The following is a 72,089-nucleotide window of genomic DNA, read 5'->3' as shown; positions in this document are numbered from 1 at the left end:
AATATTTGGTCTCAAGAGTCATGATTGGCACATATGGCTTGAGCGGGTAATGACGGTGATGTTACGTGGCTTTATATGTGAGGATGAATGGCTAGTATTGGCATAGCTGAGCCATTTCTTATGTGTTCTTTGTGCGAAAGAACTGTTGCCTGGAGTGGTAGATGACATCGATGAGTTGGCGTCGGAGTTGTTGTGCAAGTTAGAGAAGATCTTTCCACCGGGCTTCTTTAATCCAATGTAGCATTTGATTTTACATATCTCGATCGAGGCAAGATTGGGTGGGCCCGTGCAAAATCGTTGGTGCTTTTCAACTGAGATGATGCAGAGGACGTTTCGAGCTAAATGTAAAAATAAAGGTAGAGTTGAAGCATCGATGGCCGAGGCATTCATTACTAAGGAAGTGGCAAACTTCGTGATAGCACACTACAAAGCCAAAAATCGTCATTTGCATAATCCGAAGCCTCGGTACAATGATGGCGACCCTAAAAAGGTGGATCCAACCTCAGCCTATTCAAAGGGAAGCTCACACCAGTCGGTGCTTCGAAACCAATAATGTTGGATGTCAAAGAATGGTGGACCATTTTGTTCTATATCTTTAACAACCTAACAGAAGTGCGGCCATACATCGAGTAAGTTCTCGGTACATTTTTCTGCAACTTCTTATTCCTTTGAACTGCTCTTATTCCTGGATATTTGATACAGTCGATACGTCGCCAAATTCTCAGATGGAGAGGTCATCCAAATTGATTCCGTCGAAGAGTATGAGCTTATGGCAAAGCATGGAGGCGGCTATCCCGGTTTCATCTCTTGGTTCAAACAAATGGTAATTATCAATAATGGACCATTTAATTTCTTGATCTAATTTGCAGCTAATGCAACAATCATTTTGTATTAAACTTGTGTAGGCTAATTCAGAGTCTATGGACGCCGAATTGAGACAAGCTGCTGATGGTTTTGACTATAAGGTTCGTTCATTTGAGAAATACAACATCAACGGGAATTGCTTTCGTACCCTTGGCAAAGAGATATCTATGCCCGACCATAAATCTACAAATTGTGGTGTCTCTGCTATCGGCGAAGGAGGTACCGAGTATTATGGAAGAGTTGAAGCAATTTATGAACTTCAATTCTATGGTGAAAACCCACCGAACGTCGTAGTCTTCAAATGTTATTGGTTCAAGAAGAAGGAGACTAGAAGTACTCATGAACATATAGGGCTAGTCAAAATCAAGCAAAGCACCCATTTAGATGTTCCTGATGTCTATGTTACAGCTCAATAGGCGACCCAAGTTTTCTATCTACCGTGGGCCTGCCAAACTAATAAGAATCTGAATGGTTGGGATGTTGTTTATGAAGTGCCGCCACATGCTAGACCACCACCCCCCCCCCCCAGATGAAGAGTATTATGAACCTCACATTAACCCATACACATTGATGGATAATTTTTCCAAGAAACACGTCTTCCGAAGAAACCTTTCAAGAACTGTTGTACTTCACCCCAGAACATGGAAGTAGACAGCGACAGTGAATCCGACTTCACCCCTGAGCAGGAACCAGCAGAGCGGGAATTAGAAGAGGTTACTGTTGAGGATGACATGTCAATGCTTGACCGATTATAGAAAGGCCTTCCACAAGTTGATGTCGGTGAAGCCGATGAGCACATCATTCATGAAGAGATGCGTGATAGTGATGATGATGATGCATTTATTGATCCAGACTATTATTAGTTTGTATGCATCCCAACTTAAATTATATATGTACATATTATTATTCATGTCAGGTATTCAATTTTTGTGTTGTACTAATTTATTTTACTCTTTATCATGGTAGGTGTTGAAATATGGTGGGCGCGGGTCCAGATCGCTCGGTGGCCCACGCGAGTGGTACTTCCGTTCCACCCAGTCTCTCCGTAGAGTCTTGGCAGATAGTCTAGGGACACCCGCGGGTGCTTCTTCATCGGCGTCGTTGCCCACCGGGAGAGGAGGTTGGGCAGGCGGGAAGAAGGCGAAGGGTACAGGACGTGGCTGCGGGACAGGTAGAAAGACTGTTGCGTCGTCCTCATCACCACCCCCAGCTGATTCACCCGAGCACAGGACTAATATGGTGGACCCGTTTGAGGTGGAGGCTATAGGGACTCTGGTCTAGGAGCCTCGGGTCGACGGGCATTCGACCCCTGAGACTCAGGTTCCTGAGGCTTCGGCCCACGAGACTCATGTACCAGGGGCTACGTCCCAGGAGACTCCCGCCCTAGAGGCTTCGGCCAACATGGAGACGTTTGGATGGGATACCTGGCCGGATCGGACCGAGGGCCGGGTGGCCATTCTGATGGAGGCGGGGAGGCTGATGATGACTCTACGGATAGTGAGGGCGAGGTGGTTGAGGGGGGCATCGTGTACCAGTGTGGTAGTACATGTCTCCTGGTCATGCCGGCGACCCGCGAGCAGAGGCCGGTGATTAGGCCTGAAGGGGAGAAGTAAGTGCATTTACTATTTTTGTACATTTTGCCTTCAAGTTTCTTCAAATATCTAATGTGTTGACCTTGTCATACTGCAGGGGTTGGGATCACCCCCCTGGAGTCTGCAAGTTGAGCACCGTCCTTGGTGTGCTTTGCCGGGAAAATTTTCCGGGGTTTGTCACGTTGCCCGGTGAGGGTGAGCTTCCTCCACTGGGATTTACCTGGGAGCACTACCAGGCTACCCAGGCCCCGCCGGAGGAGATTACGGTGGTGTCTTGGGCCACACGAGGGTCAAGATAGTGATCAACAGATTTTGGGTAATTTCTCCTTTTACACAATCTAAAATTAATACTCCCTCCGTCCGAAAAAAGATGTCACCGAGGCATTTTTTCAAAAAACCCCTTCATGTTTGCCCGACCGAACGCGCGCTCCCCTCCATCTTCCTCCACCGCGCCGCGCCGCAACTCCTGGTGCCACCGCGCCACGCCGCCTCCTAAGCTCTGGGCCTCGTCTCGCCGCCGTCTCTATCGCCCCGCCGACCGCCGACCGCCTTCTCCCGCTCGTCTCGCCGCTGTCTCTATCGCCCCGCCAACCGCCGACCTCTTCTCTTCTTCCTCATCAGGATCTCAAGATGGAAGGAGCCCCTTTTCTTCAAAGCTCGCGATTTGCCGGCTCCGGCGGCGGCACTGCCCGTGCATACTCCAGCTCCGGCGAGTCTCCGGTAAGTTTTGTTTGTTTGGATCGGGACAACTTTGTTTGTTTGGCCCAATCGAAGCCTCGTGTCGCCGCGGAGTCCGTCCACAGCCCCCTCAGCAGCCATCCTGCGCCGCTCGCCCGCCCGCCCGCACACCCACCACCGCCGGCGGCGAGATGAGGCCTGCGGCGGCTGCGGCCGCGTCCGTGCTGCAACGGCGAGATGAGGTCCGCGGCCGCGGCGAGCGCTCGGAGGGGTGTCGTTCGTCGCCGCGCGCTGCGGCTCCTCCTCCTCCTCCTCTTCGGTCTCCTCCGCTGCCGCCACCGCGTACAGTGAGGACGCCGCCAGTGTGCTATTTCTCCTCCTACCTGATTGCGGCAATTGGTTCGATATATCGAGCACTGCGCGACGTTCATAGATGCTGGATTCTTAGGCTTATGTTCTAGACCCAAACAAATGTGGTTACTCTTTAAATGGAATGTTGAATTATGCTGCTTTGCTTACTTTATTGTGCTAATTAGTGGGTGGATGTATAAGAACTCTATGATCTTTAACAACAACACTTGGATATATGCTGAGCAGGTCTGGAGAGTGATCCTCAGGACTCTCAAATCCTGGGAGATACTGACACGAGAACATGGCAAGCTGAAGATGTTGGGCTTCTTGGAGGAGCTGACAAGATACACCCAGCTGCCCCCCATGATCCTAAGTGGCTGATGCTGAAGCAGGTTTCAAATGAAGGGATCCCTAATCTCAAGGTATCTGATGACGACGACTGCTACCACTCCCGAGCAAGAAATGGCCCCTAGGGACAAATGCACACTGAGCAGCCCCGTCTCTATCCTCTCTGCCTGTTGGTCACCACAAGCCATTGCTGCACCTCCTCTGAAGCTCAGGCAATCAGGAGAAGATGTGGTGGTCTGAAGCAGATCAGAACAAAAAGGCTAGTTTTAGTTTCTATCCCGTCTTTCATCTCCTGTTGAGGAGACGTTTTTATGTTTCCTTCACAGTAGACAACTCAATGTTGCGCTGCGCTTGGGAGGTTTAGATGGCTACGGATGCTCATTTTGGGGGTGTTTTCTCCAGGTGAATTTCGATGCCAAGACGGAGTACGACATGATCCATAACTACAAGATTCTCCAGGACGTGTTCAACAAGCTGCGGATAGGAAAGGTACGGGTGATTCTCCCGGCTTAGCTCCCTGACCCGTGGATTTTATCCGTGATTGTGCCTCGCATATTGCCATATGGGAAAGCAAAGGCGATCTGTCTGTACAGTAATTCGGTTTATGCATGTCAGGGAAGGCTTTGATAGTTTGGTGTTATGAGAGTTGTGCTTTCTGAATGTTTTGCCCATTTTAGAGCCTGTGTTTTAGTAAACCGAGCTAAGGGTGCTTCTTCTCTCTTCTAGAGCTTCTACTCTTTATGAATATAGGTAATCTGTAGCATAAAATGTTCTTTATTATGCTAATTAGTGGGTGGATGCTTTCTGCAGAATTATTTGGAGAATAGGAAACTATCATGTGTATTGAAGAAGAAGAAGAAGAAGAAGATGAAGAAGAAGAAGAAGGAGAAGAATTTATTCTAATGATCTTATACAACTTGTAATGACCCTTATGAAGATATTATTTCTCTTCTTCCAACTCCTTGTAATGACCTTGTACATCTTGTAATGACTCTTAATAAAGATATTATTTCTCTCAACTCGAGTTTTTGTCTTTATATCTTGTCATAAGATTTTATTGTCAAATTAATTTAAATAATTTAAATAAATTCATAAAAATCCAAATAATTCAAATAAATCCAAATAAATTCATAAAATCCAAATAAATCCAAATAAATTCATAAAAACCAAATAAATTCAAATAAATTCATAAAAATCCAAATAATTCAAATAAATCCAAATAAATTCATAAAATCCAAATAAATCCATAAAAAACCAAATAAATTCATAAAAACCAAATAAATTCAAATAAATTCATAAAAATGCAAATAATTCAAATAAATCCAAATAAATCACATGACATACTCAAATCTTATCTCATTGAACACATGACACAAGACATACATATCACACATGGCATACACATGACACATGACACGAATTCCTATCCTTTCTTTTCATATCCTTTCTTTTCATTTCCCTATCTACTGCTTTTCTTTTCCTTAGTCTATTATCCTTGTTCAAGAATGGCCACTGTGTCGGTTATTAGCTCGGCACTGCAATACACACCGATTATTTCCTCCCAGGCATTTTGTAAGCGATCTTTGTGCAAATGAGGCATTTTGTAGCTATTTCCTCCTTGATCTTCCATGACTCTTACCATGACTGCTTGGAGTGTGATGGAGCTCTTGAACAGCTTATGAGCCTCATAGTTCTCAAACTCCTCCTCTACACCCTGTATCAGTTCCCGGATATTCATAGGCGCTCTGTAGTCGGTTAGGGATTGGAGAGATCGGTGGAAGCACAGGTCTAAAACATTGAACTCGGGGCTGTTTGGAGGTTGTTGTAACAATCGAATGTCCAAATCTGTTTGTTCCACTGCTTCTCGAAAACCTGGGTCGTTAGGAAGAACATGAGGCTTTGCATTGTCTTGTTGTATGAAGATTGTGGTGCCCTCGTCATCGTCGGGCCACTTGTCTTGGATTGCCGGGATTACTTTATTGATCAGGTACTCTCTGCATACATGTCTGGTTACCTTCACTGATTTCACCTCAATCGTTCCTCTATCTCTATTTTGACTGTTCCGTTGTGCCTCTGTCTCAACAACAAACGCCCAAGTCCCAATCTTTCCATCAAATGTCATCTCTCCTTCATCATTGTACCGGGGCTTTGCCACGGCGGTCAAGAACATGACCTTCCCAATACTGTTAGTGTTTGACACGGTGCGCTCAGGTTCAGGTTCTCCGGGCAGTACATAGTAAGTGTTCTTAACCCTCGTCATGTCATACCATTTCTCGTCTATATGAACCATATTATTCATTGATTTGAAGCTAGGATAGGGGGTTTATATCGAGTGCTCATCCATCATGGATATGCAAAATTTCAGTCTCGCTATCTTGTTGGCTGGCTTGAGGAAGGGCTTGACAGTGTTAGTGATGCGTTTCAGCTCTTTTAACTGAAACCTATCATGTAGCGTCGAGCGGGGAACACCCAAACACCTTGCAAGAGATCTGATTGTCCTTCTTCTGTTGAGTGGGACCATAGCTGTTCTCGCCAAGTCTAGCTCTTTTCTCTTTCTACCAACATTCCCCTTCTTCTTGCTTGAAACGTTCACTTCTTGGCCTAAGCCAAGTTGTTCTTTCGCTAGATTCCATATTCTTGAAACTGTTCGTACGCATACATTCATCAGCGTTGCGATGAGCACCTTATCATATGGATGAACCTCCCCATCTCTGAGCTCGATTACTCGCAGCGCAAAGTAAACACCAAACCTCTCATTGTCTGTTAGCTCCTTCTTTTTTGCATTACCTTGTGCATCAGCTTCTTCCTCTCGAGCTTGTTCCTCCTCTTCAGCCATCAAGTTCGTATCCATAGCATGACCATGTCGAGCTCCTTCCTCCTCTTCAGCCATCAAGTTCAAATCAATAGCATGACCATATCGAGCTTCTTCCTCCTCTTCAGCCATCAAGTTCAAATCCATACCATGACCGTCTCGAGCTCCTTCCTCCTCTTCAGCCATCAAGTTCAAATCCATACCATGACCGTCTCGAGCTCCTTCCTCCTCTTCAGCCATCAAGTTCAAATCCATACCATGACCGTCTCGAGCTCCTTCCTCCTCTTCAGCCATCAAGTTCAAATCCATACCATGACCATCTCGAGCTCCTTCCTCCTCTTCAGCCATCAAGTTCAAATCAATAGCATGACCCTCTCGAGCTCCTTCCTCCTCTTCAGCCATCAAGTTCAAATCCATAGCATGACCCTCTCGAGCTCCTTCCTCCTCTTCAGCCATCAAGTTCAAATCAATAACATGACCATCTCGAGCTCCTTCCTCCTCTTCAGCCATCAAGTTCAAATCCATAGTCGTTCCTCTGCTTCTATCTATAATCAATGATAAATGGAAAAAGATGAATCTGGTTAGCACCATAATGTAAACAAATGAAGCATTCTTCCCAATATACAAATGATAGAGACAAATAATTGAAACAGGGCAAAGAGGCTGCCATAGCACCATTTTAAGTATTCTCAGTTAACAAAGGTTTTAAATATCCAGGGTGCATTGTTGAACTTCATGCATTTCCTAAAAACACAGGGTCCTTTTAAACTTCAAGGATATTGTAGTGGATATCAACAGCAAGAATTAATAATCATCACAAGCCATCACAAGCAGCAATGCAGTACACAAAACAGTTACTATGTGCAGCCAAAACAGAGAACTGATTGTTACAAGAGCACATGTTCTGAGTACTGCACAAGTTTTCTACAGTACTCAAAACAGATAATTGTTCCTCGTCGCCCTGAACAGTTTCCTTCATTGTTCTCTAACAGTGGACTAAAAAATGATTGTAGAAAGAGCTATGTGACCTGCAGCATTTTAGCAAGAGAAAAGTCCGAAATAAACCTTAAAATTCAGTTTTCTTCAGTTATCTGGGAAGTGTTGGAATATTGTGTCAACTTTCAGTTCTTGAGAAGGTTCAATCTGAGCTAAACATAGTTGCATAATATGATGACCAATTTTCCTTTCCAGTAGACATGACAATAACTTCCTTATTGATTCATAGCATGTTATCCTACAGATGGCATCACTAAATTCAAGCTGGTACACAAGGAAGTATAAACCATAACAAAGCTCGGATGTGTTTAATAGTTCAGGCACTAGCTCACTAACTACCTTGCAAACATGGTGAACACACCCTGGGTAAAACTGGCAGAAAACAGCTTCAGTTTATTGAGAAGGGGATATGAGTCCCTCCATGTCACATGAAACAATGGTTTCAGCAAAGTACTGCGGATCCACAATGGACCAAGTGCAATTCAGAGGATATGAGTAGCACAAATACAGCTATTGTCTCCCCAGTCGGCGTTCCCAATCCCAGTTACCAAATTCACCACATACTGATATGCGCACTTGTGTATAGTGGACACTCACAGAACAAATTGATCTCTCCACGGTGGAAATGCAGTGACGTACCACGCATAGCTGGACGCGGGACTGGAACCCCGAGAGCTCGCGGACCCGCGGCTCGCCTCCGTGCGGCAGGGCAGATGGAGACGAGGCGCGCGAGCTCAGAACGCGAGAGGCCGAGGCTGGTGAACCGGACGGCGGCGAGGCGCAGGTTGCTCTCCACGCCGGCGCAGAGGAACTGTGGGTCCTTGGAGATGAGGGCAGCGACGTCGACGCCGGAGAGGCCGAGGCCGGCGAGGAAGGCGAGCACGGCGTCGGGCTTGGAAGGCCAGATTCGCTGCAGCAGGTGGGAGGACAGCTTGAGGGCGGTGCAGGTGGGCAGCGGCGCGGGTGGGTGGCGGCCGCCCGCTGCATCTACGGCGGCTGCCGACGGTGGCGAAGATGGCCACTTGGTCCAGCCACGGGCGAAGGAAGAAGAAGCAGAGGAGGGGGGATTAGCACGAGATTTAAAACGAAAAGGGTGTATTTGCAAAATTTAAAATGAACTAAGCATTGGACAACTTTTTCCGGACGGAGGGAGTAATATAGCTAGTTATTGTACTAATCAGTGTTGTCTTATTTGATTGCAGACCTTCTACATGTCTGAAGAGGGATATGAGGAGGTGGCGGCCAATGTTATCGAGGCTGAGTGCAAGCGGCTATTGGAGAACTTACGCCATGAGGATCGGCCGCGGGTTGTTTGAGACTACTATGTCATGCATGGTATTAAGAAGGACATGGAGTTGTGTTGCGGAAAGTATCTGAAGAAGGAGCAATACATGAAGGTAATTACCTATTCTTAAGGCCTTGTACGAAGTTTTATTGATTTGATTCATAGGCGTAGTGCTCAAAATTCTTTTTACTAACTTATAGGTGCCCCAAGATGGTGTGCAGATAAGATGGATTGTTGGGAGGCGTTGGTGGATGAGTGGTGCATAGGCAACTGGTGAGCTATCCATGACAATGCAAAGGATCGGCATGCCCAAATGGTTGGTGTGCCACAACATCAAGGTAGCGCCAACTTAATTCAGTTCGGACGGAACTGGGTATGTGGTTTGCTTCATGATTCATGCAATTCATTCTTCATGCTAGCTTGAGCCCTTTACTAATACTTTGTTCCTCTTTTTAGGCGCATCACAATAAGACAGAGGTGTCAGAGTTGTACGACCTTTATGGCATGGCCCATACTGCCTCCTACAAGAAGACCAAGGCATTCTCTAAGTCTGACATGGATCATCCAGAGAAGTTCACCAACATCTCCTCCCACCACAAGCTCGTGAAATACAGGGATGTGGGGAAGGCTAGGAAAGGGGAGGACTTCAACCCGAGCCAGGAACCTTTGGATCCATAGTTGGTGATGATATCTGGTGGCGGGAGGCCCCATGGCTCGATAGCCATTAGAGATGGGATAATACGTTGTCCACTCACTCTCCCGTAGATCAAGGCCCACCAGTCGAGCTCCTGTCCTGAGATAACGCCTCGTCCATGGCCAGTCGAACTCGCCATAGAGGCTCTTTGTACGGACATTGTGTGTGTGGCCATCGGTCATTACAATTCCAACAAGGAGTGGTGTTGCAGGCTGCTCTTTAGAAAGAGAGAGCAGCAACCTAGACACTTTTGGAGGAGAGGGACCTGGCCGCTCAGGAGAACACGAATCGATTGTTGGAGGAGAGGGAGTGGGCCGCGAAGGAGAACACGGCTCAGTTGTTGGAGAAGGAGAGGGCATGGAATGAGGCGACTAACCGGGCCATGTACGATCTCCTTGTGGTAAATTCCTTTTTCACATTAGCCAAATCATGCATGTAATATCCATTTCATTACTAACTGATATGACCGTCCCTTCCAAACCAAATTTGAAGTGTATGTGCCTCCAGAACGGTCAGACCCCTCCGCCGATACCGCACATTTCTAAGGTTGGAACGATGAGTTTCATTTCAATGGTCATTAGTTACCAGATGAACATTTGAGTGTCATCATGCTAACGAGACATTGCAAAATATCTTTGGTGCAGAATAACTCCTGAGTCACATCGCACACCCCTTCTCCAGGGCAACCTTCTCCAAGTGAAGCCGGCCCTAGCAACCCCCATGATTTACTTCCTTGATGGCGAGGACGATAAGTTTTCCCTAGTGTTTTGCGGCATACTTAGCTCATAACTTAGCTAATTATCCTTATTCTTCTAGTTTTATTCTCCAAAATGACATACTTAGCAAATTATCCTCCAAATGACATAATTAGCTTATTTAGTTCATTTATGACATAATTAGCTTAGTTAGGTCAAAAATAGCACAAGAACCTTGGTTAGCTCACAACTTAGTGTATCTTCCTCCAACATGACATAATAAGCTCAAAACAAGATAAGTATTCATTTTCACCTTCTTCTTCTTTTTCTCCTCCTTCTTCTAGTCTTCTCCTCCTCCTCATTCTTCTTCTAGTTTTAATCTCCAAAATTACATACTTAGATAATTATCCTCCAAAATGACATAATTAGCTTATTTAGTTCATTCATGGCATAATTAGCTTAGTTAGGTCAAAAATAGCACAACAACCTTGGTTAGCTCATAACTTAGCATATCTTCCTTCAAAATGACATAATAAACTCAAAAAAGATAAGAAAGCATCTTCTTCTTCTTTTTCTCCTCCCTCTAGTCTTCTCCTCCTTCTTCTAGCCTTCTCCTCCTCCTCCTCCTTCTTCTTCTTCTAGTTTTATTCTCCAAAATGACATACTTAGGTAATTATCCTCCAAAATGATATAATTAGCTTACTTAGTTCATTTATGATATAATTAGCTTAGTTGGGTCAAAAATAGCACAAGAACCTTGGTTAGCACATAACTAAGCGTATATCCTCCAAAATGACATAATAAGATCAAAACAAGATAAGTAATCATATTCACCTTTTTTCTCCTCCTTCTAATCTTCTTCTCCTCCTCCTTCTTCTTCTTCTAATTTTATTCTCCAAAATGACATACTTAGCTAATTATCCTCCAAAATGACATGATTAGCCTACTTAGTTCATTTATGACATAATTAGCTTAGTTAGGTCAAAAATAGCACACGAACCTTGCATAGCTCATAACTTAGTGTATCTTCCTCCAAAATGACATAATAAGCTCAAAACAATATTATATAAGTAATCATCTTCCCCTTCTTGTTCTCCTTCTTCTTCTTTCTCTCCTCCTTCTTCTAGTCTTCTCCTCCTCCTCCTTCTTCTTCTTATAGTTTTATTCTCCAAAATGACATACTTAACTAATTATCCTCCAAAATGACATGATTAGCTTATTTAGTTCATTTATGACATAATTAGCTTAGTTAGGTCAAAAATAGCACACGAACCTTGGATAGCTCATAACTTAGTGTATCTTCCTCCAAAATGACATAATAAGCTCAAAACAATATTATATAAGTAATCATCTTCCCCTTCTTCTTCTCCTTCTTCTTCTTTTTCTCCTCCTTATTCTAGTCTTCTCCTCCTCCTCCTTCTTCTTCTTATAGTTTTATTCTCCAAAAGGACGTACTTAGCTAAATATTCACAAAAATGTCATAATTAGCTTATTTAGTCCATTTATTGCATAATTAGCTTAGTTAGGCCAAAATAGCACAAGAACCTTGGTTAGCTCATAACTTTCCGTATCTTCCTCCAAAATGACATAATAAGCTCAAAAACATAAGTAATCATCTTCTTCTTCTTTTCCGCTCCTTTTAGTCTTCTCCTCCTCCCCCTGCTTCTTATTCTAGTTATATTCTCCAAAATCACATACTTAGTTAATTATCCTCCAAAATGACATAATTAGCTTATTTGGTTCATTTATGACATAATTAGCTTAGTTAGGTGAAAAATAGCACAAGAATCTTGGTTACCTCATAACTTAGCTTATCTTCCTCCAAAATGACATAATAAGCTCAAAACAAGATAAGTAATCATCTTCACCTTGTTCTTCTCCTTCTTCTTCTTCTTCTCCTTTTTCTTCTAGTCTTCTCCTCCTCATCCTTCTTCTTCTTCTAGTTTTATTCTCCAAAATGACATATTTAGGTTATTATGCTCGAAAATGACATAATAGCTAATTTAGTTCGTTTATGACATAATTAGCTTAGTTAGGTAAAAAAATAGCACAAGAACCTTGGTTACCTCATAACTTAGTGTATCTTCCTCCAAAATGACATCATAAGCTAATAACAAGACAAGTAATCATCTTCACCTTGTTCTTCCTCTTCTTCTTTTTCTCATCCTTCTTCTAGTCTTCTCCTCGTCCTCCTCCTTCTTCTTCTAGTTTTATTCTTCGAAATGAAATACTTAGCTAATTATCCTCCAAAATGACATAATTAGCTTATTTAGTTCATTTATGACATAATTAGCTTCGTTATGTCAAAAATAGCACACGAACCTAGGTTAGCTCATAACTTAACGTATCTTCTTCAAAAATGACATGATAAGATCAAAACAAGAGAAGTAACCATCTTCCCCTTCTTGTTCTCCTTCTTCTAGTCTTCTCCTCCTCTTCCTTCTTCTTCTTCTTCTAGTTTTATTCTCCAAAATGACATACTTAGCTAATTATCCTCCAAAATGACATAATTAGCTTATTGAGCTCATTTATGGCATAATTTGCTTAGTTACGTCAAAAATAGCACAAGAACTTTGGTTAGCTCATAACTTAGCGTATCTTCCTCGAAAATGACATAATAAGCTCAAAAAAGATAAGTAATCGTCTTCTTCTTCTTTTTCTCCTCCTTCTAAACTTCTCGTCGTCCTTCTTCTTCTTCTAATCGTATTTTCCAAAATGACATAGTTAGCAAATTATCCTCTAGAATGACATAATTGGCTTATTTAGTTCATTTATGTCATAATTAGCTTAGTTAGGTCAAAAATAGCACAAGAACCTAGGTTAGCTCATAACTTAGCATACTTTCCTCCAAAATGACATAATAAGCTCAAAACAAGATAAGTAATCATCTTCCCCTTCTTCTTCTCCTTCTTCTTATTTTCTCCCCCTTCTTCTAGTCTTCTCCTCCTCCTCCTTCTTCTTCTTCTATTTTTATTCTCCAAAATGAAATACTTAGCTAATTATCCTCTAAAGTGACATAATTAGCTCATTTATGCCATAGTTAGCTTAGTTAGGTCAGAAATAGCACAAGAACAATGGTTAGCTCATAACTTAGTCTATCTTCTTCCAAAATGACATAATAATCTCAAAACAATATAAGTAATCATCTTCACCTTCTTCTTCTTTTTCTCCTCCTTCTTCTAGTCTTCTCATCCTCCTCCTTCTTCTTCTAGTTTTATTCTGCAAAATGAAATACTTAGCTAATTATCCTCCAAAATGACATAGTTAGATTATATAGCTCATTTATGCCATAATTGGCTTAGTTAGGTAAAAAAATCCACAAGAACCTTTGTTAGCTCATAACTTAGCGCATCTTCCTCCAAAATGACATAATAAGCTCAAAAGAAGAAAAGTAATCATCTTCACCTTGTTCTTCTCATTCTTCTTATTTTTCTCCTCCTTCTTATAGTCTTATCCTCCTCCTCCTTCTTCTTCTAGTTTTATTCTCCAAAATAATATACTTAGCTAATTATCCTCCAAAATGTCATAATTAGCTTATTTAGTTCATTTATGACATAATTACCTTAGTTATGTCAAAAATAGTACAAGAACCTTGGTTAGCTCATAACTTAGAGCATCTTCCTCCAAAATGACATAATAAGTTCAAAACAAGATAAGTAATCATCTTCCCCTTCTTCTTCTCCTTCTTCTTCTATTTCTCCTCCTTCTTCTAGTCTTCTCCTCCTCCTCCTCCTGATTCTTCTAGTTTTATTCTCCAAAATTACATACTTAGCTAATTATCCTCCAAACTAACATAATTAGCTTATTTAGTCCATTTATAGCATAATTAGCTTAGTTAGGTCTAAAATGGCACAATAACCTTGGTTAGCTCATTACTTAGCGGATCTTCCTCCAAAATGACATAATAAGCTCAAAACAAGATAAGTAATCATCTTCATTTTCTTCTTCTCCTTCTTCTTTTTTTCTCCTCCTTCTTCTAGTCTTCTCCTCCTCTTCCTTCTTCTTCTAGTTTTATTCTCCAAAATGACATACTTAGCTAATTATCCACCAAAATAAAACAATTATCTTACTTAGCTCATTTATGCCATAATTTACTTTGTTAGGTCAAAAACAGCACAGGAACCTTGGTTAGCTCAAAACTTAGTGTATCTTCCTCCAAAATGACATAATAAGCTCAAAACAAGATAAGTGATGATCTTCACCTTGTTCTTCTCCTTCTTCTTCTTTTTATCCTCCTTCTAGTCTCCTCCTCCTCCTCATTCTTCTTCTTCTTCTAGTTTTATTCACCAAAATGACATATTTATCTAATTATATTCCAAAATGACATAATTAACTTATTTAGTTCATTTATGACATAATTAGCTTAATTGGGTCAAAAATAGCACAAGAACCTTGGTTAGCTCAGAATTTAGCGTATCTTCCTCCAAAAAGACATAAGAAGCTCAAAACAAGATAAGTAATCATCTTCACCTTGTTACTCTCCTTCTTCTTTTTATCTGCGTTCGTCTAATCTTATCCTCCTCCTCCTCCTTCTTCTTCTAGATTTATTATCCAAAATAACATACTTAGCTAATTATCCTCCAAAATGGCATGATTAGCTTATTTAGTTCATTTATTACATAATTAGCTAGTTAGATCAAAAATGGCACACAAACCTAGGTTAGCTCATAACTTAGTGTATCTTCCTCAAAAATGACGTAATAAGCTCAAAACAAGATAAGTAATCATCTTCCCCCTTCTTCTTCTCCTTCCTTTTCTTTTTCTCCCCGTTCTACTAGTATTCTCCTCCTCCTCCTTATTCTTCTAGTTTTATTCTCCAAAATGACATACTTAGCTAATTATCCTCTAAAATGTCATAATTAGCTTATTTAGTTCATTTATGGCATAATTAGCTTAGTTAGGTCAAAATAGCACAAGAACATTGGTTAGCTCATAACGTTGCGTATCTTCCTCCCAAATGACATAATAAGCTCAAAAAAGATAAGTAATGATCATCTTCTTCTTTTTTGCTCCTTTTAGTCTTCTCCTCCTTCTTCTAGTCTTCTCCTCCTCATCCTCCTTCTTCTTCTTCTAGTTTTATTCTCCAAAGCGACATACTTAGCTAATTATCCTCCAAAATGACATAATTAGCTCATTTAGTTCATTCATGACATAATTATCTTAGTTTGGTCAAAAATAGCGCAAGAACCTTAGTTAGCTCATAACTTAGCGCATCTTCCTCCAAAATGACATAATAAGTTCAAAACAAGATAAGTAATCATCTTGATCTTATTCTTCTCCTTCTTCTTCTTTTTCTCCTTTTTCTTCTAGTTTTCTCCTCCTCGTCCTTCGCCTTCTTCTAGTTTTATTCTCCAAAATGACATACTTAGCTTATTATCCTCCAAAATGACATAATTAGCTTATTTAGTTCATTTATGACATAATTAGCTTAGTTAGGTCAAAAATAGCACAAGAACCTTGGTTAGCTCATAACTTAGCATACCTTCCTCACAAACGACATAATAAGCTCAAAACAAGGTAAGTAATCATCTTCACCTTGTTTTCCCCTTCTTCTTTTTCTCCTCCTTCTTCTAGTGTTCTCCTCGTCCTCCTTCTTCTTCTAGTTTTATTCTCAAAAATTACATACGTAGCTAATTATCCTCCAAAATGACATAATTAGCTTATTTAGTTCATTTATGACATGATTAGCTTAGTGCTATGCAATAAAAGACCTTCCAACGGCACGAGAAATAGGAGTGTTGCTTGATACTCCTCAGCAACGGCACCAGGAATCCTTCAGCTGCGGCTATGCCTTAAGGGACTTCCTAGGCAAGTATGCAAAGGATTTCCCCCGTGGCCTTGGAGCCTTGCGTTGGTGTTCCCTCGAAGCGGAAAGGGTGATGTAGCGTAGCGGTGGTAAGTACTTCCCTCAGTTTGAGAACCAAGGTATCAATCCAGTGGAGGAGTATCTCAAGATCCTGCACAAACACAAAAACTTGCTCCCAACGCTGTGAAGGGGTTGTCAATCCCTTATAGATTGTTTGCCAAGTGAGAACTGAAAGCAACAAAGTAACAAAGCAAAGTAAAAGCGGAGGTGTATACGATGGATGTGAATAGACCCGGGGGCTGTAGTGTTTACTAGTGGCTTCTCTCATGAAAGGAAGTAGACGGTGGGTGAACAAATTACAGTCGAGCAATTGATAGAACCATGCAGAGTCGTGACGATATCTATGCAATGATTGTTTCTATAGGCATCACGTCCGAAACAAGTAGACCGATACTTTCTGCATCTACTACTATTACTCCACACGTTGACCGCTATCCAGCATGCGTCTAGTGTATTACGTCCATAAGAACAGAGTAACGCCTTAAGCAAGATGGCATGATGTAGAGGGATAATCTCAAACCAATGATAAAAACCCCATCTTCTTACCCTTGATGGCAACTACTTGATGTGTGCCTTGTTGCCCCTACTGTCACTGGAAAAGGTCACCACATGGGAGAACCCAAAACCAAGCACTTCTCCCATTGCAAGAATCATAGATCTAGTTGGCCAAACAAAACCCAAGACTCGGAGAGACTTACAAGGATATCAAATCATGCATATAAGAAATCAGCAAAGACTCAAATATATATCATAGATAATCTGCTCACAAATCCACAATTCATCAGATCTCGACAAACACACCGCCAAAGAAGATTACATCGGATAGATCTCCATGAAGATCATGGAGAACTTTGTATTGAAGATCCAAGAGAGAGAAGAAGCCATCTAGCTACTAACTACGGACCCGTAGGTCTGAAGTGAACTACTCACGAGTCATTGGAGGGGCGATGATGATGATCAAGAAGCCCTCCAACTCGAAAGTCCCCTCCGACAGGGTGCCGGGAAGGGTCTCCAGATGAGATCTCGCGGAAACGGAAGCTTGCGGCGGCGGAAAAGAATTTTCGAGGCTCCCCAGATTTTTTGCGGAATATTTGGGAATTTATAGGCCAAAGACCTAGGTCAGGGGGCGGCGAGGGAGGCCACAAACCTGCCCACCGCCGCCTCCCCCTGGTGGCGGAGTGGGGGCTTGTGGGCTTCCTGGAGCCCACCTGGCTTGGCCCAAAAGCCCCCTGGTCTTCTTTCGTTCGGGAAAAAATCATTTCGGGGTTTTTCTTCCGTTTGGACTCCGTTCCAAAATCAGATCTGAAAAGAGTCAAAAACACGGAAAAAACAGGAACTGGCTCTTGGCACTGAATTAATAAGTTAGTCCCAAAAAAGATATAAAAGGTACATAAAACAACCAAAGAAGACAAGATAACAGCGTGAAACCATCAAAAATTACAGATACGTTTGAGATGTATCACTCAGTTAGTTCAAAAATAGCACACAAACCTAGGTTAGCTCATAACTTAACGTATCTTCTTCAAAAATGACATAATAAGATCAAAACAAGAGAAGTAACCATCTTCCCCTTCTTGTTCTCCTTCTTCTAGTCTTCTCCTCCTCTTCCTTCTTCTTCTTCTTCTAGTTTTATTCTCCAAAATCACATACTTAGCTAATTATCCTCCAAAATGACATAATTAGCTTATTTAGCTCATTTATGGCCTAATTAGCTTAGTTACGTCAAAAATAGCACAAGAAACTTGGTTAGCTCATAACTTAGCGTATCTTCCTCCAAAATGACATAATAAGCTCAAAAAAGATAAGTAATCATCTTCTTCTTATTTTTCTCCTCCTTCTAGTCCTCTCCCCCTTCTTCTAGTCATCTCGTCCTCCTTCTTCTTTTTCTTCTAGTTTTATTCTCCAAAATGACATTCTTAGCTAATTATCCTCCAAAATGACATAATTAGCTTGTTTATTTCATTTATGACATAATTATTTTAATTAGGTCAAAAATAGCACAAGAACCTTGGTTAGCTCATAACTTAGCGTATCTTCCTCCAAAATGACATAATAAGCTCAAAACAAGATAAATAATCATCCTCACCTTGTTCTTCTCCTTCTTCTTTTTCTCCTCCTTCTTCTAGTCTTTTCCTCCTCCTCCTCCTCCTTCTTCTTCTTCTAGTTTTGTAATCCAAAATGTCATCCTTAGCTAATTATCCTCCAAAATGACATAATTAGCTTACTTAGTTCATTTATGACATAATTATCTTAGTTAGGTCAAAAGTAGAACAAGAACCTTGGTTAGCTCATAACTTAGCGTATCTTCCTCCGAAATGACATAATAACCTCAAAACAAGATAAGTAATCACCTTCTTCTTGTCCTTCTTCTTTTTCTCTTCCTTCTTCTAGTCTTCTCCTCCTCCTCCTCCTTCTAGTTTTATTCTCCAAAATGACATAATTAGATTATTTAGCTCATTCATGCCATAATGAGCTTAGTTAGGTCAAAAATAGCTAAAGAACCTTGGTTAGCGCATAACTTAGCATATATTCCTCCAAAATGACATAATAAGCTCAAAACAAGATAAGTAATCATCTTCAACTTCTTTTTCTCCTCCTTCTTCTAGCCTTCTCCTCCTCGTCCTTCTTCTTCTTGTAGTTTTATTCTCCAAAATGACATACTTAGCTAGTTATCCTCCAAAATGCCATGATTAGCTTATTTAGCTCATTTATGCCATAATTAGCTTAGTTAGGTCAAAAATAGCACAAAAACCTTGGTTAGCTCATAACTTAGCGTATCTTCCTCCAAAATGACATAATAAGCTCAAAACAAGATAAGTAATCATCTTCACCTTCTTCTTCTCCTCCTCCTCCTTCTTCTAGTTTTATTCTCCAAAATTACATACTTAGATAATTATCCTCCAAAATGATATAATTAGCTTATTTAGCTTATTTATGTCATAATTAGCTTAGTTAGGTCAAAAATAGCACAAAAACCTTGGTTAGCTCATAACTTAGCATATCTTCCTCCAAAATGACATAATATGCTCAAAACAAAATAAATAATCATATTCACCTTCTTCTTCTTTTTCTCCTCCTTCTTCTAGTCTTCTTATCCTCCCCCTTCTTCTTCTAGTTTTATTCTCCAAAATGACATACTTAGCTAATTATCCTCCAAAATGACATAATTAGCTTATTTAGCTAATTTATGCCATAATTAGCTTAGTTAGGTCAAAAATAGCACAAGAACTTTGGTTAGCTCATAACTTAGCGTATCTTCCTCCAAAATGACATAATAAGCTCAAAACCACATAAGAAATCATCTTCACCTTCTTCTTCTCCTTCTTCTTCTTCTCCTCCTTCTAGTCTTCTCCTCCTCCTCCTTCTTCTTCTTGTTTTATTCTCCAAAATGACATAATTAGCTAATTATCCTCCAAAATGACATAATTAGCTTATTTGGCTCATTTATGCCATAATTAGCTTAGTTAGGTCAAAAATAGCACAAGAACCTTGGTTAGCTCATAACTTTGCGTATCTTCTTCAAAATGACATAATAAGCTCAAAACAAGATAAGTAATCATCTTCAGCATCTTCTTCTCCTTCTTGTTCTTCTCCTCCTCCTTCTATTCTTCTCCTCCTCCTCCTTCTTCTTCTTCTAGTTTTCTTCTCCAAAATGACAAACTTAGCTAATTATCCACTGAAATGACATAATTGGCTTATTTAGCTCATTTATGCCATATTTAGCTTAGTTAGGTCAAAATAGCACAAGAACCTTGGTTTGCTCATAAGTTAGTGTATCGGCCTTCAAATGACATAATAAGTTCAAAACAAGATAAGTAATCATCTTCACCTTCTTCTTCTCCTTCTTCTCCTTCTTCTCCTCCTTCTTCTAGTCTTCTCCTCCTCCTTCTCCTTCTCCTCCTCCTTCTCCTTATTCTCCTCCCCTCCTCCTTCTTCTTATTCTTCTTCTTCTAGTTTTATTATTCTTCTTCTTCAAACTTTTTTATTTTTGTTTTGCAGATTTAATTCACCTCATGGAAGGTGACATTCATGGAAGGAAACAATGATGGACTGCTACTGTTTACTTTGTGTTTCGATTTGTATTGATAAACAGTGTGAAACTATGTGTATGTATGGAGATAAGATAAGTATGTGTATGTATGATGATTAAAACTATGTGTATGTATTGGAAGCTAGCCTATTTGTTGTTTTGCTCTTATATGATATTCGATACATGGCCTATATGTTGCTTATATGATATGTGTATTTTGAAACTTTATGTGGGTGTTAGAAATTATATATATCATATGTGTATTTTTTAAATGCAGGCAGGTATCTAAAAGCAAACAAAATAGTGGCAACATTGGTGTTTTGCCGTTTGCCAGCGGATGACAAAGGTGCCACGTGTCACCCACTTGTGCAACCTGGGACAACCGGCTAGACAATATGGTAACTTTATCATCCGCGGCAGACGACAAAGGGACAACCGGGGTGGTGGCAAAGAAGGTCGCCCGACACACGGCAAAGATGGGGCGCCTGGGGTAGCACCCGGCAGACGGCAAAGATGAGGCGCCTAGGCGGCACCCGACAAACGGAGATAATTGCAAGGCACCACCGCATTTGGGCATGTCGTGACGGATATGTACTCATAGTCAAAAAAATTGCATGTCAGTACCACTTCACAGACTAATTGTTGCGAAACGGGCTGACAGGCGTATAAACGTGTATTGACCACATATCTAATCGACCTGGCCCGCATGTCAGGTGACATGTGCCATATGTTTTTGCACAGAGACCCATGCCACTATATTTAATCATGGAATGTCCTTTGCGAAAATAATAAAAATGTCAGCGCGGCCAGGATTCGAACCGGGGACCTCCTAGTTCCCGCTCGCGCGACAACGCCACTACACCAGCTACCCACTTTGAAAAATATTATATATAATATATAAACATAATAAAAATAATAAATTAATATATATACTACCGCACGATAGTATATGGAACATGTGGGGTAACTACCACTACATGATAGGATATATATATATATAAACTCTATTCATCACCCAGGGTGTAGATTAAATTATTCCTCACCCGAGGTAATTTTACGACCATTTCATAAATAAAATAAATTTGAAATGAAAATACATACGTTTATATTGATTCACTACGAAAAATTTGACATAAAAAAACCAAAATATAGGTCATAAGACCAGAAAAATCACATTTTATGTATAATTTACACTATGTTTTTATGTTTGTAATTTTACGTAACATAAAATATTTTTTACGGTGACTATATTTTTTTTTACGGTCTCTTTTTACGTATGAGATAGGATTAAAATTTCAGAAACGTAAAATTACGGTGTATTGATGTGAAAATAGAGGGGGTGAAGAATAACTACTACTCAAATTTATTTTTTAGTAATCCTCTCATAATCTCAGTGAATACAGGAACCAACCCCGTCTACATAGCATAGCAAAACTACAAATACCACGATCTTCATGACAAGGGGATATAGCTCAATAGCATAGCAATAATAACAATATTCCTATACATGCATAATTTTCATAGGGTGATATAATACTACATGCATAGAAAATAATTAGGTAAAGGATGATCAACATGTAACTTGCCTTGATTCTGGTTCATAAAGTCACACTCCTGACAATAGTTTGCGTCGCACTCCGCACAATCTACACGTTGCAAACAACCATAACAATCAATCACCACAATCACATAACACCAAATAAAACCAACGGCAATAAAGCAACTTATTTAAAACCAAATTAAAAATAGCATGGCAGCAGGTATAAAATCATCTACATGCTGATACGCACATGACGCAAAAAGAATCAACTAAATTGGACTAACGGTTTGCAAAATATGGCCTCCGGTAGCGAAAATTCGCATATGAGGCCGAGCACCTCGGTGCTCTACATCCCGTCCATCCACACTCGCTAGGGATCTGCGCGCCTCACCGTATAATGGGAGTTGTCCCCCGTATCGATAGCAGCACGCCATGTATTGCGCAAGTCAACAGGGGTGTACCATCGACGGGGTAGTGGACCAGCAATAGATGTCAGGGTTACTTCCAACGCAAGACTGCCGTCCATCAAACGGGGGATCGATCACTATAGAACCATGTGGCAGCATGCTCAGGTCAAATCGGAAGTATTTTTTTATTGTTTCTTAGCCCATTCAACATGCACGTCATTTACTCCCTCGCCGTCCATCGTCGCCTTGTCTATGCCATCAGGTTTTTTTGCCATTTTTGTTTTTTTTGTAAGATGTCCCGGACGAAGTGGCGGTCGTGGGATAGCACGTGGCGGACGGTTGCAGGAAATTTCACATCATTTAAACAGGGAACTGCCTCCGGGCGCATCGTCTCCCTCGTCGCCTCGTCTCTCACTCCTCCCACTTCGTCTTCTCGCTCTCTCTCATCGCTCCATCTCCCCGTTGCTCTCATCTCCCACACCCAATGGAGGGCGCTCGCCGCGCTGTCGCCTTTGCGGATGTTGAGAAGGACATTCCAAAGCAGGAGGACACGACCGCAACCGTTGTCGTCGCTGTGGATCTTGAGAAGGAGTTGCCGAAGCAGGAGGGCACGACCGCAACCGATGTCGCCGATGCGGATCTTGAGAAGGAGGTGCCGAAGCAGGAGGACACGACCTCGAGCGGTGCTGTGCAGGCTCACGACGATGAGGTGGGTTTTTTAGATGAGGTTTTCTTGTTTTTTATAGTTGATTCGTGCTTGAACACACTCTGCTTTTGCATGTGTTGACGAACTTTTGCATTTTTGCTGGCTTGAATCAACGGAATCTTTCTCTTATTAGTAAACATTTCACCCAGGTCATGTGCTTGATATATACGAACACCCATTCCTAAATTTCTCCTAGATTTTATTAGTAAGGATTATTAGTACGGATTTAATAAGAGTTAGGTTTTTGAATTGGGATCTCTGATTGCTGCATGTGCTTTAGATTTTATTCTGATAGAGTACATGCGAAGCTCAAATAGTTTAATCCAGTCCGTGGTCCTCTTGAGTACTATTTTTCCATTAGACGCATCAGACATGTCAGATCTGGGACACCACATATACGTGAATCAGTCAACACAATTACCAGGCGCATTTGCTAAACAATGTAACACAATTACCAGGCGCATTTGCTGAACAATGTAACTGATTCTCTTTCTTTTTTTAGGAAAAATGTAATTAATATTTAATCATATGCTAAACAACAAACTATCTACCGTCAGTTAATAGTTTTGTTGTGGTTATCCCCTCACCGGGGCACGCCAAAGGCTGAGCAGCCCAATTGTGCAATATTTAAATTTTTTTGTATAAATCAGGCTATTTATGTTCATGAATAGGGTGGCCGATGCAGCAGCACCAGTGGCGGTGCCAGGATAATAAACCTGTGATGTCAACTATAATTCCTCTCCAAATCTTATAGTATTTCTGAATTTATGGAAAAAGTTTACTTGAATATTTAGAAGGTTTTGATCAAAAGCTGTGTAGTCAATTGACTACACAGCCATAGTGTGGCTTCGCCACTGAGCAGCACTATGAATGTAATTAGAAGCACATTGTTGAATGGATTGACCTTTTTTGAATACTGTGTTACATAGTTTGTGCTAATCGAATTACTTATATTGTAGGAAAGGGAAGCTGCAGGCATGAAGAGGAAGCTCGCCAAGACTGGGTTCAAGAGCCCGTATGACTCTGACTACGACGACGACAACCCGTATGAGGTAATCCCAAGTATTTTTTAGTTCAGCGTAAGCACTATATGAATGCATGTTGGTGGGATTTTTAATGAATTTGATGTAGAGAGTGTTTTAATGTTGTTTGTTTAGTTAGATTACTGTACATGCCTTTTTTTGTATTGTTCATTAAAATTTGGTAAATGGGAATTATCTGATGTTTGTTCATTGCATCATTCTTAATCAGAAGTGTGTGTTCTGGCTCTATAATGGTTAATTTGTGTGTGTAGTATAACTCTGGAGATGACGTCGAGGACGGCAACAAAGAGTCCTTCATTGAGAAGGAAGCTCAGAAGATCAGGAAGAAGGGGAAGGCGGCGTACTACAAGAGAGGAATGTTCAGATGCCCATACTGCACCACAAAGCCAAAGCCCAAGGATGGGATTTATGAACACCTCATGTCGCGTGCATGCGGTTTAGCAACGAGTGCTGCAGACATCAAGACCAGGGCAGAGCATGCAGCCCTCCTGAAGGCTCTAGGTCCCATTTAGTCACCCTCCATGATCTAGATGTTGCTGTGAACTGTTTTACTTTTGTGCCACCTGCAGGTTGTTTGTGAACTGTTGGAATGTTATGGCAGGTTGTTTGAGAACTATTTGGAATGTTCTACCTTTGAGGTGGAATGTATTATGAGTTTATGTGCTGCAACGATCACGGTAGCTGCTTCTATTTTTGCTTCACTGATCATAAAGATTGGAAACAATGAGATTTGCTTCTATTTTTTCTTTACAGAAAAAGATTATAACACCTGGTCAACAAAGAAGAAACAATGAGATTTGCTTCAGGTTGAAGAAGAAGAGCTAATGGGGATAGCAAATGGGCCCGCACCCCCCTCACAGTTAACAATAAGGCAAAGCGGTGACAGGACATGTTCCAAAGAGAACAGTAGACACATGTATTACGAAACATGTGTGCCAAACCAATACGTCTATGATGCCTAGATCCTCAACCTAACACAAGCTAGCAAGGGACAGCCAGCAGGCAGCTTACCATCCCAATGCGCTGCTGGACGTCCCGGATTCAGAGCACCGAGGTGCGCGGTCACACAAACTTCGCACTCCTCCGATAGGTCTAAATCAAATCTGATTTAACTAAAAATTTAATTTTCGCAAATCTGAAAACTATTAATGCCATCATATTCTACTCATCAATACGAGATCACAGGAAAAAGAATTTCCTGAATCGGAGTTACGAGCAAAAAGATAAACGCGTTTGAAAATTATATCGAGAATCTGACCACCCTAAAAACAAATAAAAACAGACTTAATTTCGTCCTGAAGCTGTTCATCGGGATTTGTTGAATCGGACCACGCGCACGTGCTTACCACGAACAGCGGGGAAAAACGGAACGGTCTCGGTGTGGCCCCTCCGATGGTGCTCCGGTGGTGGTCGAACGGACTCCGATGACGGCGGCTCCGCGAACTCCGACGAACACGGGCGAACTCCGGTGGTGCTCCGATGGACGGGGCTCCGGTGTGCTCTGCGGTGGGTTCCTCGGCGAGATGGGGAAATCGAATCAACGATAGGGAAAAGAAATCGGAGCAGGGGATTCGGCCTCCTGGGGTTTCTTCTGCTCGTGGAAAGAAGAGTCCTGGCGCACCGACTTCGGTTCCTGGGAACTTATTCCCTCGGGAGGAGGACTCTGGCTCGGTCTCGGGCGAAGGGGACTCCTGCTCGGTTCCTGGGGAAGCTGTGTGGTGCTCGTGGCCCTCGAGCGAAGGGAGGTTGTGGCGCGCTCGGGTACCTGGTGCGTGGTCAACGCTGGGGCTGGGTGCCCTCGGAGGTGGGGCTCTCGTGACAGGAGCCTGGGGCTCGAGCACTCGTGGGGCTGGGGCACTGGCTGGGCTGAGCGCTGGCTCAACCTGGCCAGCTGGTTTCCTTTTTTCTAAATAAAACCACAAAAAAATAACTAAATAATATGCTTTTTTTAAAGAAAAAAAATAGAAAAAAAATATGTATACAAAAATATATACATATATATTTAAAAAATATACGCATATAGTAATATATATATAAGTATATATATATATATAGATAATAAATCGACCTAATAAATAATAAAGGAACCTAGTTCCACCTAATGCAAACTTTTGAAAATAGCTTTTATGCAATAGGACGAACAACGAGCTTTTAAAAACTCAACTAAAAATAATTTCAGAGATTATAAAATTTGCAAAATCAAATCGGTGACTCCAAATAATATTCGAAACATTATGAACTTTAATTCGACACGGGAGAAGTCACATTATCTCCACTTCAATAAATTGTCCGCAGTTGCATAATGAATAGAATTTACAAAAGAGCAAATAATGCATAGGAAAATATAAGATGCATATGAATGATCTATTAACATCCTGATTTGAGAAAATTGAGATGTTACAAGCACGACCCTATATATATGTGTGTGTGTGTGTGTGAGTGTGTGTGTTAAACATTTTTCAATATAAATTATCATATTTAAATATAAAGATGAACTTTTTTTATATTATAAAAATGTTCATCCTATATATATTGAAGATTTTTTAATATAAGAAGTGTATAGTTTCTTTTAATATACGATACAAATTTATTAATGTTTGTTTCTGTGTCTAGCTCTATATGGGCTTTATACCATGTGCGGATCACTGTAATGTTGATGCTATTCCTGCAAGGTGGAAATGATTTTTGTACAGTTTTAAAAATTGTTTGCTACCATAATTTTTGTACAGTTTTAAATATATTTGTACAGTTTTAAAAATTGTGTACTACCATGATTTTTGCATTACCACAATAGTTGGCGAAAAAATGTGTATTTAACATAAAATAATAATCAGGAAATAGACAAAGTTTAACGTGTACAAAATAATTATATAGATGTTCTACAGGTTCATATATATATTAAACTTTTTCAATATAAATTATCTTATTTAAATACCCGATCTGAAGAACATAAAGAATTCCTAAATAATTATATTGATGTTCTACAGGTTCATCACATCCTTTAATATATATATTGAACATTATTTAATATAAAATACCTTCGAATTATTACATTACTAAACGTGCGGCAAGGCCCATTTGCAATGTAAACAATTGTACAATAATGTTCATTGTGTTTTATTAAAAAAACTGCATACTAAACTATGGAAAAAAGAAATGTAAAATAAAGAAAAACATGAAAAACCTAACAATAACGAAGTCTGAAAAAACATTAAAGAAATCTTGTCTCGTCATTTTCCTTTTTTTTAATTGTTTAAACTTACGGTGTTATGAAGCTTTAGTATCCATTTGTGGTTAAAGGAGGCTAGCTGGTGCATTGGCAGGGTTGCGTGAGTTCAATCAAGAGATTCCTTGTTACGACGGTTTTTTAATATTTTTGCAAAGGACATGTCTATGATTAAATATAGTTGGAGGGGTCTTTCTTCAAAAACATATGACACATGCCACCTGACATGCGGGTCAGGTCTGTCAGATACGTGGTCAATACGCATTTATACGTCTCTCAGCCCGTTTCACAACAATTAGGCTGTGAAGTGGTACTGACGTGCAAATTTTTCGACTATTGGTACCTATCCGTCACGACGTGCCCAAGTGTGGTAGTGCCTTGCAATTATCTCCGACCGACGGCACACGCCGGCAGACGGCAAAGCCTGCCATGTCGGCGAACGGCAAAGACTACTACGCCGGCATACGACAAAGCCCGTAACAAAAAGCAGACGGCAAAGTCCACAAAAAATTGATGGCAAAGGCGGCACGCCGGCATACCGCAAAGGTGGCCACAAAAAGCACACGACAAATACTCCGTTATCCACCTAACGGAGTAGGTGTGTGTGGGCTACCGTCTAATCCCTTTGTCGTGTGCTTGCCATCGACGTCGTATGGCAAAGGCCTTTGCCATCCGCTGCCTAGAGGCAAATGGCAAACAAGGCCCTTTATCGGCGCAAGCAACCGTAGAAGTTTTGCTGACTGCCAGCGGATGGCAAAGGCCTTTGTCGTTCATGGAGTAGCCTTTTGCAGTTTGCCATGGTAGAAGGCAAAGAAGCGGATTCTTGTAGTGCATCTTAGTTCAACTCCAGAACACGAAGTAGGAGGCTCCCAAGCAACACTAACCAATATAGGAGGCATCACCTCCACAAGGTAATAAATGTGGTAGAATGATGAACTCCTTACTCTTGTGCTTCTAAAGACAGTCTCCTCAACACAAAATCACTCTCTCGAGGAATAGGCATGGGTAGGAGAGATTGATTTGGTGGAAAGCAACTTGGGGAGGCTAGAGATCAAGTTTCAATTGATTGGATTGGAATATCTTGGTCTCAACACATGAGTAGGTGGCTCTCTCACGAAAATGGATCTGGCAATGAAGTGTGTGTTCTGAGTGCTTCCTCTACAGATGAGAGGTAGGTGGAGTGGTATATATAGGTTGTCCCCAAAATCCAACCGTTACACCTAAAGTGGCCAACTCTCTGACACCGAAGTCATCAACTCGATGGTACCGACTTGCACTAAAGGCAGGAACTTTTGAATCTCAGTGGAACCGATATACACCCCGGTGGCACCGAAAAGGTGGCTAACGGTGAGATGACACAACTTAGTGACACTGATACTCAAACTCGTAAATTCTGATTTTGTGTACTGAGGCAACAGAAAGTTGGTCACCTAAACTCGATAGCACCGATATGGTTTCGGTTGCACTGATTTGGTGGGTTTGGCTAGGGTTCTGTCTGGGATGAAACTCGGTAGGGCCAAATCTGAAAACTTGGTGGCACCGATTTTGAGTGTGTGGTTTTGGACAGAATGGTTATGTGGGAAAATGACTGAGTATTTTTGGTGACTATATCTAAGCACTTGAGCAACCAGTTCATTTTAATACCTCACCCCCTTTTAATAATATTGGCTTTCCTATGGACTCAAAAGTGATTTCTCACAAATATAAAATGAAGAGTCTTTTAGCTTGAAGCTTGGGCCAATCTTATTCCTTTCTTGGAGCAAGGGTCATCTTCACATAAGCCTTTAGCCAATGCCTCTTTTGAACTTTTCTGAAATATACTTGGATAAACATATTAGTTAGATGATGCATATGTTGTGATCAATTATAAAAATCACCCTAGGGAGCAATTGTGCTTTCAAATTCCCCCTCTTCGAAATTGCTGCCAACCTAGTCTTCCTCTTGTTCATAGGATATTAACTACGCAAGGCTCCAAGCCAACATACTTAGTCGAGCACATCCACGAGAAGCGACATTGACCACATGGATACCTATGTGAAACACCAGTTCATCTACTTCTCCGATGGTAAGGCATTAACACACATCACGAGCGAGGGGCGCCTTTAAGCGACACGTTACTTCATGCATGTTGCTTCTTCACCGACACGTCATCGACGGTGTTTACATCAACATGGTCTTCATCAACATCATCCTCCGGACACTGTCCATGTCTTATCCGCAATATGGACACATAGCATCCTCTAACAAACTTTTCTGCGAGAAGCTACCTCAAACAATTCCGAAGAGGGGGAATTTGAAAGCACAATTGCTCAAACAACTATAGTCGGCACCTCCGCGTTCAGCACATGTACAACTCCGGAGAGGGAGCAATTATGCTTTCTAATTCCCCCTCTCCGGAATTGTAGAGGGCACCTCCGCGTTGAGCACACGTACAGCTCGATGATGATCTTCGCCTTCTTGATCCAGCAAGAAGGGCGGATAGGTAGATGAGTTCCCCGACAACACGATGGCATGGTGGTGGTGGTGGTGAACTAATCCAGCAGTGCTTCGCCAAGCTATGCCGGAGTAATCTAGACGAGGAAGACGATCTATGGAGAAGAGGGCAACACGTGGCTTTTTCTAGTGTGCTTTGCCCTCAAAACCTCCACTATATATAGGTGGAACAAGAGGGAGGGCTGCCTTGCCTCCTACTCCAAGGAGAGGGGGTCGGCTGAGCCAAGAGGAGGATAGTCCTCCTCCAATTCTATTTGGTGGAGGACCCACATCCTACTTGGCCACATCCTACCTTTTTTTCTTTTCTTTTTTCCTTTTGCACTCTTGGCCAAAAATAGGTTATCGGGCTGGCCGCACCAGCCCACTAAGGGATGGTGCACCACCTCTAGGCCTGTTAGGTCATCTCCCGCCTGGGTGGCCCCTCCCGGTAAAACCCTAGAACCCATTCGTCACTCCTCGTACTTTACCGGTAATGCTCGAGATCTCTCCGGAAGCCCAATGCAACATTCATATATATCAATATTTACCTCCGAACCATTCCAGAGCTCCTCGTGATGTCCGGGATCTCATCCGGGACTCCGAACAACTTTCGGGCACCAACATACATAACTCAATACTACCGAAGTGTCACTGAACCTTAAGTGTGCACACCCTGCGGGTTCGAGAACTATGTAGACATGACCGAGACACTCTCCGGTCAATATACAATAGCAGGATCTGGATGCCCATATTGGATCCTACATATTCTACGAAGATCTTATCGGTTGAACCTCTATGTCAAGGATTCAGTTAATCCCTTATAACATTCCCTTTGTCCTTCGGTATGTTACTTGCCCGAGATTCGATCATCGGTATCTCCATACCTATTTCAATCTCATTACCAAAAGTCTCTTTACTCGTTCCATAATACGAGATCCTGTGTCTAACACTCTAGTCACATTGCTTGCAAGGCTTGTTTGTGATGTTGTATTACCGAGTGGGCCTCGAGATACCTCTCCGTCATATGGAGTGACAAATCCCAATCTTGATACATGCTAACTCAATGGACAGCTTCGGAGATACCTGTAGAGCACCTTTATAGTCACCCAGTTACGTTGTGATGTTTGATACACACAAGGCATTCCTCCGGTGTCAGTAAGTTACATGATCTCATGGTCATAGGAATGTATACTTGACATGCAGAAAACAATAGCAATAAAATAACACGATCACATGCTAGTTTATAGTTTGGGTCTTGCCCATCACATCATTCTCCTAATGATGTGATCCCGTTATCAAGGGTAACACATGTATATCGATAGGAAACCTTAACCATCTTTGATCAACGAGCTAGTCAACTAAAGGCTCACTAGGGACATTGTTTTGTATATATATCCATACATGTATTTCCGTTTCCATTCAATACAATTCTAGCATGCATAATAAACGATTATCTTGAAATAGGAAATATAATAACTATTTTGTTATTGCCTCTAGGGCATATTTCCAACATTCTCATCATGTCTTGAGCTTGAGCTTCTCTCTTTGACTCTACTCTTGTAAAACTTGTTGAATTTTCTCACCATGAGGCTTATCTCTTCATCATTCACAAGATTGTCCTTTGAAGTAGCACTGCTTGACTTGTTGTGCAGCTCATCTTTGTCCCTGAGAGACATCTTATGAGCAACAATCCTACCAGTGACTTCAATTGGCTTGAGATCTTTGTAGTTTGGCATCATTTGGATCAATGTGCATAAGTGTCATACTTTCCATCAAGGGTTCTAAGTATATTATTGATGATGAATTTGTCAGTCATCTCTTCGCTTCCTAAGCCGGCAATCTCATTGGTGATGAGAACTAGCCTAGAGTAGATTTCAGCGACACCTTCACCATCCTTCATCTTGAACTTGTCAAGCTGACTTTGGAGAACATCCAACTTTGATTCTGTGACAAAATTAGTACCTTTGTGCATATCGATCGAAGTATCCCAAATCTCTTTTGCATTCTCAAGGAGGCTGATTTTGTTGAATTCTTCGGGGCATAGACAGTTGAAGATGATGTCGCACGGTTGTGCATTGAGTTGCAACATCTTCAGTTTATCAACTATCGCATCACTATCTGGTTCATGCCCTTCTCCAAAAAAATCACCTTGCACACTAACACGAATAACAAACCATACGTGAGGATTAAAACCAAGAAATGCATTTTCATCGTATGCTTCCAACTAGCAAAATTAGTACCATCGAAGTATGGACCTCTATGGTGATAATTTCCTTCACTAGACGCCATACTCTCTTAGGTTGTGAAACCAATGCAATGGAGACCAAATCTCTGATACCACTTGTAGGATTGAAAGTATGTTTAGAGGGGGCTGATTAGACTACTTGACAAGATAAAAACTTAGCATTTTCCCAATTTTAGTTGTGGGTCAGTTTTAGCAATTACGACAAGTCAAGTACAACCTACACATGCAGTTCTAAGAGTATAGCAGCGGAATGTAAACCATGCAAGTGTAAAGTAAAGGAATAAGGTAGGGATATCAAACGCATGAGGTTGACACGGCAATTTTGTCATGGTTTCGATAGGTGGTGCTATCGTACGTCCATGTTAGTGGAGAACTCAACCCACGGAGGGTAACGACTACGAGAGTCCATAGAGGGCTCCACCCACAAGGGGTCCACGAAGAAGCGGCCTTGTCTATTCCACCACGGGTTCCGCCCACAAAGGACTAGCCTTACTCACGGTAGATCTTCACGAAGTAGGCAATCTCCTTTCCCTTACAAACATCTTGGTTCAACTCCACAACACGAAGTAGGAGGCTCCCAAGCAACACCTAACCAATCTAGGAGGCACCACCCTCCAAAAGGAAATAGATGTGGTAGAACGATGAACTCCTTGCTCTTCTGCTTCTAAAGATAGTCTCCTCAACACAAAATCACTCTCTCACAGAATAGGCATGGGTAGGAGAGATTGATTTGGTGGAAAGCAACTTGGGGAGGCTAGAGATCAAGTTTCAAATGATTGTATTGGAATATATTGGTCTCAACACATGGTGGCTCTCTCTCAGAAAAATGGATCTGGCAATGAAGTGTGTGTTCTGAGTGCTTTCTCTATGAATGAGAGGTAGGTGGAGGGTTTTATATAGGCTATCCCCAAAATCCAACAGTTACACCTAAAGTGGCCAACACGGTGACACTGAAGTCATCGACTCGGTTGTACCAACTTGCACTAAAGGCAACAACTTTTGAATCTCATTGGAACCGATATACACAACTCGGTGGCACGGAAAAGGTGGCTAACGGTCAAATGACACAACACGGTGACACCGATACTTAAACTTGGAAATTCTGATTTTGTGTACCGAGGCAACATAAAGTTGTTCACCTAAACTCAGTAACACCGATATGGTTTCAGTTGCATCAGTTTGGTGGTGTTTGGCTAAGGTTCTGTCTGGGATGAAACTCGGTAGGGCCAAATCTGAAAACTTGGTGGCACCAATTTTTATACCTGTAACATCCCAAATTTCCTAATTTGGAATGTTTTACATTGTAGCTAAGCATCTATGCATATTGATTCAAATAAAGTTTGCATTTGAATTCTTTCGACTTTTTCTTTTGCATTTCTATTTTTGTCACACGAGAAATGCCGGGAAATAATTTCTTGCACGCAAGAGAGAGCGGAGGAAAATGACCCTCCAAAATGTGAGGCATTTCTGAAATATTTTGAGCCAAGAAAACCAAAGTTTTATCGTGAAAATAATTGCAAAAAGAAAATATAGCATAAGGGATTTTTTTTTCTGAAAAAACATTTTTTTAAAGTTTTTATTTTTGTCTTGGAAAAATGTTAATCGAGTAGAGAATATTTTTCTGATCATTTTGGTATATAATACCTTATATTAATTATTTTATTTGGTTTCCTTTTAATTCCTTGTAGTTTCTGTTTTTAGGAAAACAACTAAAACAGGAAACTTTTTTTAAAAAAGGCAAGCGCGAGCCGGCGCTTTATAGCGCGCAGCCCACCCCGCCAGCCCGGGATCGGCCTGCCCTTTCCTATTAGGGCGCTGCACCCAGCGACCCTCTACCCTCACCCGCTGCCCCTGGGTCCCGCCCCCGCGCCAACCCCACCCGCAGCGCCCTACCCCCCACCCCCCCGCAGCGCCACCCCCTTCTTCCCTTTTTCTTTTTCTTTTTTCTTTCTTTCCTTCCCTCTTCTTCTTCCTTCCTTCTTTCTTTCTCCTGTGACTTTCCTTCCCAGCGAGATTGCCCCTTCCATGGCCGGCCCCGATTCCCTACCCATATATGCCCCCCTCCCCCCTAACAAAACCAGACCCCCGAGCCGCCCTCGCCCCGTTCCGCACCCCGCCGCCCCTGCCCAGCCACCTCGCCGCGCCGCACGAGCTCGCCGGAGCTCGGCACTGCTCGATCTAGCAGGAACCCCTGTTGCCTCCCCCGTCGCCCTGGACGCCACCCCTGCTGCCTCCCCCGACGCCCCGGAGCCGACCGCCCCCTCCTCCGCCACCCCCACCTCCATCGGTGACCACCCCCCCTGCCGCCGGAGCTGCTTCCCCACCTCGCCGGCCAACCTCTCTGTAACTCTCCACCCCCCCCCCCTTTGACCGTTGGATTGGAATCAGACGCATAGGATTAGATGTGCATACCCCTTCGGGTCTTACAAAAAAACGGATCAGTTTTTCTGTCAATTAAACTGAGCCGAGTAGTTTTCATTAGATTGCGGCCGTGTGCTAGTATCCCTCGCAGAAAACACCCCACAGCCAACCAGAGACTGCCATATGTACCCCTGTCCGATTAGTAGCAAATCTTTTTTTTCTGTTTAATTCAAAAACAGAGAAAGTTGTAATCTTGTTTCCCCTATAACTTTTGATATAGAGACCCAATGAGGTTGATTCTTTTTCCAATAGATCACAAATGTTCTGTAGTTTTTAAAAACATATAATTTGTCTATGTTTGAAATTTGAAAATTTGAATTAGATCAGATTTAGTTTAAACCTTGTTTTGCTTATTCCAGGAGTTTAAAAAATGTTTTTTATTTGATTCTTTTTGCTACTGCTTCCTAGTGATTATAACTTACAGTGGTATAAGTTTAAAAAAAATTGAATATTTTTACTTGGGGTTTTAACAGAAACAAGTTTCTGCCTTAGTGACGTGTAGTGAATTCTTTCACTTAGGCCATAGCTACTTATTACTTGTGATGTTATTTGACTTGTTGTTGATTGTAGTGCTTAGGGTGTGTATTTGTTTGTATCGGTAGATCACCCGGAGTGTGAAGCTTGTTACTTAGAAGCGCTCGATCAAGACAACTTTCATCAAGGCAAGTCATTTTGATCATACTATCTCCTATGTTTTTCGATGCATGGTAGTTTCACCTTTCTTTGCCCAATTGCATGCTGCGTAGGTACTTGGAAATTTTAGTATAGGTTGTAGTATCATGTGGTAGGCACACAAAAACCCCGATACTTGGCCCGGGACGACAAATTTCATATTGCTATGCTTGAGTAGACGGGATTTTGGTTGAGTGCATAACACGAGTGATGCGAGGTTGATTAGATAACCAAGACCGGTTAAGACAAGATTTTCAAGACCTCGTGATGCAATGCAACTCTGGGTGAAGGACGGTTGATCGGCTCCCTGGAGAAACCAGTGGATGACCCGGGATGCTAGAGACGGCCATGACATCTTGCGGAAAGCTTCACCCAGGCTTGAAGAGACGGACGGAGGCTTCAAGACCCAAGGCTTACCTGCACAGCCACAAGTCATTATGGGCTCTGGCTTGGTTGGACAACGCGGCGACTCTGGACAGGCGGTGCTAGCAGATGTAGAAGAACGGTAGGAATGGATGGGCACCGGCAGGGATTCAGAGGGACCCGTTGAAAGACCATGTTTTCATCATCCGGTCTTCAAACACCCTGAAGTGCGAGGACATACTCGGAGGCGATCTAATTTTGTGGGGAATGTGTGCAAAACTCTGCAGAGTGCCCAAACCTAATCGATTAGCCGTGTCCACGGTCATGAACAACTTGAGCCGAAGGCATTGAAATTTCCCTGAACTCTCGACACAACTTAATAATGATGTGGGTATTAACAACAACTCGGGTACGAGAATTGGTTGGCGGAACCATCTCGTTAACAACAAACATTGTAGTAATATTTTGCTTTCAGCCCCTCTTGTTGTAGGAGAAAATTGGCTTTATGCAAAACTTATAGCCCTACCTGCCAAATATGCATGTAGAGATAGTTGATTATTATTTTTCCCCTCTCTTTGATGACTTGCCGGCATATTCCATATGCTGACCTACACGGCTGCAACGTATCATGTTCCAGAGTACTTTTCCGACCAGGAGTGAGGCTACGATCTACGCTCAACGACATGCCCTGGAGTCGGATGGACTCGCCTACCTGATGCTTCCGCTAGTCTTCGTTAGATATCTCATGAGATGGCCTTCAGCCACTTTATTGTAATCCATTATTGTAATAAAGTACTCGTTATGAGATTTCGATTAATAAAGCTGTGTGATTGAACTCTTGATATATACATTGATGTACTGAGTGTGTACCAGCATGATCTTGGGATGGTACGGAAACACCAGATGCTTGACTCGTATTGAGTCGGATCGCTACAAAAATGGTATCAGAGCACACGTTGACCGTAGGACGTAACCTCTAGGAATAGAAAAGCCTTAGGAAGAAAACTATTTTCTTATGTCTATAAATCCTCTATTTCCTCTTCTGATCATTTCTGACTTCTCTCCGATTTTCCAATGTTTTAGATGGCCACCTTCATCCCCGTTAAGTTCACGGAGTTTTGCCAGCCCGATGCCACTATGCCTTTCGAAAAGGAGCTGATACAGATCACCAAGGACTTGAGGATTGCTCTGCCGACTATCACAGGGAAGCCGACTTCGTCTTACCCGGAGGATTCACGCTACAGGATTGAGGTGCACTTTCCCGGAAGGACATTCGAGCCGCGCACTGAGCCTGTGGACTTCAAGTTCATCGCACCCAACTGGATTCTCGGAAGGGACATGGCGGTCCATTGTGCACTTGGACGTATCAAGGAAGTGTACAGAGGCTGCCCTATTTCACCGGACCTATTCATGGTATCCCGGAGAAGAGAAGATGGAGAAATCATCTCAACCAAGACCAAGGACGCTCTCCTGTCCTATGCCCAGACCTTGGAGAAGCACAGCGGGACTCTGGAGCATCGTGTGATCAAGGACGCCAGGAAGATCACGCAACTGTCGCTCCGCGAACTCGAACTCGAAGAAGCAGCCCGAGAAGCCCACTATGAGCACGAATTGGAGGTGAAGGACTTTCTGGAGAGGATCGAGAAGCTGAAGACTCGAGTTGCATACCTGGAGGAGGAACTGGACATGGGCGAGAACCTTCATCCCGAAGGTGACGTGGCCCCCTTGATCAGCAATGACGAGAAATATGAAGAAAGCTCCACCGAAGGACCCACCACCATGCTTTTCTGAGGAGGACACTTAGACTAGACCACCAAATTTATCTTAACGTTAAACGTTTAGGCCAATGTTTAGGTTATCGAATTTTGTATCCCCGTGTGTGAACCTTTTGTGATGGTATTGAATAAAATGTGTGGTGTGATACTTGTTTGTTGCATTTCATATGGGTAGTGTAATTACTCTTAGACCATTGTTCTATGCTAATCTCACCCCTCTACAAACATCAGATTCCTCCGAGACGTGCCCCTACTTCCAACTTTCCGCCGGAACTCACCCAGTTGATCCAGCAACAGAATACCCTGATGCAGCTGATCATCCAGAACCAGAACAATAACAACCACCATCATCCACCCCAGGCCGACAATCTCACCCGTTTCCTGAGGTTGAACCCTCCGACTTTCTCCAGAAGCATTGAGCCCATTGTGGCAGATGATTGGCTCCGCAAGATGGAGCGGGAACTTATCACTGCTGGTTGTACTGAAGCTGAGAAGGTGCGCTTTGCCGCGCATCAACTTGAAGGCCCTGCAGCTGCATGGTGGGAGAACTACACCACCATATACCCCATTGCTGGAGTCACTTGGGAGCAGTTCAAGCAAGCCTTCCGTACCGCACATGTCTCAGCTGGTGCAATGAGTCTGAAGAAGCGTGAGTTTCGCAACTTATGCCAAGGAAATCGCTCTGTGGCTCAGTATGTCGATGAATTCAGCATGCTCGCCCGTTATGCACCTGGAGATGTGGCCGATGATGCGGCCAAGTAGGAAAAGTTCTTGGAGGGACTCAATGATGAGCTGAGCATTCAGCTGACCGTAGCCAACTTCAACAACTACCAGGAGCTGGTAGATCAGGCTCTCATCTTGGAGGGGAAACACCAGCAGATGGAGAACCGCAAGCGGAAGTATGGCAATGGAAAGTTCAACTCCGGCACTCAGCAGAAGCCTCGCTACACCCCCTATTCAGGGAATACCGGGACTGGATCCGGTAAGTTTGGAGGACACGTCCAGCATAACCACCCAGTGCACAACCATGGAGGCCACAACCATGGAGGAAATGGGAACCACCGCAACAACAGCAACTTCAAGAATGGCGGTACTGGCACTTAGCATCATTCAGCTCCAGCTCAGAAGGATCTGAATCACATCACCTGCTTCAAGTGTCAGAAGACGGGACACTATGCCACTGAATGTCCCCAGAACAAGCAGGGAAATGGAAACGGCAACGGCAACTCTGCAGCAAAGAAGCCCAATCCTTTTCCTCGAGCTCAGGTGAATCACATTGATGTTGAAGAGGTCTATGATCACCCCGATACTGTGGTTGGTAAGTTTTTGCTAAATTCACATCCAGTATTGGTACTTTTTGATTCCAGTGCAACGCATTCATTCATATCAAGGGTAGTTGAGGAAAAGTATAGTTTGCCAACTAGAACCCTCAGCCAGCCTATTAAGGTCAGTTCCCCAGGAGGCATGATGACAGCCGGGATAGGATGCCATGCTTTGAGTCTCAACATCGGGAACCATAATTTCCCCACCGACCTCATCGTATTAGAGTCCCAGGGATTGGATGTAATCCTAGGCATGGATTGGTTGGCCAAGTATGAAGGGAATATTGATTGTGCCCTTAAGTCTATTTTGCTCACCACCCCCGAGCAAAAGCGGATTAAGTACGTGTCTCAGTGCCCGACACGGAGTAAACGAGTAAACTCTCTCACGGGAGTAGTCCAGGAGGAAGTACCGATTGTATAGGAATACCCATATGTATTTCCGGAGGAATTGCCGGGCATGCCACCTGATAGAGAGATTGAGTTACTGATTGAGCTATTACCCGGAACAGCCCCGATATCCAAGAGACCCTATCGGATGCCCGCAAATGACTTGGTAGAAATCAAGAAGCAAATTAAGGAGTTGTTGGACAAAGGGTATATTCGCCCAAGTTCTTCACCTTGGGGAGCCCCGGTGCTCTTGGTTGAAAAGAAGGATAAGTCCTTGAGAATGGTTGTCGATTAGCGTGCATTGAACGAGGTGACCATCAAGAACAAGTACCCCTTGCCGATGATCAATGATCTGTTTGACCAGTTAGTTGGAGCCCGAATATTCTCCAAGATCGATCTTCGATCCGGGTATCATCAGTTGAAGATTCGTGAACAGGATATACCCAAGACAGCCTTCACCACTCGGTACGGCTTGTATGAGTACACGGTCATGTCATTTGGACTGACTAATGCTCCGGCATATTTTATGAATCTGATGAACAAGGTATTTATGGAATACTTGGACAAGTTTGTCATGGTGTTCATCGATGACATACTGATATTCTCCAAGAACGAGGAGGAACACAAGGAACATCTGTGTCTAGTTCTGGAGAAACTTCGAGAGCATAAGATGTATGCAAAGTTTAGCAAATGTGAGTTTTGGTTGAAGGAAGTCGGATTCCTTGGACACGTCATCTCAGGAGAAGGAATAGCAGTGGACCCTGCCAAGGTCGCAGCAGTCACCGAATGTAGCACCCACGTCAGTCAAGGAGATCCGCAGTTTCCTCGGACTTGCCGGATATTACCGGAGGTTCATTGAGAATTTCTCAAAGATTGCAAAGCCCATGGCAGAGTTGTTGAAGAAGGAGTCCAAGTATGTTTGGACTGAGGAATGTGAAACCAGTTTTCAAGAGTTGAAGAAATGTCTGGTTACAGCCCGAGTGCTGATATTGCCGAACATTCGGAAGGATTTCCAGGTTTACTGCGACGCTTCCTGTCAAGGACTCGGAGGAGTGCTCATGCAAGAAGGTAAAGTTGTAGCCTATGCATCCCAACAGCTCAGACCCCATGAGTTGAATTATGCCACGCATGACTTGGAACTAGCAGCCGTAGTGCACGCTCTCAAGACCTGGAGACATTTTCTGATCGGAAATAGTTGTGATGTTTACACTGATCACAAGAGCCTGAAATATATCTTCACACAGAAGGAGTTGAACCTCAGACAGAGGCAATGGCTAGAATTGATCAAGGACCATGACATGAGATTGCATTATCACCCAGGCAAGGCAAATGTTGTAGCCGATGCGTTGAGCCGCAAGAGTTATGTGAACACACTCATAGCAGGAGGGTTACCCCAGGAGTTAGCCGATGACCTCCGAGAGCTCAAATTGGAAATAGTTCCAAGAGGATTTGTTGCCACACTAGAAATTCAGTCCACTTTGACAGAAAAGATCCGTGAAGCACAGAAATCAGACAAGGAGATAGCTGAGATTAAGCAGAAAATGAAAGACGGGAAGGCTAAAGGTTTTCGTGAGGATGAACACGGAACTTTATGGTTTGAGGATCGCATTTATGTGCCCAATGATCCCAAACTCAGGAAGTTGATACTTCAGGAGGCCCATGATTCCCCGTACTCGATACACCCCGGCAACACCAAGATGTATCTGGATTTGAAAGAAAGTTTCTGGTGGACAGGAATGAAGAAAGACATTGCCGAGTTTGTAGCAATATGCGATGTTTGTCAGCGAGTAAAAGCCGAGCATCAGAAGCCAGCAGGTTTGCTCCAACCTCTGCCGATACCCGAGTGGAAATGGGAAAATCTTGATATGGACTTCATGACAGGATTACCCAGGACCCGTTCTGGCTATGATTCTATTTGGGTTGTGGTCGATCGTTTGACCAAGGTAGCTCACTTCATTCCTGTGAAGACTACTTACACGAGTGCCAAGCTGGCCAAGATATATATGACCAGGATCGTATGTCTGCACGGAGTACCGAAGAGTATTGTGTCAGATAGAGGGACTTAGTTCACATCAATATTTTGGCACCAACTGCATGAAACCTTGGGAACGAGATTGGAGTTCAGTACAGCTTTTCACCCACAGACAGATGGACAGACCGAGAGAGTCAATCAGATTCTGGAGGACATGTTGAGAGCTTGCGCACTAGACTATGGGTCTAGTTGGGATGACAATTTGCCTTATGCTGAGTTCTCATACAACAACAGCTACCAGACCAGTCTGAAGATGGCCCCTTTCGAAGCTCTATACGGAAGGAGGTGCAGAACACCGTTGATGTGGGATGGAGTTGGAGACCGACAACTTTTTGGTCCCGACCTTATCCGAGATTCTGAAGAGAAGGTCAAGCTGATTCGTGACCGACTCAAGATAGCTCAGTCCAGGCAAAAAAGTTATGCCGACAGCAAACGCAAGGAAGTAACATACGAAGTGGGAGACCGAGCCTATATTCGGGTGTCTCCACTTCGAGGAATCAAGAGATTTGGTGTGAAAGGAAAGTTAGCACCCCGATTCATTGGCCCCTACAAAATTCTTGAACGTAGAGGCGAAGTTGCATATAAACTGGAAGTGCCGGAAGGATTGTCCGGAGTTCATGATGTCTTCCATGTTTCCCAGTTGAAGAAATGCCACGCTGAGATGGCTGATGTTCCGTTGAGAGATACAGTGCCCCTAGAGGCCATACAGCTTGACAGTGATCTGACGTATGAGGAGAAACCCGTCAGGATTCTCGAGACTGCCAACAGAGTTACCCGCAGCAAGATCATCAAGTTCTGCAGGGTGTTGTGGAGCCACCACACCGAGGAAGAAGCCACCTGGGAACGAGAAGAGGATCTTCGTCGAGACCACCCGCACCTATTCTCTAGCCAACCCGAATCTCGAGGGCGAGATTCATCTTAAGGTGGGTAGGTTGTAACATCCCAAATTTCCTAATTTGGAATGTTTTACATTGTAGCTAAGCATCTATGCATATTGATTGAAATAAAGTTTGCATTTGAATTCTTTCGACTTATGCTTTTGCATTTCTATTTTTTTCACACGAGAAATGCCGGGAAATAATTTCTTGCACGCAAGAGAGAGCGGAGGAAAATGACCCTCCAAAATGTGAGGCATTTCTGAAATATTTTGAGCCAAGAAAACCAAAGTTTTATCGTGAAAATAATTGCAAAAAGAAAATATAGCATAAGGGATTTTTTTTCTGAAAAAACATTTTTTTAAAGTTTTTATTTTTGTCTTGGAAAAATGTTAATCGAGTAGAGAATATTTTTCTGATCATTTTGGTATATAATACCTTATATTAATTATTTTATTTGGTTTCCTTTTAATTCCTTGTAGTTTCTGTTTTTAGGAAAACAACTAAAACAGGAAACTTTTTTTTAAAAAGGCAAGCGCCAGCCGGCGCTTTATAGCGCGCAGCCCACCCCGCCAGCCCGGGATCGGCCTACCCTTTCCTATTAGGGCGCTGCACCCAGCGCCCTTCTACCCTCACCCGCTGCCCCTGGGCCCCGCCCCCGCGCCAACCCCACCCGCAGCGCCCTACCCCCCCCCCCCCTCGCAGCGCCACCCCCTTCTTCCCTTTTTCTTTTTTCTTTCTTTCCTTCCCTCTTCTTCTTCCTTCCTTCTTCCTTTCTCCCGTGACTTTCCTTCCCAGCGAGATTGCCCCTTCCATGGCCGGCCCCGATTCCCTACCCATCTATGCCCCCCTCCCCCCTATAAAAACCAGACCCCCGAGCCGCCCTCGCCCCGTTCCGCACCCCGCCGCCCCTGCCCAGCCACCTCGCCGCGCCGCACGAGCTCGCCGGAGCTCGGCACTGCTCGAGCTAGCAGGAACCCCTGCTACCTCCCCCGTCGCCCCGGACGCCTCCCCTACTGCCTCCCCCGACGCCCCGGAGCCGACCGCCCCCTCCTCCGCCACCCCCACCTCCGTCGGTGACCACCCCCCCCCCCCCCCCCGTCGGAGCTGCTTCCCCACCTCGCCGGAGTACTACCTCACCGGCCAACCTCTCTGTAAGTCTCCGCACCCCCCCCCTTTGACCGTTGGATTGGAATCAGACGCATAGGATTAGATGTGCATACCCCTTCGGGTCTTACAAAAAAAACCGGACCAGTTTTTCTGTCACTTAAACTGAGCCGAGTAGTTTTCATTAGATTGCGGCCATGTGCTAGTATCCCTCGCAGCAAGCACCCTGCAGCCAACCAGAGACTGCCACATGTACCCCTGTCCGATTAGTAGCAAATCTTTTTTTCTGTTTAATTCGAAAACAGAGAAAGTTGTAATCTTGTGTCCCCTATAACTTTTGATCTAGAGATCCAATGAGGTTGATTCTTTTTCCAGTAGATCAAAAAAATTCTGTAGTTTTTAAAAACATATAATTTGTCTATGTTTGAAATTTGAAAATTTGAATTAGATCAGATTTAGTTTAAACCTTGTTTTGCTTATTCCAGGAGTTTAAAAAATGATTTTTATTTGATTCTTTTTGCTACTCCTTCCTAGTTATTATATATTACTGTGGTATAAGTTTCAAATTTTTTAAATATTTTTACTTGGCGTTTTAACAGAAACAAGTTTCTGCCTTAGTGACGTGTAGTGAATTCTTTCACTTAGGCCATAGCTACTTATTACTTGTGATGTTATTTGACTTGTTGTTGATTGTAGTGCTTATGGTGTGTATTTGTTTGTATCGGTAGATCACCCGGAGTGCGAAGCTTGTTACTTAGAAGCGCTCGATCAAGACAACTTTCATCAAGGCAAGTCATTTTGATCATACTATCTCCTATGTTTTTCGATGCATGGTAGTTTCACCTTTCTTTGCCCAATTGCATGCCGCATAGGTACTTGGAAATTTTAGTATAGGTTGTAGTATCATGCGGTAGGCACACAACAACCCCGATACTTGGCCCGGGACGACACATTTCATATTGCTATGCTTGAGTAGACGGGATTTTGGTTGAGTGCATAACACGAGTGATGCGAGGTTGATTAGATAACCAAGACCGGTTAAGACAAGATTTTCAAGACCTCGTGATGCAATGCAACTCTGGGTGAAGGACGGTTGATCGGCTCCCTGGAGAAACCAGTGGATGACCCGGGATGCTGGAGACGGCCATGACATCTTGCGGAAAGCTTCACCCAGGCTCGAAGAGACGGACGGAGGCTTCAAGACCCAAGGCTTACCTGCACAACCACAAGTCATTATGGGCTCTGGCTTGGTTGGACAACGCGGCGACTCTGGATAGGCGGTGCTAGCATATGTAGAAGAACGGTAGGAATGGATGGGCACCGACAGGGATTCAGAGGGACCCGTTGAAAGACCATGTTTTGATCATCCCGTCTTCAAACACCCTGAAGTGCGAGGACATACTCGGAGGCGATCAAATCTTGTGGGGAACGTGTGCAAAGCTCTGCAGAGTGCCCAAACCTAATCGATTAGCCGTGTCCACGGTCATGGACAACTTGAGCCGAAGCCTTGAAATTTCCCTGAACTCTCGACACAACTTAATAATGATGTGGGTATTAACAACAACTCGGGTACGAGAATTGGTTGGCGGAACCATCTCGTTAACAACAAACATTGTAGTAATATTTTGCTTTCAGCCCCTCTTGTTGTAGGAGAAAATTGGCTTTATGCAAAACTTATAGCCCTACCTGCCAAATATGCATGTAGAGATAGTTGATTATTATTTTTCCTCTCTCTTTGATGACTTGCCGGCATATTCCATATGCTGACCTACACGACTGCAACGTATCATGTTCCAGAGTACTTTTTCGACCAGGAGTGAGGCTACGATCTACGCTCAACGACATGCCCTGGAGTCGGATGGACTCGTCTACCTGATGCTTCCGCTAGTCTTCGTTAGATATCTCATGAGATGTCCTTCAGCCACTTTATTGTAATCCATTATTGTAATAAAGTACTCGTTATGAGATTTCGATTAATAAAGTTGTGTGATTGAACTCTTGATATATACATTGATGTACTGAGTGTGTACCAGCATGATGTTGGGATGGTACGGAAACACCAGAGGCTTGACTCGTATTGAGTCGGGTCACTACAATACCTCACCCCATTTTACTAGTATTGCCTTTCCTACGGACTCAAAAGTGATTTCTCACAAATATAAAATGAAGAGTCGTTTAGCTTGAAGCTTGGGCTAATCTTATTGCTTTTTTGCAGCAAGGGGAATCTCCACATAAGCCTTTAGCCAATGCATCTTTTGAACTTTTCTGAAATATACTTGGATAAACATATTAGTTCAATGATGCATATGTTGTGATCAATTATCAAAACTACCCTAGGGAGCAATTGTGCTTTCAATATCCCCCTTTTTGTTAATTGATGACAACATATAGATCAAAGCTTCGACGAAAGATATAATCAATGATTAGCATCGACGCTTTGAGATGTATGTGAAAAGCAAGAGCTCCTCCTAAATTTGTGCATTATTTAGAATTTGCATTTGAATGCAAATGCACAATCAATTAGTATCATGGGTCACTCTTCCATGTCACATACAACTTGGTGGTGCGCATACATTATAAGAATGAATAGTAATGCACATGACACCAAAAGGATAAGTGAATGATCACCACATAGATAGCTAAACGATAATAATGTAGCATCAACCAAGCAAGGCGTATGATCAAATAGAGGTAACTCGATAAAGTCATGCAAAATACCAAAGTTCTGAAAAGCAAATGAGAGCAAATAAAGTCAAAAGCTCTCTCTCTCTCTCTCTCTCTCTCTCTCTCTCAGCCCTATCATCTATACATTTCTCCCCCTTTGGCAACAAGTTACCAAAAATTTCAAAAGTATAGAGCTAATCGTCTCTTTGGGCAGCTGATGATGGATCAACAGAAGAGCATCCACGAAGGCTTCTGCTGAATGTCCTGGAGTTGGAGGAGTGGATACTGGAGGTGCTAGAGCTAGGGCTGAAGCTGAAGGTGCAGATGCCTAAGCTGATGAAGTTCGCCTTGCTTCCGACACTGGCATAACTGCTGACTGGGGCTTGGTGCTAAACTGAGTGGTAGTGAGAGGAGGCGACTCTTCATCATCACTGGTAGAATTGGATGTCTTCACACTGTCAACTTCATGCTTGAGCTAATTGATACGTCTCCATCGTATCTACTTTTCCAAACTCTTTTGCCCTTGTTTTGGACTCTAATTTGCATGATTTGAATGGAACTAACCCGGACTAACGCTGTTTTCAGCAGAATTGCCATGGTGTTGTTTTTGCGTAGAAATAAAAGTTCTCAGAATGACCTGGAAATTTACGAGGATTTTTGTGGAATATATAAAAATATTGGCGCAAGAATCAACCGGAGACGTGGAGCGACGAGCCCACAAGCCCAGGACGCGCCCCCCCCCCTTGCCACGCCTAGCGGGCTTGTGGGGCCCTCACAGCTCCGCCGCCTCCAACTCCAGCTCTATTTAGTCCCTTTCGCCTAGAAAAAAATCAAGTAGAAGAGTTCATCGCGTTTTACGATACGGAGGCGCCGCCTCCACCTATTCTTCTCTGGAGGGCAGATCTGGAGTTTGTTCTGGGCTCCGGAGAGGGGAGATCGTCACCGTCGTCATCACTAACCTTTCTTCATCACCAATTCCATGATGCTCTTCACCGTTCATGAGTAATCTCATCACAGGCTTGCTGGACGGTGATGGATTGGATGAGATCTATCATGTAAGCGAGTTAGTTTTGATGGGGATAGATCCCTAGTATCCACTATGTTCTGAGATTGATGTTGCTACTACTTTGCCATGCTTAATGCTTGTCACTAGGGCCCGAGTGCCATGATTTCATATCTGAACCTATTATGTTCTCGTCAATATATGTGTGTTATCGATCCTATCTTGCAAGTTGTAGTCACCTACTATGTGTTATGACCCGGCAACCCCGGAGTGACAATAGCCGGAACCACTCCCGGAGATGACCATAGTATGAGGAGTTCATGTATTCACTAAGTGCTAATGCTTTGTTCTGGTTCTCTATTAAAAGGAGAACCTTAATATCCTGTAGTTTCCATTAGGACCCCTCTGCCACGGGGGGGATGGACAATAGATGTCATGCAAGTTCTTTTCATAAGCATGTATGACTATATACGGAATACATGCCTATATTACATTGACGAACTGGAGCTAGTTACACATCTCTCCATGTTATAACTGTTGCATGATGAATGTCATCCGGCATAATTATCCATCACCGATCCAATGCCTACGAGCTTTTCCTACTGGTCCTTGCTACGTTACTTTGCTGATATTGCTGTCACGGCTGCTACTATTACCGCTACTGCTGTCAATGCTACTGTTACCGTTGCTACTGTTGCTATCACACTACTTTGCTAGTGAAACTTTGTTGCAGATACTAAGTCTTTTAGGTGTGGTTTAATTGACAACTCAACTGCTAATACTCGAGAATATTCTTTGGCTTCCCCTTGTGTCGAATCAACAAATTTGGGTTGAATACTCAAACCTCGAAAACTGTTGCGATCCCCTATACTTGTGGGTTTATCAAGACTATTTTCTGGCGTCGTTGCCGGTGAGGCATAGCTATATTCTCTAAGTCACTTGGGATTTATGTCTGTTGATCACTATGAGGAATCCGAGAGATCCAAAAACTAAAGTCTTGCCCTCAACTACGAGGACAGGTAAGGAACTGCCATCTAGCTCTGCACTTGATTCACCTTCAGTTATGAGTAAGTTTGCGACACCACCACCTGCTAGAAATTCTGATATGTCGCATGTGCTTGATGATGCTACTTCTGCTATCCATGATGCTTGTGATGATGCTTTGCTTGATACTGCTTTGCCACTAGGTGCATTCCTTGATGCACAAATTGCTAGAGTTGTTGCTGAATGTGATGATACTTCTGAAACTGCTGAGATTATTGAAGTAGAACCTGCTATTTCACCTGTTAGAACTAGCTCTCCTAGATATGAATTGCGTGATGTACCTGAGGGTTATGTTATGGAGGGAGAGATAGCTGAGGACTTTCTTGCTTGTAAGGATAGCTATGATCTTGAGAAATTACTGTGTAAGTGGAAAGAAAAATCTCTGAATGCTAGAATGAAATACGATCCTAAGTTTGCTACTTCGCCTATCTTTGTGACCGATAAGGATTATGAATTCTCCGTCAATCCTGAGTTAATCACTTTGGTCGAATCTGATCCTTTTCATGGTGATGAGTCTGAAACGGTTGTAGGACATCTTACTAAGCTGCACGATATAGCCACCCTATTCACGAGTGAGGAAAAGATCCGCCACTACTATATCCTTAAGTTGTTTCCTTTCTCGCTAAAGGATGATGCTAAGACTTGGTTCGCTTCTCTTGCTCCTGGTTGTGTGCGTAGTCCCTAGGATATGATCTACAACTTCTATGAGAAATATTTTCCTGCCCATAAGAAACAAGCTGCCTTGCACGATATATATAACTTTGTGCAAGTCGAAGAAGAGAGTCTCCCACAAGCTTGGGGGAGGCTCATCCAGCTACTGAATGCTTTGCCTCATTACCCTCTTGAGAAAATAAAATACTTGATATCTTCTATAATGGACTAACCGATGCTTCTAGGGACCACCTAGATAGTTGTGTTGGTTGTGTTTTTAGGGAACGAACTGTGGAACAAGCTGAGATTCTATTGAATAATATCTTGTGCAATGAGAATGCTTGGACTATTCCTGAACCACCTCCGAAGCCAACTCCAAAGAAAAGAGGTATTCTATTCCTTAGTCCTGAAGATATGCAAGAAGCTAAGAAATCTATGAAAGAGAAAGGCATAAATCTGAAGATGTCAAGAATCTACCACCTATCGAAGAGATCCATGGTCTTGATAACCCGACATGGGTAGTAGAGGTAAATTCTCTTCGTAGATTCAATGAGAGTGATATTCCTTTTGATAAACCTGCTAGCTTATGCTTAGATGAATTTGATAACTTTGTTGTCAAACAACAAAGTTTCAATGATTATGTTAGCAGACAATTGGAACAGAATGCTCGTATGCTTAGTCATTTAAGTGCTTGTGTGGATAGAAGTGTCAATGATCTTAAGCTTTTGAGTAAACATGCCTCTATGGTTACTACTCAAGTAGAGCAAGTACTTAAGGCTCAAAATGACTTGCTCAATGAGTTGAATGAAAATTCTGTCAGAGTCGTCACTAGAGGTGGTAGAATGACCCAGGAACCTTTGTATCCTAAGGGTCATCCTAAGAGAATTGAACAAGATTCTCAAGGAGTTAGCACCAAGGCACCTAGTCATCCTAGGAAGAAAAAAAGATGATAGGAACTTGCATGCTAGCAACCCCGTTGCTGTTACACACGAGAATCCAAATGATATCTCTGTTTCTGATGTCGAAACACAATCTGGTGATGAACATGAGCCTAATGATAATATCGACACTGGTGCTCATGATGATACTCAACCTAGCAATGATAAGGATGTGGAGATTGAACCTAGTGTTGATCTTGATAACCCACAACCTAAGAATAGGAGATATGATAAGAACGAATTATCGCTAGGAAGCATGGTAAAGAAAGGGAACCATGGGTTCAAAAACCCATGCCCTTTCCTCCCAAACCATCCAAGAAAAAGGATGATGAGGATTTTGAGTGATTTGTTGAAATGATTAGACCTGTCTTTCTGCAAATACGTGTGACAGATATGCTCAAAATGCCTCCTTATGCTAAGTACATGAAGGATATTGTGACTAATAAGAGGAGGATACCTGAGGTTGAGCTTTCCACCATGCTCGCTAATTACACCTTCAAGGGTGGAACTCCTAAGAAACTAGGTGATCCCGGAGTGCCCACTATACCTTGCTCCATTAAAGGAAACTATGTTAGAACTGCTTTATGCGATCTTGGAGCTGGTGTTAGTGTTATGCCTCTCTCTCTTTATCATAGACTTGAATTGGATAAGTTGACACCCACTGAAATATCCAGGCAAATGGCCGACAAATCAACTGCTTTCCCTATCAGCATTTGCGAGGATGTGCCTCTTGTGGTTGCTAATGTTACTATCTTAACGGACTTTGTTATTCTCGATATTCCTGAGGATGATGCCATGGCGGTCATCCTTGGAAGACCCTTTTTAAACACTGCAGGGGTTGTTATTGATTGCAACAAAGGCAATGTCACTTTCCATGTCAATGGTAATGAGCATACGGTGCACTTTCCGAAGAAACAATATCGAGTACATTGCATCAATGCTATTGAAAAAACTTCATCGATTCTTATTGGGAGCTTTGAATGCCCTATACCTACTGTTAAGATGAAGTATAATTTGCTTGTTGGGGATATGCACATCCCCATTGAGGTAACCTAGTGACTATCCGAAAATTCTCCGTTTTTATGCGAGTCGGAAAAAGTTTGTCAAGGAGACTTGGTCAACCTCATTGACGGATTTCTTTTGATGACCATGAGATGGATGAATCTGAGAGTCACAACCTTCTGCCCCAATGTTTACTTTATGTTGTTTAGAAGAAAAATGATAGATTTAGCTGTAGTTTTTCCTGTTTTCTGCTTTTTGCGTCCCTTAGAAAAGTATCCCGAAAATAAAAGTTCTTCAAATGCCCTGAAAATCAAGTATGATTTTTTCTGGAATTTTTGAAAAAATCTGAGACAAAGAGCTAGTCAGGGGGATGCACCAGTGGGCCAGAAGCCCAGGAGGCGCGGGCACCTCCCCTGGCCGCGCCTACCAGGCTTCTGGGGCCCACATGGCCCCCCTTCAATTATTCCACCTCCCATCTCCTTCTCCGACCTCCAGAAAAAATCATTCCGCAGCTCAAACCCGTGTTCTTGCTCTTCTTGCTGCGATTTTCGATCTCCTTGTGCAAAGCCCCATTCACCAAACTGTTTTGGGGGAATTGTTCCTTGGTATGTGACTCCGCCATTGGTCCAATTAGTTTTCTCTAGTGCCTTATTCGTTGTGTATTATTGCTGCCTTGGTGACCCTATTCTTGAGCTTTGGATGTTAATTTTAGTTGGTCCCAAGTAGTTTCAATGCATGATATGGCCTCTAGGCACTTGTAGGAGTAGTTGCTATAAGTCTCGTTGAGCCTTGTTCACTTTTCCTTTGAGTCACTAAAAATTTTAGAAAATTTCAGAGAAAGAAAAAGGGAAAGATGAGGAGGATCCTCCTACGGCAACAGACAACAACGCCAGAAATTGACACGTTGACGGAGACTGGGCTTGCGTTGGTTTTTCCCTTGAAGAGAAAAGGGTCATGCAGCACAAGAGCAGTAAGTATTTCCCTCAGTTTGAGAACCAAGGTATCAATCCAGTAGGAGAATATCGTCAAGTCCGAAGTACCTGCGCAAACACAAAAGAGCTTGCACCCAACGCTTTAAAGGGGTTGTCAATCCCTTCAAGATTGATTGCAAAGTGAGATCTGAAGGCGGAAAGTGCAACGAAGTAAAAAGTGTAAGGCTGAAAATATGGTGTGGAGTAGACTTGGGGGCCATAGTGTTCACTAGAGGCTTCTCTCAAAATAGCAAGTATTACGGTGGGTGAACAAATTACTGTCGAGCAATTGATAGAACCGCGCAAAGTCATGATGATATCTAAGGCAATGATCATACATATAGGCATCACGTCCGAGACAAGTAGACCAATACTTTCTGCATCTACTACTATTACTCCACACATCGACCGCTATCCAGCATGCATCTAGTGTATTGAGTTCATGACGAACAGAGTAACGCCTTAAGCAAGATGACATGATGTAGAGGGATAATCTCAAACCAATGATGAAAACCCCATATTTTTACCCTTGATGGCAACAACACGATGCGTGCCTCGCTACCCCTTCTGTCATTGGGTGAGGTCACCGCATGGTATGAACCCAAAACCAAGCACTTCTCCCATTGCAAGAATCATAGATCTAGTTGCCACACAAAACTCACAATTCGAAGAGAATTACAAGGATATGAAATAATGCATAAGAGAGATCAGAAGAAACTCAAATAAGATTCATAGATAATCTGATCATAAATCCACAATTCATCGGATCTCGACAAACACACCGCAAAAGAAGATTACATTGGATAGATCTCCATGAAGATCATGGAGAACTTTGTATTGAAGATCCAAGAGAGATAAGAAGCCATCTAGCTACTAGCTATGGACCCGTAGGTCTATGGTGAACTACTCACGCATCATCGGAGAGGTCATGGTGTTGATGAAGAAGCCCTCTATATCCGAATCCCCCCTCCGGCAGGGCACCAGAACGTGCCCCAGATGGGATCTTGCGGAGACAGAAGCTTGCGGCGGCGGAAAAGTACTTTCGATGATCTCCTGATTTTTTCTGGGATTTTATGGAATATATAGGCGCAAAACCTAGGGCAGAGGTGGCCCAGGGAGCCCACAAGCCAGGGTGGCGCGCCCCCTGTCCGCGCCATGAGGACTTGTGGGGTCCCTGCAGGCCCCCTGCCCTGATTCTCCGGCTTCCCGATCTTTTTCTGTTTCGGAAAAAATCTTTTTGGCAGTTTCATTCCGTTTGGACTCCGTTCAAAATCCTCCTCTGAAAGGGGTCAAAAACATGGAAAAAACAGGAACTGGCACTTGGCACTGAGTTAATAGGTTAGTCCCAAAAAATATATAAAAGGCATACAAAACATCCAAAGTTTGACAAGATAATAGCATGAAACCATCAAAAATTATAGATACGTTGGAGACGTATCAGTTCCTAAGAGGCTCTTCAAGCCGTGACCCCAAGGATGATGAAAATGAGAAGAAGGAACCCAATTATACGGTCCCCCGAGTTGCAGAAGTTCGAGCGTGCGAGTGGCCTAGCGATGCGTTCTTACGTGTCGCCGGTCTTTATGAGGATTTTTATTACTTGGTGGAGAACGCGGGCCTTACCGCATTCGTTGAAGATACGTGTCCACAATACCTCCTCCTCACTAATATTTTCATGCAAAGCTTTAACTTCTATCCAAGTAAGAATCCTCCTATGGTTGAGTTCAAGTTATATGATATCCCCCAGCGCATGTCACTTCAGGATTTTTGCAATGTTTGCAAATTACCTTGTCCATCACATCATTCTCCCAATGATGTGATCCCGTTATCAGTGAAATCTAATGCCCATGATCAGGAAACCATGATCATATATTGATTAACGAGCTAGCCCACGAGAGGCTTGCTAGGGACACATTGTGATCTATTTATTCACACGTGTATTACTGTTTCCTGTTAATACAATTATAGCATGAACAATAGACGATTATCATGAACAAGGAAATATGATAATAACCATTTTATTATTGCCTCTAGGGCATATTTCCAACAGTCTCCCACTTGCACTAGAGTCAATAATCTAGTTACATTGTGATGTATCGAACACCCATAGCATTATGGTGTTGATCATGTTTTGCTCGAGGAAGAGGTTTAGTCAACGGGTCTGCAACATTCAGATCCGTGTGTATTTTACAAATATCTATTACTCCACTCTGGACATGGTCCTGGATGGAGTTGTAGCGGCGTTTGATGTGCTTGGTCTTCCGGTGAAACCTGGGCTCCTTGGCTATGGCAATGGGCCCAGTGTTATCATAGAAGAGTGTCATTGGACCCGACGCGCTTGGAACCACTCCAAGGTCGGTGATGAGCTCCTTCATCCAAATTCCTTCATGAGCCACTTCTGAAGCAGCTATGTACTCCGCTTCACATGTAGATGTTGCCACGACTTCTTGCTTGCTGCTGCACTAGCTCATAGCCCCACCATTCAAAACATACATGTATCCGGTATGTGACTTAGAGTCATCCGGATCTGTGTCGAAGCTAGCATTTTCGGTGAATACTCACAACATATGCCATAGGTAGGCTAAAGTCGGTGAGAACCGAAGGGACAAAGGTGGGCGCTCGGAACGAGGTTTGTACATGCATGTGACGCACTATGTACCCAGGTTCAGGGCTCTCAGTAGAGATAATACCCCTAATCCTGTCGGAGTGTTTGATGTATAGGAACATAGTACAATGTCGCTCCTGGAGCTGTGTTGGAAGGAGGAAGAGGGGAGCAGCCAGCTCGTATCTACCTCTCTCTCTGTGGTTGGTGAATGTGTTGTGTTGAATGACTGGTGAAGGATCGACCCCCTTGCATGGAGGGCGACCGGGGGGTTTTATAGACGAACCCGCCGGCCTACAATATGGATAAAGGGTACAAGTGTGGGACCCGGCTGGCAGCTTCGCCGGCTGGCCAGGGGCCCACAAGGGTCTTGTCTTGTTGATGGGGGGCCCGCCAGCTGCATGGTCTCGATTGCCTGTGGGACCCGCCGGCTGGCCTTGGGAATCTTCATACGTCCATGTCTGTTGGGCCGGAAATGAAGGAATAGGCTTGATGAGCCTACCCCGGGGTTATCCCCCCGACAGTAGTCCCCGAAGCTGGCGACGTCTGCCACCTGCGGGCGGGCGGCCTCACCGGCTTGTTGATTTGTCTTGATATTTTGACCGCTATTCGCGGCGCAGGACGCCGGCTTCGAAACCGGGTGGCTTCGAAGCGACGCCTCGGTCTAGTCATAACTTGTTCGGAGAACGCCACGTGCCAGGCCTCGCCTGGCGTAATGATGGCGATTACCGCTGACGGGACCGGGCCTGGGCCCTGGGTCCCGCCACGACGCCCCCTCGGCCTCCGCGCGGGAGATCCTCTACGGATTTACTCTGCAGCGGTTGGGCTTAGGGAAGCGTTACCGCCCGTAATACACGGGATTAATGGGGCCCGATGCGCACCGGATCCCCTTCCCACGACGTTTCGTGGGGGTTTAAATGGGACGCGAGGGTTCCGAGGAAGCCATTCGCCCCCTCTTCTCGCCCTGCATCCGCGCTCTCTTCCTCCCCGCGTCCTGAGAAGAAGAGCTCGTGCCCTTCGTCCTCTTAATCTTTGTCGTCGCAACATCGCCGACTACCTCGAGCTCTCGCCACCCGCAGCCATGGCCGGTAGTTCTTCCTCGAAGAAGTCGTCGGCGCAGAAGGCGTCCTCGCAAGGAGCCTGGTTGGGCAGCGACGTCGACGAGGGGCACATCGAGGCGCTTCGTCACCATCGGCTGCTGCCCTCGGCCTCCCAAGTGTTGGTGCGCCTCCCCAGCTCCGAGACCGCTCCCGCACCCACCGCGGGAGAGGTTGTGGTCTTCGTCGAGCACTTCTACCGGGGCTTCGGGCTGCCGGCTAGCTCCTTCTTCGCCGAATGGCTCCAATTCTTCGGCCTGCAGCCGCATCATCTGGCGCCGAACGCCATACTGCAGCTGGCCGCCTTCGTGGTCCTGTGCGAGGGCTTCGTGGGGATCGAGCCTCGCGTCGATCTGTGGCGCAGCCTATTCTTCTTCAAGCAGCAATCCATCGCCATGGAGAAATCCGAGGTGGAGAAGCTCAAGGGGCCGCGCCCCATGAAGTCGTGCGGGGCCGCCTTGGTACATCATCGCCTGAAGTCTGGCTTCCCTGAGATGCCTCTGCAAGAATCCATCAAGCATTGGCAAAAGGGTTTCTTCTACGTGAAGAGCGCCGACCCGGCCCAGGACGCCCTCAACATGCTCTCGTTCGCCATCGCTCCCCCGACGCGGTGAAACTGGGATGCGAAGACTCCCAGGCCGCATCCTGAGGTGGCGCTTATCTGCGCCCACCTTGACATTTTGGAGAAGAGCGGCCTCCTCGGCCATGACCTTCTCGCCACCATGGTGGTCCGTCAGGTTCTGCCTCTGCAGAGGCGGCCGCATCTGGTCTGCCAGATGAGCGACCGACTTGATCCATGCCGGCTATCCACCAAGAGGTTTACCCCGAGCGCTGTGGCGCAAAGGGTGAACCTGATCTCCACCGCCCGCATGGATGAGGGCAGGGAATGGACATGGGGGATGTCCCCGTTCAACAGGGCTCACCCGCCTCCGATGGTAGCTTTACTCCATTTTTCTCTGTTGTTTTGTCTCGAAGCCGGTGGCGTTGCTGAGCCTTTGGTTGAATTCTTTTGCATAGCTGTTCGAGACCCTGCAGGGGTCCCTCCGTCGGCCCGCTCCCGATGTGGAGGTGTCCGACGCCTCCGAGATTGAGGACGAGGGCGCGATGGAACCCCGCTCAGGCTCCTCCGCCGGCTCGGAGGATCCCGTGTAGTCGGAAGGGACCGAGCCGTCTGGTGAGTATACGCGGCCCGCGTAGCAGACTGGACGGATGACGATGAGGTAGCCTCATTCCGTTCTGGTGTAGCCTTCGAGAAAGACTCTGATGAGGTGGAGGAGGTCACTAGCCCACCACTGACGCGTGGCCGGCGTCAAGGTGGCGGAGCGACCGCTGCTGATGAGGCAGCTGAGAAGAAGGGCAAGGGTGCCACAGCTTCTCGGCTGGCCTCTAAGCGGCCGGCGCCGGGTCCTCCTGCCGGGCAGCGAGCAGGCGGCGCCAAGAGGCGCCGTGGTGGTGGCCGGAGGCAGGTCTGTGTAGTAGCGGGGTACGGTTTCCTCCTCGTTTCCTTTGTCCATCTTGGGATGAGCTTTGTTCCTTAGGAGCTTTGCTTGACAGGGAGGTGGAGGATGCGAGTGAGGACACCGCCTCCGCAGCCGAGCGGGCTGGTTGGGCAGCAGCTGATGCTGCCCAGAGGGAGCTTGAGATAGAGTCCAAGCGTCGGTGGGACACGGCTGCGGGGAAGGCCGTCGTGGGTCAGCCTCGCCCCAGCCGGGTCGAGAGGCTGGTGGAGAAGCGTGTGAAGGCTAGACATGACCCCTACGCACATGCCCGTGCGGAGGAGCCAGCTACCGAAGCCGCCTCCAGGCCGGCCCCAAGGATCGAGGGGGCCCAGCCATCCGAACCGGCGGCCTCGGCGCAGGTGGACCTGGAGATGATCCCTGACTCTCCCCGAGCCGAGGCGGCCCCCGACGCGTCAGAGCTGGACTTGGCAGCGCCGGACACGGCCCCTCACGCCCCAGGGGCGACCATGGATGCGCCGGACGCAGCCCATCCGCCTCCTGCGGAGGAGGTAGCGCCGACCGGGACGGTGCCCGGGCCGGCTGTTGAGACGGCACCAGGAGCCGGCACCATCGTCGTTCCTCAGCACGGCCCTATTGCGCCAGGAGCCGGGGATCGGGCTGGGAGCCGGCCTATGAAGACATGGCAGACGGCGAACTTGGCCCGCCTGTGACTGCCCGCTGGCATCGTTCTTTCCGGCGTACCGGAGCTGGTGACGATGTTTTCCAGCAACCGGTCGAAGGTGGAGCAGTCGGCCCGCGTGGTATGCGGCGACATGGAGCGCCTAGAAGCCCGCACCCAGGTAGGCATTGCCTTCTTTGGTTTTTTGTACTTTTTTCTCTTGTCTTGGCGTTAGTGGGGGCGCGTCAGCGCACCCACTGGGTGTAGCCCCCGAGAATCGGGCGGGTTGATTGCCGACCGGTCCGAATCTCTTGGGGGCCTTTTTCCCTGCGTAGTTTTCTTCAGTGGGGGCGCGCTAGCGCACCCACTGGGTGTAGCCCCCGATAATCAGGCTGGTTAGATTTTTAACCAGGTCGAGTCTTAATCCTGTTCCCTTTTTGTCCCTTTTGGCAGGTGCTTTATGATGCTCAGGTACAGGCGTACAACGAGCTACGGACCCAGCACCTGGGGGCCGATAGCCGGATTGCCGAGCTTGAAGCCCGGCTAGGCGAGGTCGCCGCGAAGCATGACGCCCTGCGCAACGCCGGCGGCCGGCTCCAAGAGCAACTGGATCTTCTTCAGGCGGATAAGAAGGAGCTCGAGGCGGCCGGCCAGGTCGAGTTGGAGCAGTTGCAGGCCACGCTGCAGGAGAAGGAGGCCTCCTACTCTGCCGACGTGGACCGCCTCGCGTCGCTTCACCTCGAGGAGGTGGACCTCAAGAACGCCACCTTGAGGGAGAAGGATGAGGCCCTTGTGCAGAAGCAGACGCAGCTGGCCAAGGCTCTGGAGTCTGCGGGACCCTCCAAGAGGAAGTTGCCCGCCTTACTCATGCGAGTAAGGTGCGGGAGCATGAGGTCCTCGAGGTCTCTCATGAGACCGACGGCGCCTTCCATCGTGGGTCTCTCTTCCTTGTCTTATGTTTGGTCATTTTGCCGTCTCCTCCTTTTGTTGTGTTCTTACGTCCTGGTTGCCGTCACTCCAGGTCTCTTCCCCGAGACCTAGATCGCAGCCGACACCGCCGTCGAGGTGTGCCGTGCGGCCGGGCAGGAGGTAGACACTACCTCCGGCTGGAGTGTGGAGGAGATCGGGGTGGGCCTTCGGGCCCCCCTGCACGCCCTGGGCGAGTCTATGGCTCAACTCCAGGTTGCAGGTTTGTCGATGGTGGCGCCCTTGTGGCCGGAAGGCGTGGAGCCGGCATCCATGAGCAGGCTCGCCCGCTGGCTTGTAGTGGGTGGAGAGCGCCTGGATGCCTGGCGTGCCTCTGCCGCGCGGTCTGGGGCTTATATGGCCCTACGCTTGGCCAATTCATGGTATCGGAACCTGAACTTGGGCAAGCTGGCTGCCCAGCGCGACGGCTCAGAGGCGAAGCTGCAAGGCATGGAGGAGGAGCTTCGTGTGAGAGCCAGCGCCGTCGCCGAGTACGCAGCCTGGGACGACTTTGTTTTGGAGCGGGGTGAAGATGGCGGTGTGATCGCTGAAGATCTGCACGGCCTTCAGCCCTATGACGCCGACGGCAGCTCCGACGAAGCGGTCCGGGCTGTGGAATCTGCTCCCGCCTCCAGCGGTGCGGCGTATGCCGACTCCGGTGTTGACGGAGCCGGTGGCCTCAGCGAGGGAGACGGCGCAACCACCTCGGGAGCAGCCGGAGACGGTGATGCTACCACATCAGGAGCAGCGGCCGAGACGACCAAGGAGGCCGCAGTCCCGTAACCGGTGTCCTTTTGTGTTTTGTTCTACCCCCGGAGGGATGTAATGAACGTGGGCCGTGAGCCAATGCTTTTGTGAATGTATATATTCAGCATTATATTCGTTGCCAAGCGTGTTGTCTTATGATCCTGTCTTTTGATTCCTGGTTGACTTATCTTATCCGAAGCCATCAAGATATAAAGAACAAGACATAAGCCAATCAGAGGCCGACTTGAATGAGATCGTATATATGATCGAGCCAGCCCGAGCCGGCGACCCAAGTGTAGCCGAACTTTGCATGTATTCGACCTGACCTGCGTCACCTCGCAAACCGAGCGATCGGAGCCAGCCCGCAGGTTCGTACGAGGTGACCAGGGATCAGCCGGTACACTATGTGTTCATTTACAAGGGAGGGCGTCCGAGCGGCTAGCGAGCCCCCGAGCTTGTTAAAGCCAGCAAGGGGCGTGCGCTGCGTAGCCTCTGAGCTTGATTAAGCCAGCAAGAGGTTGTACGCTGTGTAGCCCCCAAGCTTAATGAAGCGTGTCAGAGGGCGTACACTGAGTGAAAACTCTCAATAAAAAGGAACATGAAGCATGCTCTTTTTTTCGCATTTGTGCGTAGCCTCTGAGCTTGATTAAGCCAGCAAGAGGTTGTAGGCGGTGTAGCCCCCGAGCTTAATGAAGCATGTCACATGGCGTACACTGAGTGAAAACTCTCAATAAAAAGAAACATGCAGCATGCTCTTTTTATCGCATTTGTGCGTAGCCTCCGAGCTTGATTAAGCCAACAAGAGGTTGTACGCGGTGTAGCCCCCGAGCTTAATGAAGCGTGTCAGAGGGCGTACACTGAGTGAAAACTCTCAATAAAAAGAAACATGAAGCATGCTCTTTTTATCGCATTTGTTGTTCCCTGAAGAGGGAGAAAGATACAAGTGCATGCTTTTCCGTTGCTTGACTTTTGCCTTTTAGCAATAGAACGGGCGAAGCAACGCCGTGTTCCATGGGCGTTCCGTTTCTTGGCCGGAGTCGTCCCTCTTGCGCTTCCTTGGCTTTTGGGCATCAATCAGGTAGTAAGCGTTGTTGTGCAGCGCCCTACTGATGATGAAGGGTCCCTCCCAGGGGGGTGAGAGATTGTGCTGGCCGGCAGTGCGCTGGATTCTTCTGAGGACCAAGTCTCCCTCCCTGAAAGAGAGAGGCCTGATCTTTTTGCTATGGTAGTATCTCAGCTTCTGTTGGTAAATGGCCGTCCGGCTCAAAGCCAAGTCCCTTGCTTCTTCGAGGAGATCCACACCGTCTTCTTTGGCCTCCTTCGCCTCCGTTTCTGTGTATAGGGTGACCCGAGGCGAGTCGAACTCGACATCCGTGGGAATAATAGCCTCAGACCCATATACCAGAAAGAATGGAGTGAAGCCGGTCGACCGGTTGGGCGTGGTGCGGAGGCTCCATAGCACCGCCGGCAGTTCTTCAATCCAGTAGCCGGCTGACCTGACCATTGGTGCCACCAGCCTTGGCTTGATGCTGGCTAGGATCAGGTTGTTGTCCCTCTCTGCTTGGCCGTTTGACTGAGGGTGTGCCACTGAAGACAAGTCGAGCCGGATGCCTACCTTGGAACAGTAGAGCGCTAGGGCGCCCTTGGCGAAGTTGGTGCCATTGTCGGTGATGATGCTGTGGGGAACGCCATGTCGGACAGAGATGTCTGTGATGAACCTGACAGCAGTGGGGCCGTCAAGCTTTTTGATAGGTCTGGCTTCGATCCACTTGGTGAACTTGTCGACGGCTACCAAAAGATGTGTCATCCCTCCGCGAGCCGTCTTGAAGGGCCCAACCATGTCCAGTCCCCAGACGGCGAATGGCCATGATAAGGGAATGGTTTTGAGTGCCGAAGGCGGCATGTGGCTTTCTGCACTGAAGCGTTGGCAGCCTTCGCATTTGTCCACCAGATCCACGGCCTCCTCGAGGGCCGTGGGCCAGTAGAATCCATGGCGGAATGCTTTGGCCACCAGGGTTCTGGAGGCGGCGTGATACCCACACTCCCCCTGGTGGATGTCTCTGAGGATCTCCTGCCCTTTTCTGATTCGACGCAGCGTTGGAACATGTCGGTCGCGTTGCATCGCACCAGTTCGCGATTGATGATGGAGTAGGCGGCGGACCTGCGCTGGATCTGTCTCGCCTCCGCCTCGTTCTGAGGAAGTTCGCCGCGAAGAAGGAAGGCCGGAATGGCTTGAGCCCATGATGGAGCCAACACAAGGGTCTTCTCTGCTTCGTCTTGACTGTTGGAGGCTTCTGCAGCCCCCGAACTTGATGGTGTCTCTGGTGCTATTACTGCAGCTGGCTCACCGTCTACCTCCATGACGTCCACCCACTGGGAGGATTCGAGCCCGGACAGAGCCGGGGTTGTTGTTGTAGCCGGTGCCGCTATTGGAGTCGGTTGGACCAATGGAGCCGGTATAGGATCCACAGCCGGCGTAGTTGGTGGAGCCGACGGCACTTGCACTGTGGATTCAGTTGGTGCCGCATTCGGAGCCGATGCCGCCAGCGCAGCCGGCGTAGGGTCCGCAGCCGGCGTAACTGGCGGAGCCGACGGCGCTTGTCTCGTAGAGTCGACCGGTACAAAGATTGATGCCGACTCGGGAGATGGCTTGATAGACGGCTTATGGAGTTGCTCGAGGGAGACGCCGGCTGGAATGGCCTGTCTCGTGGAGCCGATTTTCGCCAGTGTATCGGCCGCCTCATTTTCCGCCCTGGGAACGTGGTGGAACTCACAACCCTCGAAGGGGCTGCTGGATGAGGAAGCGGTAGCTCACCATGTTGGCGTCCCTAGCGTCCCATTCGCCAGAGACCTGCTACACCACCAAGTCTGAATCGCCGAAGCATATGAGCCGTCGGATGCCGATCTCCTTGGCAAGCCGGAGGCCATGAGCCAGTGCTTCGTACTCGGCGATGTTGTTCGAGGCGGCGAAATGGATCTGGAGAGCATACTTGAGCTGGTCCCCCTTTGGAGACGTCAAGATGATACCGGCTCCTAGCCCTGTCCGCATCTTCGAGCCGTCGAAGTGCCTCCGCTAATGCGTGGAGTCTCGAGGCGGTGGCTCGAACTGGGTCTCGGCCCAGTCGACTAAGAAGTCGACCACCACCTGTGATTTGATGGCGGTGCGAGGCTCGTACCGAATATCATGGTCCGCCAAGGCGATGGGCCATTTGGCAATTCTTCCCGTGGCATCACGGTTACCCATGATCTCTGAAAGTGGAGCAGTGTTCACCACAGTGATGGCATGCTCTTGGAAGTATTGCTTCAATTTCTTTGCAGCAAGGTAAACACCATAACATATTTTCTGATAATGAGGGTAGTTCTGCTTAGAGGCGGACAAGACCTCGCTAAGGTAGTAGACAGGGCGCTGCACTGGCAGGGCCTTGCCTTCCTCTTTACGCTAAACTACCAACACTACGCTGACCACGCGAGTGGTCGCCGCGATGTATATGAGTATGGGTTCCCTTTCAGATGGGGCTACCAAGATTGGCAGGCTCGAGATTACCCGCTTGAGGTCGCGGAAGGCTTCGTCCGCCTGGTCGTTCCACTCGAACTTTGTCGTCTTCTTCATGAGCTGGTAGAGTGGAAGGGCCTTCTCGCCAAGCCGGCTGACGAACCGGCTGAGGGATGCCAAGCAGCCGGCGAACTTTTGGACGTCGAGGATCCGAGCCGGCCGCACCATCCGCTCGACGGTGTGATCTTCTCAGGGTTCGCTTAATGCCGCGGGTGGATACGAAGAACCCCAAGAGTTTGCCGCCTGGGACCCCGAAGACGCACTTCTCAGGGTTGAGCCGGATCTTGTATTCGCGCATATTAGCGAATGTCTCTCGTAGGTCGTCGAGGAGGCTGAAGTGCTGCTTCGTCTTGACGACGATGTCATCCACATAGACGTGGATGTTTCTGCCAATCTGTGGCAGTAGGCACTGCTGCATGCAGCGTTGGAATGTCGCACCTGCATTCTTCAGACCGAACGTCATGGTGGTGTAGCAGTAGGCCCCGAAGGGCGTGATGAAGGAGGACTTCAGGCGATCAGCTGGATCCAGCTTGATTTGATGGTAGCCTGAATAAGCATCCAGAAACGACAGCAGTTCGTAGCCTGCGGTGGAGTCGATCACTTGATCTATCCTAGGCAACGCGAAAGGGTCTTTCGGACAAGCCTTATTCAGGCTAGTGTAGTCGATACACATTCGCCATGTGTTGTTCTTCTTCAGCACCAGGACTGGGTTAGCCAGCTAGTCCGGGTGGAAAACCTCCATGATGAAGCCGGCTGCGAGGAGCCGGGTGATTTCTTCTCCGATCGTGCGCCGCTTCCCCTCGGTGAAGCGGCGCAGGGGTTGTTTCACCGGCTTCGCATCCGGTCGCACGTGAAGTTTGTGCTCAACATACTTCCTCGGAACACCCGGCATGTCCTTGGGGGACCATGCAAAGATGTCCCGATTCTCATGGAGGAAGTCGATGAGTTCACCTTCCTATTTGGGGTTGACGCCAGCCCCGATGGTGACGCACTGCTTCGGGTTGGCAGGGTCGAGTGGGACCTGCTTGGTCTCTTTAGCCGTCTTGAAAGAGACCTCACCGGCCGACTAGGACGGAGGGGAAGGAATCGCCGGCTGCTCGGTAGCCTGGGCCACGAGCCGGTCGATCTGACGCTTCTCCTCAGCAATCACCAAGGTGTCGGCGAGCCGGCTGCTATCTTGGGCACACTCGAGCGACTTCTTGTAGTCGCCAACAACAGTGATGATGCCCTTGGGACCCGGCATCTTCATCTTTAGGTAGGCGTAATGCGGAATAGCCATGAACTTGGCTAGAGCCGATCTTCCCAGCAGCGCGTGATACGGGCTACTGAGGTCCACTACCTCGAACCATATGGACTCTCGGCGGAAGTGGGCCTTGTTGCCGAAGAGGACGTCCAGCTGCATCTTGCCGATGGGCGAGCAGGACTGCCCAGGCATGATGCCATGGAAGACAGTGCTAGTTGGCAGGACGTCCGTCTCCTTGAGCCCGAGCTTGAGGAGAGTGTCGAGGTAGAGGATGTTGATGTTGCTGCCGCCATCGACCAGCACCCGGGAGAATCGACATGTGAGCCTTTTGGAAGCGAAGGTGGGGTCGAGGATGAGTGCGTATGATCCCGGGTTGGGCATCACCATAGGATGGTCCACCCGGCTCCATGTGATTGGTTTGTCAGACCAATGCATGTACTGGGGAACCGGGGGGACGGTGGTGTTTACCTCACGCCGTCTTTGGCGCAGGCTTTGCTTGTCGTCGCCTTCGCTGGTGAAGACGACGAACGCTCCGTCTTGATGAGGATAGTTGTCTGGGTGATGACCGTCATCGCGAGGCGGCGGTGGCGGAGGCGGAGCGTGGTTGGGAGCCGGCGCACGGGGCGCCGCCTGTGCACCCGGAGGAGCCGGCAGGCCATCCCCTTGCGACAGCCGGCGCGCAACGCTACACTGTCGAAGGGTATGGGAAGACGATTGCGCCCCAGAATGTATCTTACAGGGGGCGTCGAGCAGCTGCTCGAAGGACTGCTTGGGCAGCCAGTTGGGGTTGCTCCGGTTGGGACGCTTTCGTGGAGGGCCGGCTTGAGGAGCCGACACCTCGCCCTCCACATTGGCCACCAACTTGCTGTTGGAGCGGGGATCCATCTGATCCGCCTTGCGCTTGTAGTTGTTCTGGCCGCCTCGGTTGTCCCGAGCCGGCTTGGGAGTAGCCGACGTAGGTACAACCTTGTCCGAGGCGGTCACCTTGATGCGCATTGCGGACTCGGCCGTGGCGTACTTGTCCGCCTTGGCCATGAGCACCGCCAAAGAGGTGGGCTCGGCGCACATGAGCTTGTGCTTAAGGAGGGTGCCGTCTCGGCAACCGTCAATGAAGGACTGGATGGCTTGTACCTCATGCACCCCCTCGCAGGAGTTGCGGAGCTTAGTCCACCGGGTGACGTAGTCGCGAAGGGGTTCGTCGGCCTTCTGGACGCACATAGCCAGCTCGCGGGGCTAGCCAGGGCGCTTGTAGGTGCCAGTGAAGTTGCGGACGAACGCCTCCTCGAAGTCCACCCAGGAGTTGACACTGCCGGCCGGGAGGCTGTTAAGCCAAGTCTGGGTCGAGCCGGCCAACATGAGTGGCACGTAGCAAACTGCTACGCGCTTGTTGCCCCTGGCGATGCCTACGGCTGTGGTGTAATCAATCAGCCAGTCTTCTGGCTTGGCCGTGCCGTTGTATTTCGGCGTATCCCGAGGTAGGGTGAAACCTCGGGGGAACGGCTCCCCTCGGATCCAGGGGCCGAAGCATGCCGGACAGATGGGTCCGTCTTCCTCTAGGAGGGCTGACTGGGCCAGGACGATGAGACGCTGGCGGGCGTCCCGCTCATCCTGGGTGGCGTGGGCGCCATCCCCGGTGGCGATAGGGGAGGCGCCTCGTGAGCCAGAGACGTGAGTTCTTCGCGGGGGAAGAACCTCACACTCCGAATCGCCCTCGTCGCCTCCGCGACGCAAGCCCGAAGTGTGCTCGCTCTGGCGCTGAGAGCGCCGGTCTTGGCTTCCCTCGCCCCTCCAGCCGGAAGGGCGATGCGAGGAAGATCCTTTTGCGTGGTGCTGGCCGCTAGGGTTGCGGCGTGCCCCCGAGTTTGGTCCTGGGGACTCCGATGGAGCCTGGCCGGGGTCAAGCCGAGCGTGTTGGTGGTTGGCGGCGTCAAGGAGATCCTTGACACGCTTCTCCTGGAAGGCGCGCTCCTTGCCTTCCAGGCTTGCCATCTCCTCCATGGCTGCCTGCGCCGCTCGCAAGTTGGCCGCAGGAGTCTCGTAGGTGGGCAGATCACCGCCTAGAACCTCGGCGATGAACCGGCCGCGGCTGCGGACCGATCCAAGCCGGCTAGGGGCCTCAGAAATCGGAGTGAGACCGTATGCGGAGTTATACTCGCGCTGCGTAGCCTCCAACCGACGTTTCGCCGAAGCTACGGCGATGCCCTGCTCCAAGATACGCTTGCGAGCCTCCTCCAGCGAGGCCCGAGCGTGTGCAGGCTCGGCGGAAGTGGTGACAGGTGTCTTCAGGCCGGCGATGACGTCCCGAAGAGTATCAGCGGTGGCCGCAGTGGGCTCGCCAGCGCCTATGGAGGCCTTGCCAGGAGCCGTGCTGGTGCCAGTGCCGATAACCATCACCTCCATGGTATTGGAGACGGCAGCAACGTGGTATGGGGTGAAGAACCCCACCGACGGTGGAGGGCCGTCGAAGATGAGGACATTACTGGGATAAACGTCGTGGGCAGGCATCTCAGCGATAGAGAGCTTGCTGAAGCTGGCGCAGAGCGCCTCAACGTCGAAGTCCTCGCCGAAGTAGCGCGGGCCGTCATTGAGACGAAGGTCGCTGAAGAGAACATTGAGGTTCTCCATAGCGGCGACGATGACGCTAGGGAGCGCCTCGTCATCAGAATCTTCGTCCGAATCCGCATGGCGGACGGGGACGTCGATCATCATGGGTGTCGCCTCGTCGAAAGCGGGCTCCACGGGCATGCAAACTAATCCGGACGCGATGCATCCGGCGGTGTAGGCGCGGGTCCCCGCCCAGCGCGTAAAGCCAGCCGATGTCGCGATCGGCCCCATGGTGGGCGCCAAATGTCGGTGAATACTCACAACATATGCCATAGGTAGGCTAAAGTCGGTGAGAACCGAAGGGACAAAGGTGGGCGCTGGGAACGAGGTTGGTACACGCATGGGACGCACGATGTACCCAGGTTCAGGGCTCTCCGTAGAGATAATACCCCTAATCCTGCCGGAGTGTTTGATGTATAGGAACAGAGTACAATGTCGCTCCTGGAGCTGTGTTGGGAGGAGGAAGAGGGGAGCAGCCGGCTCGTCTCTACCTCTCTCTCTGTGGTTGGTGAATGTGTTGTGTTGAATGACTGGTGAAGGATCGGCCCCCTTGCATGGAGGGCGACCGGGGGGTTTTATAGACGAACTCGCCAGCCTACAATATGGATAAAGGGTACAAGTGTGGGACCCGGCTGGGAGCTTCGCCGGCTGGCCAGGGGCCCACAAGGGTCTTGTCTTGTCGATGGGGCTCCCGCCAGCTGCATGGTCTCGATTGCCTGTGGGACCCGCTGGCTGGCCAATGAGGCTCTCGCGTAAGGTTGACGCTGAGCACGCGCTGTACGTCAAGCGTCGCCCTGCGAGATTCTTCATGGGAAGGTAGTACGACCACCTCCACTATTCCCCACGCCGAGTGCAGTAATGGAGTGGGAGTGTGACGGTCCGATACTATGCTAGGTGATGGATCAAAGCCGGGGTAGGTCAGCGGCATGGCCGCTGACACTTGTACCTGTCGGGCGCCCTGATCCAGTACCTTTACTGACGCGTAGCTACCTTTAATCGTGAGGTCTCTTCCTGACCTACTATCTGATGTGACTTGTGATCCTCGGCAGGCTAGCCTGCTTGGCCAGCCGGCTTAAGTGTGGCCGCCTCCTCCCCAGTCCGGCTGGCGGGACCAGGCCGGCTCCGAAGAGGAGGCCGCCAGGATTCTAGCCGGCAGGGGTTGCCTGGCCGGCCATAAAGGTGGCCGCCTCGTCCTCTAGCCGGCAGGTGATGCCTAGCCGGCCAGAAGACTTGGGCCTTGGGAATCTTCATACGTCCATGTCCGTTGGGCCGGAAATGAAGGAATAGGCTTGATGAGCCTACCCCGGGGTTATCCCCCCGACAAGCATCGACGTAACCCTTTACGACGAGCTCTTCGTCACCCCCATAAACGAAAAACATCTCCTTAGTCCTCTTCAGGTACTTAAGGATATTCTTGACCGCTGTCCAGTGTTCCATACCGGGATCACTTTGGTACCTCCCTACCAAACTTATGGCAAGGTTTATATCAGGTCTGGTACACAGCATGGCATACATTAGAGAGCCTATGGCTGAAGCATAGGGGACAGTACTCATCTTCTCTCTATCTGCTGCTGTGGTCGGTGACTGAGTCTTACTCAATCTCATACCTTACAAAACTGGCAAGAACCCCTTATTTGTGTTTTCCATATTGAACTTCTTCCATATCTTCTCAAGGTATGTACTTTGCGAAAGACCTATGAGGCATCTCGATCTATCTCTATAGATCTTGATGCCTAATATGTATGCAGCTTCTCCAAGGTCCTTCATTGAAAAACTCTTGTTCAAATAGGCCTTTATGCTCTCCAATAACTCTATGTTATTCCCCATCAATAATATGTCATCCACATACAGTATGAGTAAAGCTACAGAGCTCCCACTCACTTTCTTGTATAAACAGGCTTCTCCATAAACTTGTATGAACCCAAATGCTTTAATCACCTCATTAAAGCGAATGTTCCAACTCCGAGATGCTTGCACCAGCCCATAGATGGAGCGCTGGAGCTTGCACACTTTGTTAGCACCCTTAGGGTCGACAAAAACCTTCTGGTTGCATCATATACAACTCTTCCTTAAGATTCCCGTTAAGGAACGTTGTTTTGACGTCCATTTGCCAAATTTAATAATCATAAAAGGCGGCAATTGCTAACATGATTCGGACTAACTTCAGCTTCGCTACGGGAGAGAAAGTCTCTTCGTAGTCAACTCCTTGAATTTGTCGAAAACCCTTTGCGACAAGTCGAGCTTTATAAACGGTCACATTACCGTTTGCATCAGTCTTCTTCTTGAAGATCCATTTATTTTCTATGGCTCGCCGATCATCGGGCAAGTCCACCAAAGTCCATACTTTGTTCTCATACATGGATCCTTTCTCGGATTTCATAGCCTCAAGCCATTTGTTGGAATCCAGGCCCGCCATTGCTTCTTCATAGTCCGAAGGTTCACCGTTGTCTAACAACATGATTTCCATCACAGGGTTGCCGTACCACTCTGGTGCGGAACGTACCCTTGTGGACCTTCGTGGTTCAGTAGCAACTTGATCCGAAGCTTCATGATCATCATCATTAACTTCCTCTTCAGTTGGCGCAGGCGCCACATGAACAATTTCCCGCGCTGCGCTACTCTCCGGTTCGAGAGGGGGTGTAATTACCTCTTCAAGTTCTACTTTCCTCCCACTTACTTCTTTCGAGAGAAACTCTTTCTCTAGAAAGGATCCGTTCTTGGCAACAAAGGTTTTACCTTCGGATCTAAGATAGAAGGTATACCCAATAGTTTCCTTAGGGTATCCTATGAATACGCATTTCTCCGCTTTGGGTTCGAGCTTCTCTGGTTGAAGTTTCTTCACATAAGCATCACAGCCCCAAACTTTAAGAAACGACAGCTTAGGTTTCTTGCCAAACCATAGTTCATACGGTGTCGTCTCAACGGATTTAGACGGTGCCCTATTTAAAGTGAATGTTGCGGTTTCTAATGCGTATCCCCAAAATGATAGCGGTAAGTCGGTAAGAGACATCATAGATCGTACCATATCAAATAAAGTGCGATTACGACAGTCAGACACTCCGTTTCGTTGCGGTGTGCCAGGCGGCGTCAGTTGTGAAACAATTCCACACTTCCTTAGGTGTGTGCCAAACTCGTGACTCAAATATTCTCCTCCACGATCAGATCGTAGACACTTCATTTTTTTGTCACGTTAATTCTCAACCTCACTCTGAAATTCCTTGAACTTTTCAAATGTCTCAGATTTGTGCTTCATCAAGTAGATATACCCATACCTACTCAAATCATTGGTGAGGGTGAGAACATAACGGTAGCCACCGCGAGCTTCAACGTTCATTGGACCACACACATCAGTATGTATTATTTCCAATAAGTCGGTCGCTCTCTCCATTATTCCTGAGAATGGAGTCTTAGTCATCTTGCCCATGAGTCACGGTTCGTATGTGTCAAATGATTCAAATTCAAGAGACTCTAATAGTCCATCAGTATGGAGCTTCTTCATGCCCTTAACATCGATATGACCAAGGCGGCAGTGCCACAAGTATGTGGGACTATCATTATCAACTTTACATCTTTTGGTACTAACACTATGAATATTTTTAACATCGCGATCAAGATTCATCAAGAATAAACCATTCACCAGCGGAGCATGACCATAAAACATATCACTCATATAAATAGAACAACCATTATTCTCTAACTTAAATGAGTAGCCGTCTCGCATTAAGCAAGACCTTGATACAATATTCATGCTCGAAGCTGGTACTAAATAACAATTATTAAGGTTTAGAACTAATCCCGACGGTAGATGTAGAGGTAGCGTGCCGACGGCGATCACATCGACCTTGGAGCCATTCCCGACGCGCATCGTCACCTCGTCCTTGGCCAGTCTCCGCTTATTCCGCAGTTCCTGCTTTGAGTTGCAAATGTGAGCAACAGCACTGGTATCAAATACCCAGGAGCTACTATGAGCGCTAGTAAGGTACACATCAATAACATGTATATCATATATACCTTTAACGTTGTCTGCCTTCTTGTCCGCTAAGTACTTTGGGCAGTTTCGCTTCCACTGACCTTTTCCCTTGCAATAGAAGCACTCAGTCTCAGGCTTGGGTCCATTCTTTTTCTTCTTCCCGGCATCTGGCTTACCGGGCCCGGCAATGGCTTTGTCGTCTTTCTTGAAGTTCTTCTTACCCTTGCCCTTCTAGAAACTGGTGGTCTTGTTGACCATCAACACTTGATGCCCTTTCTTGATTTCTACTTCTGCAGACTTGAGCATCGAGTACAACTCGGGAATGGTCTTCTCCATCCCTTGCATGTTCTAGTTCAGCACAAAACCTTTGTAGCTTGATGGGAGAGACTGGAGGATTCTGTCAATTATAGCATCATCCGGAAGTTCGACTCCAAGTGAAGTCAGACGACCGTGTAACCCACACATTTTGAGTATGTGCTCACTGACAGAACTGTTCTCCTCCATCTTACAACTAAAGAACTTGTCGGAGACTTCATATCTCTCGACACGGGCATGATCTTGAAAAACTAGTTTCTGCTCTTGGAACATCTCATATGCACCGTGTTGCTCAAAACGCCTTTGGAGCCCTGTTTCCAAACTGTATGACATGCCACACCTAACCAGAAAGTAGTCATCACTCCGCGTTTGCCAGACATTCAGAATGTCCTGGGCTGCTGCGGGAGCAGGAGGGTCACCTAGCGGTGCATCAAGGACATAAGCCTTTTTAGCTGCTTCAAGGATGAGCTTCAAGTTGCGAACCCAGTCCGCATAGTTGCTACCATCATCTTTCAGCTTGTTTTTCTCTAGGAATGCGTTGAAATTGAGGTTGACGTTCGCCATCTACAATATTTATAAAGACAACTTTTAGACTAAGTTCATGACAATTAAGTTCATTTAATCAAATTAAGTATGAACTCCAACTTAAATCGACATCCCTCTAGTCATCTAAGTGATACATGATCCATATTGACTAACCCGTGTCCGATCATCACGTGAGACGGACTAGTCGTCATGGTGAGCAACTTCATGCTGATCGTATTCAACCAAATGACTCATGTTCGACCTTTCGGTCTCTTGTATTTGAGGTCATGTCTGTACATGCTAAGCTCGTCGAGTCAACCTAGGTGTTTCGCGTGTGTAAATCTGGCTTACACCCGTTGTATGCGAACGTTAGAATCTATCACACCCGATCATCACGTGGTGTTTCGAGACAACGACCCTTCGCAATGGTGCACACTTAGGGGAATACGTTCTCAATTTTTTTTAAGAGGGATCATCTTATTATGCTACCATCGTTCTAAGCAATAAGGCGAAAAACATGATAAACATCACATGCAATCATATAGTGACATGATATGGCCATTATCATCTTTACTCTTTCGATCTCCATCTTCAGGCATCGCATGATCATCATTGTCACCGGCGTGACACCATGATCTCCATCATCACGATCTCCATCATCGTGTCTCCGTGAAGTCTTCACGCCAACTACTACTATCACTGCTACTATAGCTAACCGTTAGCAATGAAGTAAAAGTAGTAAACACATGGCGTTGCATCTCATACAATAAATTAAGACAACTCCTATGGCTCCTGCCGGTTGTCATACTCATCAACGTGCAAGTCGCGAATCCTATTACAATAACATGATCATCTCATACATCACACATGCAACATCACAACTTTGGCCATATCACATCACATGTCAAACCCTGCAAAAACAAGTTAGACGTCCTCTAATTGTTGTTGCAAGTTTTACGTGGCTGATTTGGGTTTCCAGCTAGAACGCCTTCTTACCTACGTGATAGCCACAACGATGATAAGCAAAAGCTATTTACCCTTCATAAGGACCCTTTTCATCAAATCCAATCCGACTAGAGTGGGATAGACAGACACCCGCTAGCCACCTTTATGCACGGTGTGCATGTCTGTCGGTGGAACCAGTCTCACGTAAGCGTACGTGTAAGGTCGGTCCGGGCCGCTTCATCCCACAATACCGCCGGAAAAGAATAAGACTAGTAGCAGAAAGCAATTGACAAATCATCGCCCACAACCTTTTGTGTTCTACTCGTGCAT

Source organism: Hordeum vulgare, chromosome 2H (assembly GCF_904849725.1).
Source record: "Hordeum vulgare subsp. vulgare chromosome 2H, MorexV3_pseudomolecules_assembly, whole genome shotgun sequence".
Classification (NCBI taxonomy): domain Eukaryota; kingdom Viridiplantae; phylum Streptophyta; class Magnoliopsida; order Poales; family Poaceae; genus Hordeum; species Hordeum vulgare.
This window is presented reverse-complemented; position numbering follows the sequence as displayed.